The sequence below is a fragment of the Heteronotia binoei genome, chromosome 1 (genome assembly GCF_032191835.1).
Source record: "Heteronotia binoei isolate CCM8104 ecotype False Entrance Well chromosome 1, APGP_CSIRO_Hbin_v1, whole genome shotgun sequence".
Lineage (NCBI taxonomy): Eukaryota > Metazoa > Chordata > Lepidosauria > Squamata > Gekkonidae > Heteronotia > Heteronotia binoei.
Genome location: NC_083223.1, coordinates 122424260 through 122496348, shown reverse-complemented (window position 1 = coordinate 122496348; position 72089 = coordinate 122424260). Strand labels below are relative to the sequence as shown.

At 44.8% G+C, this 72089-nt stretch overlaps 1 protein-coding gene and 1 non-coding gene across 2 annotated transcripts; both read left to right on the top strand.

Annotated features, from left to right (window-relative positions):
- Positions 1–39058: 39058 nt before the first annotated feature.
- TRNAI-UAU (transfer RNA isoleucine (anticodon UAU)) lies at positions 39059–39133 on the top strand. The gene has a single exon. It is a non-coding gene; the product is annotated as a tRNA-Ile (tRNA).
- Positions 39134–61634: 22501 nt separating this feature from the next.
- On the top strand, positions 61635–62483 carry OLIG3 (oligodendrocyte transcription factor 3). Its single transcript, XM_060258848.1, has one exon. The coding sequence runs from the start codon at positions 61635–61637 to the stop codon at positions 62481–62483; it is 849 nt and encodes a 282-aa protein (XP_060114831.1).
- The last annotated feature ends 9606 nt before the right edge of the window (positions 62484–72089 follow it).

Here is a 72089-nt window from a genome sequence, read left to right as displayed (position 1 = left end):
GTTTGATGCCCTTCAAGGCTGAAACCAGCCTTTTCTACATTTCAAAGCAGGAAACAATACAGTCTTTTCACACACCCAGAGACAGTCGGTGCTTCCCATAGTCTTATCTCCTTCCCAGGGGAAAGGAACCTTGGATATGTTAACTTCAAAGACCACAGATGGCTTCTAGGCCGAGTGTGAGATTTTTCTCCTTGCGGTTACAGAATGCTTTGAGGAAAGGTGCTTGCTACATTTCTCACGGTTAGTAAAGCAGGGGTCATATTAGAATACATCATGGCGTTAGTCATGTCAAGCATTTCTAAGCTACAGTTTGGTTCAAGTAAGTTACATGTCTGACAGTAACGTCCAGACATATTGGCAGCATTGTCGTATGACTGCCCTCTGCATTTAGCAAAATCCAATTTACAATCATCACATAAATACTTCAACACCTGCTGTGCCATAGCTTCACCAGTGTGGTTTTGTAATTCCAAAAATGCGATAAATCGTTCAACTGGCTGTCCATCTTGCAAGTATCTGAGCACTATGCTCAGTTGGTCAACATGTGAAAGATCAGATGTTGAGTCCACAGACAGACTGAAGTACCCAGAAACATTAATTTAGTCAATGATGACGGAGTGCACTTTCTTTGCCATTAACTCAATAAGTTCCTCATGTATTGCTTTGGACAGGTACGAAGGGTTGTCTTTTCCAGCATTGCCATACCGTGATATGTGAGCAGCCAAGAATGGGTCAAACTGACTTATCAGTTCGAATAGCCCCAAATAATTCCCATTATTGAGAGACTCAATTTTTTCCACTTTTCCTCGGAATGCCAATCCTCGTTCAGCCAGTGTGCAAATGACTGCTACAACATGCCGAAGCACATTCTCCCAGTAATTGTACCCCTCTTCAATTTGTTTTTCCAGTGGCTGTGTCAAGCCTAAGCCTTGCTTCTGTGTTATATATGTCAACATGGCATCTCAGTGGGTTGTACTTTTTCATGGTTGTCAGTTACAGCAGTGTTTTGCCAGTCACTGAATCCCTCATTTCTAGCAAAATGTGTTGACCCTTTGGGCGCAAATAGTTTACAAACAAAACAGTTAACTGATCCTTTTGAAGGAGAGTACAACAGCCATTCTCTCTTGTAGTGTTCACCATTGGCTTTTATTCCAAAAAATATCTTCTGTGAACAGTTTCTCTTTGGCTTCCCCCTGATGAAATTGCGACACGATTTGTCATATGGCCCATTGTGGTGCTGACATTCGCTGGGTCCACAAGCAACCCAATAAGTCACATCATCACCATAAAATTCATCCCACAACCCTAGGTCTTTAGCATTGTTCATTTTATCCTTGGTCAGTTCTCTAAATTCCTTAGACAGTTCAAAAGCATTTACACATCTTGTTGTGGAAGTAGGTCCAGGTTGTGGCACTTCATCATGTGCAACGTCGTCATAAAAATCTGGTCTTGTACCAACACTGCCTGTTTCTAATGAAGGAGATAGATTTGATTCACTTCCTGTCTCTGAAGACTGGCACTGGTTTTGATCTGGATCATCTTTCTCTGCAGTTTGTGAGAAGAAATCTGTCAGCTTTCCTGTCTTGGCTACAACAGACAGATTCTTTTGCTCATTCTCTTTTGCACGTTTTCTCTTTTGCGCACCACTCAACTGAACACGCTTCATTTTTGACATTTACATGGGGCTAAAATTAAAAAGGGGCAGAGAGGGTCATTGAAATGACTGTCATGACAACTGAATTTGGCTCCATCATTTTACTTTTAAACACATACATCTTACTTTTAAACATAGCCTATGACACTGCACCTTGCCAACAAAAAATAGAAGATAACCCTAGGGTGCACCATGATCAATTTGCACTAGTTTTATCATTTTTTTTTTTTACAAATCTTTATTAGTTTTTTTTTCCTTTTCACCCTTTTCCCAACTTTGTGGTGCCCCCTTTGGCCCTGGTGCCCTAAACACGTGCTTAGTCTGCTTAATGGTTAATCCACCCCTGCAGGCATGGCTACTTGCTACTAGACAACAGCAGCCACATCATGAAAGCTATTGCAGCTTTTCCACATTCTCATTTTGCTTGCTGGTAACTTCTTGTTTCTTTGGGGTGGGAGTTCTGTTTTACATGTGTTTTGCTTTCTCTAGTGGGTGCTTCAATATCTGCAGGGAGATATGCTGGAAATAAAACTGCATGATATTGAATCTACCACAAGAGGAAACAAAACAATACAGAACAGGGGAAAACATCCTAAAGAAGCAGGAACTTACCAGGAAGTAAAATGAGAATGCAGAAGCCCATGGTTAGTGTTTTTGGTTAGAATCTGAAAAAAAACAGGTTCAAATTCCCTGTCTGCTGTGGAAGATCACTAGGCGACTTTGGGCCAGTTTTCAGCCTAAACTACCTCATAGGTCATTGGAAGGATTAGATGGAGGAGAGAAGAATAATGTAAGCTGCTTTGGGTTCCCACTGTGGAGAAAGGCAGCATATAAACAAAGTAAATAAAGGAAGTGGGAAGGAGAGAAAGAACAAGGGAAAAGTGAAAATATGGAGGCTGCCAGGAGGAGGAAAAGGGGAAACAGAATATGGAGGATACAGGGGAAAGTAAGGTGCCCCCCCCCCTCAAAAGTCCTTACAGATTCCCCATCACACAATTGGGCCAGGGTTAGTTGTCACAACACAACTGGGCCATAGTTTTCTTGGGTAGAGACTTCAAGGGGGAGGGAAAGCTGAAGACGGGGGGGGGGGGTAGATGAAGGTAGGTTTGCTTGTGGGTGGAAAGGAGAGAAGGAAATAGGAGAGGCTATGGGAGTTTTCAGGGAAGAAACAGAGGAAACTGGGTGGAGAGGACAATGAAATGCCCTGCTGTAAGTCCTTGTGGGTTGCCAGCTTTATATATATATTTGACTTTGAATTTTGAAACTTTTAACTTTTTTCCAGGACAATTTTTCATTATCAAAATCATTTTGAATCCACCTGATGTTGTGTCATAAAGTTAAAAGGTAGTCCCCTGTACAATCACCAGTCATTTCTGACTCTGGGGTGACATCACATCACAACAGACTTTTTACGTGGTGGTTTGCCATTGCCTTCCCCAGTCATCTACACTTTCCCCCCCCCCCAGCAAGCCAGGTACCCATTTTACTGACCTCAGAAGGATGGAAGGCTGAATCAACCTTGAGCCGGCTACCTGAACCCAGCTTCCCTCTGGGATCAAACTCAGGTTGTGAGCAGAAAGCTTTGACTTTTTTCACCAACCTTAAATGACAGACATCTTTATCTTATGGAAAAGCTATGGGCTTGTATACTGTGCTAAATAATTAGTTGTTTCAGATTATGTGCTGGGAGAAAATTAACCAGAAAAAAATACATTTTGACTGCTCCTTTTTTGCAGGAGCAGTGTGTCTGAAATAAGTGGGCAGAAATTGTCTAGATTTTGCTGTTTGTCTGAGCATCTTCCATTTAACCATTGACTCTGCTATGACTGTTATTACAAATGGAATCCTGGTGGTGGTGGTGGGGTTTGAGAATACACATAGTATCTTATATTGTTTTCAATGTGTGTTTTGTCTAATTCCCATGAGACGACTACAGTTGAGAATAGAACTTGATGGGAAAGTCTGTAGCTATGCTGGTGTGAATCAAGGCTATTTCCAATGTAATGGTTGCATACTAGCCAACTAAGACGTTTTAAATTTAGACAGTAGAAGGCATCATGGAGGACTGCCTACAGCTTCCTGTTGACCATATATAACCAGAGTAACTTCAGATTCCCATTAGGGAACTTGGAATCAGATAGCAAGGGATGGAAAGTTCTTTTATTAGGGCATACTTTATTTATTTTAGATTCCCACAATCTGCTGGACCCTTAACTTAAAAGTTTACATCTTTTCTTGAAAAAATTAATTTCTCTTTCACAAGTTCCACTCAGATTTTGTTGCTAATAAAATCAAGGATGTAAATACTATTAAGTACAAAACAGCCTGCTGCATAATTGTTTCCCAGCAATTACAGATTATATCAAGCCATTCCTTGAGCAGAAACAGTTTTTTCCAAGACACCAGCTCCCTGTACCTTGAAATTTTATTAGGCTAAGAATTTCATGCACCATATGTTGTAATACGGGACTGGCTGCAATTGAACAAACAACTTTCTGATATATAAGTGAATGATAACCTGATTTTAAATGTGTTTATCTAATGAGATAGTAACGGTAATTTACAGCACATATAAAAACTCCCACTGTTACTCCTGGTGCACCTTTTGGCTAAAAAGGTTGATGCACTGAGATATGCTAATGAATATGTCTTGGTTTTTACCAAGTCAGTAATAAAATTTGCATTTGATATTGTGCACAGTAAACTGGGTTATTAGCTTTGAAAATGAGTCTCATAAAATTTAAATATAGACTTAAATCATATTAACTGTCCTGTAGATTTTCTGAGAGGCTTTAAAGCACTGTGTTTTGTTTCCATGGTGGAAAGAATGCAGATGTCATTTTGCCTTCAGGGGGTGGTCCCAAAATGATGCCTTCTTTTGGAGCCTGAAGAATAAACAGCAAAAATAAAAATAAAAAGCAACTGAACTCTGCCTTCCCCCCAACTCCAGTTTGGGCATGACGGGGTGGGATAGGGTGTGTCAAAGGTAAGGACAAAGGTGGGGAAATACTTGTAAGACACTAGTTACCAGCTTGAATCAGAAGAGCTACCAAAGTGGCATTGTAGCAACAAGAACTGGACAAGTTATGATCGCTGATGCAAAATAACAAGATCTGGAGAGTTTTTGAGGTGACAGGGTGGAAGGAATTGAAAAGGTGTGCCTTTAAATGTGATGGCCAGAGCTCCTTTGGAGTTCAATTATGCTTGTCACAGCCTTGATCTTGGCTCCACCCCTAATGTCTCCTGGCTCCACCCACAAAGTCCCCAGATATTTCTTGAATTGGACTTGGCAACCCTACCCAGCCCAGAGATGGCCAGATCACACTGGAGAGAGGCTGTCACCTCTGTCCTCTTTACAGCCCCAGGATTGTCATAGCAAGGTGGTGCAAGAGGGGCCGCTGGCCTTGGTGCCACAGCGTTCCTCTCATACAGCCCCAGGATTGCTGGAGAGTGCGGGAGGCATCACCAGCTCTGGACACCCACTTTCCCAAAAAGCTCACTGGGCTAGTCACTCTCTTGCAGCCTAATACTTGTTGTTGTGAGGATCAAGTGGGAAATTATTCAGCAAGTTTATCCCTCCTTTTCCTGTCTCCTTAGGTTTGCAACTTCCATGTGGGAGAAAGAGAACTGCCACCCCTGCACTTGTTTCAGTAAATAGCAAGGGAGGAAATGTGGGGCCCAGAATGACATCCCATGATGCGATGCATAAATTTTGGCTGTGTAACTAAAAATAATGTTGCCACAATGCGGGATGCTTTACAATTCATTTTAGTGTTTAGTAGATCATCCTGCAACACGGTGACATCACTTCTCCTTATGTGACCAGAAATGATGTCATGATGTTGTGGGATGCCATTCTGGTGAGCCTCTGCTCCCACCCCTCCCTGTCTCCCAAGGGCTGCAAGCCATGGACTGGATACCCCATGTCTCTTCCATTGTTTTATATCCCTTCACTTAGATTTAGTTGATCCTTTAGTTATGGCATGCTGTTTTTATATTTTGTTAGACTACATATCTAGCCAGAATATGCTTTTTTATACAGGGCATGGAGGTGATCACTCCCAATCTGTTATATGCAGATGCCTAATATTATGGCCATGCCAAACAGATCCGTGTTGATATCACATCAAAGCTGAAGTTTCTTTGGGGCATAGACCGAGTCAGCATATCCTGAGATGAGGCAGCTGCTGAAACCCAAAGTTTCTGGTAAGGCTCAGAACCACTGAGTCCCCACTCACATGGCTTCCTTGCCACCTGCCAGCATACCTTTGTCCCACTCTTGAATATTCAGCCGCTGGTGCTACCAGCAAGTGCTGCCCAGCATAGTTGGGGAAAGGTGGGTGGGTGTGGGGCACTCCCAGCTGTTGTGTGTGTGTTCAGTGGATGAGGCTGAGTATGGGAGGTGAGAGGGCTTGTGAACAGGGGAAGAACACACAGGCAGGTGAATTGGGCCCTCAAATACCTAGGAACTGAGTTCCAACAATGGCACTTTCAGTCCCTGTCTATTCAAAAGTCTTCAGGGTAGAATAGGAGGAGGGTTCGAAGGAAGTGTAATTTGTAATGTATAGTCTTATAAAATTTATATACAAAGCACTATCAGCTTTGTAGAGCAAAGACTAGATGGTTTCATTTGTGAATTTTATAATTCTCTGAACGTAAACCATTTCTTTAGAATAGTGGTCAGTTCTACTGGAATTAATGGATATTTACTATTTAATAAATCTGTTACATAAAGGAAGAGGATGAAAGTTTTGATTTTTAAAATACTGCTACTCCTTTATAGATGAAATGAAAAGTTCTCTCAACCTTCTTCAAATGTGGTGTGAACTATATTAACTTTGGGAAATCTTTTAAAAAACCACTGTGAGCCTCCCAGATGATCTGGGGTAGAGGATGGGGTAAACTTACAACTGTGCAAGATTTTTAAAAAAATTTCCTCCACTCTGTTTTTCATATAAAAATTATCCTCTCATCTCTAGCTAATTTATTGTTTTAATTTATTAATTTATACCTGCCTTTCCCATTGCTGATGGTGGTATACAAAATTAAATGAAAAATGAACAGAATACAATAACCCCCCTCCTCCTAAAAGCAAATTTGTGCTATCTATATTACATTAAAAGGTGTACCAAGCAGAGTAGCTGTGCAGTACCTTCTAACCCAGAGGTCTCCAATGTTTTTGAACCTGCGGACATTTGGAATTTAGACATAAGATGGAGGGAGCAACTATTAAATGATTGCTACAATGGGCTGAACCAACCACAACATGTCAGGGGGTGAGGTCGTGCCATGCGCATGTATAAGTGTGAGCAAAGTGCCATCAAGGCAAGGGATATTCAGAGGTGGTTTACCATTGCCTGTCTCGGCATAATGGATCTGGTATTCCTTGGAGGTTGCCCTTCCAAATGCTAGCCAGAGCCGACCTGGCTTGGTTTCTGAGATCTGATGAGTTCAGACTAGCCTGGGTCATCCAGCTCAGGACATCCAGAGGAGGTTGTGCATAACTCCAGTAGTAACTCTTCAAAATCTTAAACAGAAGCTATATTTTACAGGATGCCTTTAAAAATGAATGTATTAGTTAAAAAATAAGAACATAAGAGAAGCCATGTTAGATCAGGCCAATGGCCCATCCAGTCCAACATTCTGTGTCACACAGCGGCCAAATACACACACACACACACACTGTGGCTAATAGCCACTGATGGACCTGTGTTCCATATTTTTATCTAAACCCCTCTTGAAGGTGGCTATGCTTGTGGCCGCCACCACCTCCTGTGGCAGTGAATTCCACATGTTAATCACCCTTTGGGTGAAGAAGTACTTCCTTTTATCCGTTTTAACCTGTCGGATTGTCTTGCATACACATAGTATGTGATGTACTGGCAGCTGCTGCCAAAGCAAGGTATAAATTAATTTTAAAAAATAAATCTGCCCAGCCAATCAGTTCTCCAAAGGCCAGTCAGGAGTCCTGCTGGGCAAAAGCTCCACCTGGCTTCACTCACGTTCTAGAAACTCCTGGCAGGTACCAGGAAAAGTGACAACAGGCCCCATGGTGCCCATGGACATCATGTTGAGGACCCCTGCTCTAAACACTTCCACAGGTGCTACCTGCTCACGTCCCCCAGGAGCCCATTCCATGGAGCAGGAGCTGTGATGGGGAAAGCAGAGGCTCCAGTTGGGCTGACCTAAGCAGGGGCACAACCAGCAGGTGGCAACCTGAGGACCATAACCAGTGCAGTGGACATATGGGAAGAGATGGTCCTTAGGGAAGAGATGGTGTTTAAGCTGTGGAAGAAGTCTGTTGTTTCCCAAAGTGATAAATCCCAGTATGCATTATTATGTCCATTTAAAAGCTATTATTTCTAAAAGATACATCGATCGGACATTTCAATAAGACTTCAGAACTAAGGAGACTAAGGACACATTTAACAACATACCAGACCAATTTAACATTCAGATGCCTTGGTTTATTTTAGCACAATAAATGTCACACAGATGTAAAGAGAGACACTCTTCTCTCACTTCTTTTTGCATGCTGAGTAAACACAGTTAACATAAGCATCAGGGCCCGGGGATGCTTCATTTGGTTAGGCTGACTGCCAAGAATAAATTGGATGAAAAGTAAAAGAATTCTAAGGAAGAATGAACCAAAAGTGCCTTAAACAAGCTTTCAAATGTGGAAACCTTTGGCTAATGTTTCCGGAAAACTCCCTGCCTGGTTGCTACACCTTGAGGGTAATCCTGCATAATGCTTCCCATAGAACACAACAGTCACTTCTTTAAAGCCTTTCCATTTGCACTGACATATTTGTAATTATTTTTGCAGGAGACTGACACATTGGCAATGGCAGTTTATTGGGCTGTCATTTCCCTGATGAGCAAAACACCAGACTATGTTGCTGATTGTTTCCTCCTCAGAAAACAGATTCTTAATTGGCACCGACTGAAATCGCTCGCCAAGATATCTGTTGTTGTGACCATTTGTTTTGGATTATTTGTTTCAATCAAGAGGAGGCATTTTTTCCTATAATGCACACCTTGGGATTACCAAGCCAAACACTGCCCACCAGCCATAGTTTCCAGGTGCTCAATAATTCACATTTTGGCAATTCCAGGCAGAGCATTGATAGTTTATCAAACCCCAAGAGGGCCACCATACCTGGAGGGCCACTATACCTTTACATGCATTATTTTGATAATCCTATTAATAAGCCCTATATTGCTATCTCCAACATCATATGGGGGCATAAAGCTGAAAAATATTGGCTTGGCTATAAACGTATAGCTGAGTTGAAATATGAAATGGAAATGTTTAAGCTTATAACTTCTTTTAAATGCCAAGCTAAGAAATGTAAGCCAGTGACTTAGTGCAGCCACAGAATGTACATGGTGGCCACAGGTGACAGACACATCATGCTGGAAACAGTTTGAGAGCCCAGCCTCATATCTGGCATTGCCGGTTCCTTTTAATGGTGCTGTTATGATAGAAAGAACTGGTCTTGAATGCAGGGCTTTTTTTTTAGCAGGAACACACAGAAACACAGTTCTGGCTGGCTTGGTGTCAAGGGGTGTGGCCTAATATGCAAATGAATTCCTGCTGGGCTTTTTCTACAAAAAAAGCCCTGCCTGAATGTATAATTGTATATTAAGAATATGCATTGGTGTAAGAAAAGAAAACTGAGATGGAAAAAGCTTTGAGTGCAAGTCTTATAATATCGTATGTATGTATGTATGTATATTCCACCTTTCTCCCCAATGGGGATGCAAAGAAGCTTATACCATTCTCCTTATACTTGTGATTTCCTAATGGTCCATGTCATATGATCCTCTCACCATTTAGAACGTCCATGCTTTTTTGCACTACACCACTCCATACATGTTGTGAATCAATATTGGATTTGCCTGTGCCATGGTCTGACTGTGATTTAAATACAATTGCATACATATGGCTAAGCAATTTCTCTTTTTTATTATTTTGGTCTGCTTAACATTGCTGGCACCAGCATATACATGGACAGAGTGTAGTTCAGTGATGAATGTAATTATGGAGATTTCATACAGCAAAAGATGTGCTTCACATAACAAGGCCATTTTTGCTGTTATTCTAAAAGGAAGAATAATGTATGGAAAATAAATTGTCGAAGGTCTGTGTGTTTCTCCTGTATGCCTATCCATGTTGACACTCAGAAATCAAACTGACTTGATGGAGCTGAGGGAGGAGGCTAGATGAGAGTCATAGGCAGAATTCGAATTCATCACAATGGGCTGTTGTGCAGGCTTTTGGTTTGGAACTTTGTTGCACACTATAGGGCTCCCTATATATGTAAGTTCTGAGCTCATTCAGGCAAGAATCATACCCACAGAATAACAAGAAAACAATGCTGTTTATTTCATAATGTGGTCAGTATTTAGAGATTTTAAGGGATGATTTGTACTTGTAAGGCCTGGCTTGAAAACCTGGTTTCAAAATTGATTCAAAAATGGCAGATCTTGACACGGCTTTCAATTGAACAGACCTCTGACACTGAGATAAGTCTTCCTGTTGCTGAGGTAAATCTACCTGGCACTGAGGTAAAATGTTCTCATCTGGCCCTTTCCTTTCTCCTCATGATCTGTTTCTCATGATAACAAACAAACAAACCAGAAAGGGTTATTCTCAGATGAAGCTGCCTTTGCAACATGAGCGCTGGAAACTTCCTCAGTGCATGTTCCCATCAGTCCTTACAAGATAAAACTTTACATTTATTAGGCAAATCAAGGGAAACTACAAATGAAGCCACGAACCAAACTTTACAATCTGACTTTGTGAAGGCTGAGATCAGCCTTGCTAATACAAAATAAATCCCTTACTTCATATAACCTTTAAATGAGAGGAGAGAGCCCTTCCATTTCAACAGGAGATAATAGTTTCCCGTATGTTAAAATGAAATATTCAGCAGGCCTATCTTTTCCTGGCTTACTGTGTATGAGCCATCTAGGTTATCTTTTGAATAGCTTCTTTCAAGAAAACACGGTGCTGGAGATATGTTGTATATATTCATCTAGTCAGCAGTAAAATATGTTTACTGGTGGACAAAATTGAGCACTTTCTTGTTGTTCCAAATGTAAGAAGTTTAAACTTACGTTTAATTTCCCCTTTAATATCAGCAGGGCTTAAAATGCCTTATCTTTGAACAGACAATTCCCTCTTATTTTTCTCCCTCATGGTATTACTAGTGCCTTTTTTCCTTGAGCTGCTAAATACGTTGGACAAGATTAATGGAAATGCTTACCATTTGCCTATTGTTCCAATAGATCTGATGGCAACCAAGAAGTGCATCAAAGACATATCAAAGACATGAGAGCCAGCGTGGCGTAGGTTACAATCAGTGGACTCTATTCGGAGAACTGTGTTTGATTCCCCACTCCTCCATGTGAAATCTGCTGAGTGACCTTGGGCCAGTCACAGCCCACTCAGAACTCTCTCAGTCCCACCTACCTCATAAGGTGCCAGTTGTGTGGAGGGAAGGTGATCATAAACTGCTTTGAGACTCCTTAGGATAGACGAAAACCAACTCTTCTTCCTTTTCATCTATTCAGTGAATGAATTGATTTTATACCAAACCAACTGTCATGATCTCTCCCAAGAACCCTGAGAAATGTAGTTTGGCAAGGGACTGAATCTTTACTTTCAAGTGATTCTACACACAAAAGAGAGTTTAAGCCTTGAATGTACATTATAGAATGGGACATAACAAAAGAACCCCCAAAATGTCCTCAATTATAATTTTAGATAGGTGTGTCCCTAACAAGCAAATTCCATACTTGGAATTCTTAGAAAAAGGATTGACAATAACTTCATATTAGCACAGTCACATTCTAAGTAATTCGTAGGGTTACCAACATCTAGCTGAGGTCTGGAGATCTCCTGGAATTACAACTGACTACAGGGATCAGTTCCCTGTGAAAAAATGGCTGCTTTTGAGGGTGGACATGGTAGCATTATACCCCACTGATGTCCCTCCCCAAGCCCTGCCCTCCTCTTGCTTCCATCCATGTGGTTCTTGAAAAGAATGTTGTAAAGGCGAAGAAACTTTAGGAAAATGTAATCAAGGGATTGTAGTCCCTTGAGAAAACATTAAATAACTTCGTTAGTTAGAAATGACTAAGAGAAAATATAATGAAAATTTATAAAATTAAGTGTGCCATGGAGAAAATGCATTGACAACTTCCTCCATTTCTCATACTAGAGCTCAGGATTACTCAGTGACATTTGTAAGCAGTAGGCTTAGAACAGATAGAGTGGTTACAGTGAACTAGGATTAGGCAGACCTGTGTCCAAATGTTCACTTACCAGTGAGATTTACTGGGGATGGCACTGTCTCTCAGTCTAACATACCTAAGATTGCCAGCTCCCTTGAACCAACTAGTGGGGGATGTGAGGTACCCTTACTGGGAGTGGGGAGGAACGTCAGAAATTAATGCAGTGTGCCTACACGACCTAGAAATGACATGGGTACAATGGGGGTAATGCTCTGGTTTTTGGGCAAAACTCTCTACCATAGAGTTTTGTCCAAAAACCAGAACATCACCCCCCTTGTCCATGACATGCCTGCATCATTTCCAGGTCACATAAGCATGTCACATTAATTTCTGGTGTTTCTCCCTTTTGGGGGTAATTTCCCCCCTCTGGCCAGCTGGCCAGCAGCTGAGAGATGGGGTTTGAAAGCAGGAGAACCCCATCCCAACCAGGGGGTCTAGCATCCCTAAACATACCTCACAGGGTTATTGTGAGGATAAAACAGAAATGGAAAGAACCTGGTATGCTGCCTTGAGTAGGAAGGGTGGGAATGCTTTTTTGCATAATGTATAATTCACTATAACAAGATGTGCGAACCCTTACTAGTTTAGATGACTTTAGAGGGGAATCAAACAAATCCACAGAAGACAGGCCTACTAATGACTATTAGCCATGATGGCTAGATGGAACATCCATGTCCAGCTATAGTGCAGAATGCCAGTTGCTGGAGGACAGACAACAGGGCAGTGGGCTTGCCTTCCTGACCTGCTCATAGGCTTCCTAGAAGCATCTGACTAGCCATTACTCCTGGAAAGAGGATGCTGGAGTAGACAGAGACTCAGCCTGATCCTACTGCCCTTCATGGCTCTCCAAACCTATTGCCTAAGGTGGAAGATATCCCCTGGACTCATGAACAAGCAATGTCTGAGCCTGCAAGTTGCAGATACAAAAGCCACCAATCTAAGATTTGCTGAGGAATTAGAAATATGCATGCTTAGTTGTCTGACTCTTTTACTATGAACAAAGGCCTAGTAGTCTGAATATAATTTTTTGTTTTCTACATACATTTAAATACTATACTTTTGGGGTATCAGTAGGGGGTTAATACAAGCCCAGACTAACACAATAGTAGAGGCATTCACAGAAGAGGCCTACAGTTGCTGCATAGGCACATTTGGCCCTGGCAGAAACTGTGCTACAGCAGAGAAGTATGCTGCCTGCCACGGTTGGACCATTAGTATGGAAATGAGGCATGCGTGTGACAGGTGGCCTTACAACCAACACAATTAACTTTCTCCATTAGCTGAGGCACCGACAAAACAGATGCAGCATCAATAAGCACACAGGAAAAAAACCTCTTCACAAACACTGAATGGGAATGACATTTTGTTCTTCCCTATTATTTATAAGAATTAACAGCCAGTGCACATTACTTAATGGGTGATCATTTTAAACAATTTTTGGGAAATTTGCCATGTAATAAAAATGCTATAGGGAAACTTCAATGCAGTAAAATTAGATGTGTCTATACAGCAGAGAAGAAAATATATCCATGCATTTTTAAGGTCAAAACTATCCGTTACTTTGTCTTGAACACTTGGATAACTTGGAGCCTGAAAGCTGAAGGAGGTTGTTGTTCTGTGTGTGGAAATAGGCACTGGTATGTGGAACAGCTGCTCTCCTCCCACGTGCAGCTTGCACAAGATCCTGGTGCAAGGAAAATCAAACGGTTGGCATGTGTATGTTGTATGCTTTCACTTCTTTGCTTTTACCTTTCACAATTGCTCAAGCAAGGTTTTGTGTGCATGGAGATCTGTGAAGGTTTCATTATTTCAGGTTGTAGGCTATAGCAGGAGTTCATGCTCTGGATATTTGACTATATTTGCGCAGTGTAGTGCTTAAGAGTAGCAGACTCTAATCTGGAGAACTGGGTTCAATTCTGCACTTCTTCACCTTCAGCCAGCAGGGTGACCTTGCTTAAGTCACAGTTCTCCCAAGGGCAGTTCTCTCAGAACTCTCTCAGCCCCACGTACCTCACAAGGTGCCTTTTGTGAGGAGAGAAAGGGAAGGAGATTGTAAGCTGCTCTGAGACCCCTTAAGAAAAGCAGGGTATAAAAAGCAACTATTTTTGTTCTTACTGTAAAAATAGCTTTCAGGGCAGCTTATGGTTGCTTATATTGCTTATGCTAACCCAGCAGCATCCCACCAACTTGAGTAGAAAGACTGGAGTGAAATTGGCAGGGATTGGGAAATGCAGGAAATCACGATTCTTGGATACAAGTGCTGATTAAAATAATGAGGTTTCTGATATTCATAATTCTCTTTTTTGCCCACTTTGTACATTTTGAGTGCCCCACATAGTTCTAGCCAGCATTAGTTTTGTTAAGCCAGTGGATGCTTTCACACAGTGACTGTTTGCAGATGGATTTTGCTATTCTTACATGGTAAAAATCTAGTTGCAACGTGTATTATTTAGTGTGTGTGAAAGCACCCAGTGATTACCATACCTGGGCACTAACATCTATACACATATTGACCTCTTATCAGGGGTTAGGCGAGAAGAAACCTTTTGTATTCCATGCAGCCTCTTCCTCCTTAATTTTCTCACAGTCTACCTGGTACTGGGAAAACAGCCCCTCAAATCAGACTGCAAGTGAAGGGAAATTCAGTGCCCAAGTTATGTCAAGGTTTAGGAAATTACTAAATTCATTTGGATGCACCATCTAGTTGACTGGATTTATTTTTTTGTGCAATTTTTTAAAAAAGCTTCACCTCAGAAGGAAACATCCAAATGAATGCACACAAGGAAAGTTAATGTATTTGTAACACAGACCTTCCTAGAGATGACTAACATACTAGTTTTAAAAGGAGCCTGAATATCCAGTTCTAACCACAAAGACGATGATACCATAGTTGTTCACTGGCTTCTGTGAAACACACTCCTGGGTAAGTCTCAGTATTATTCCTGTACCAGGCATGCATGCCAAAGGCTTAAAGGGCGTGACAGCTGCAGTTTTCACATCTCTCTTGAGGGAAATCTCTCTGGGTCTCACACGAGAGGCAGATTTAATGGGGCAGCCTAAGAAGCTTTGGCCACCAGTTTGCACATTGTATGCCTGTTGTGTTTGATTAGAGGATTTGAGTCCCATGGGCTTTGAATTACATGCACTGCATTATGCTATGCATAGTCTGGGAAAGAAAGAAGTAGTTAACTTTGCCTGAGGATCTCACAGCACCTTTTTGAGATCCATCATATCTTGAATTTTAACAGTTCAGGTCCATTCATATCACCACTATTAACAATCAGATGAATTGGATTCAAACTTCAGTTTTTCTGATTTCCTACAGCTCACAATTCATTAGCTGCCAGTTCTGAAAAGAAGGGCACGCATTATCAGGATTCTTGGGACCAACAACTATGTGTGAGTTCAGACTATTATGACCCCAGCCTCACCCATCCACAGTTTGAAAGTCAGTTTGTAAAGACCAGGAGGAAAGGGGAGCTGAACAAAACCCCTGGTCTTCAAGAAGTCTTTTTTAAAAAATATACCTTTGATATTTCATGATAGTTAGGGTATTGGCAATGGAATACTGAAGATGTGCAATGGAATTGGCAATGGAATACTGAAGAGGCAGTATTCAGGTTTAGTAGTACTAACATCCTCTCCAGCACTATTTGCAAGTGCTAGGTCTAAACCAAGAGGGGTACTCTAGGCAGAGATTTGTGCATTCAGGTACTAGGTACTCCCTCAAACAACACCAGAATGTTAGGGCACAACACAGCCACAGTTATGTATTTCAAAGTTCTGCTAGTCTTTATAGCAGAGACTGAAATACACACTTACCTCTCCCACTGAAATCAATGACACTTAGAAGTGCTAAGATGATGATGATGATAAGCCATCAAGTTGCAGCTGACTTATAGCAATCCCTCATGGGGTTTTCAAGGCAAGAGATGTTCAAGGTTAGTTTGCTACTGTCTTCTTCAGCACAACAAACCTGGTCTTCCTTGGTGGTCTTCCATCTAAGTACTAACCATGGCTGACCCTGCTTAGCCTCCAAGCTCTGATGAGCTCTCTGGCAAGTCTGAAATATTCAGGCTGTCTTGCAGAAATCAATGGGTCTTAAAAGTGCTTAACTACTGATGTTAAAATGATCATTTATCATTGTAGACAGATATGTTGGCCAAAATATCCAGGTTCAAGGCCAGGGGAAAGAGGTATAGTAGTATGGCATAACTGATGCATTTCTATAATGTAGTACTTATCCATCAAATGTGTCATGGGTCCTGATGGTATTCATAACTTGGATAACTAAGCCAAATAGCACGGTAAAATAAATGGAAAGCGAGCAGCACCATTTTTAATTGAAACATTAAATTTGGTTAAATCTGCCTCTACCTGACAATGTAATTCCCCTTTTCTCCCTAAAATAGTTCCATGAGATCTTGATTGTCATGGTTTCATGCCTTTCCTTGGGGCATGAGGCATTGAGTCCTCACAATGGGAGGCCACTCCTTGGCCTGACTTCTGAACCTCTTAGCACAGCAACTTAGCAATCTAATTAGATGCCCTTAGACAACCATCTCTGACTTGAATCCTCTCCTTGTTCTTGCCATACCACTTTTCTTGTCCTGCTGTACAGGTTACCACCAGTATAACTCCAATCTAATAACCATAATTAGCAACCCTTACTGGATTAAAAAAAAGAAAAGCTGACCTCTCAATTTTTAAAACTTACAAAGTGTGCCTTACCATCTGATGATATTCATTGAATAGATGTTAATGAGGTTGCCTGATGCTAGGAATGAATGGGGAAGCCACCAGGGAAAATAGTGTGGGGTGGAGTTAGGGTGGAGATGGGATGCTCTTAATTGCAGAGTAAAGGGAAAAAGCCTATTCACAGCAATTAAAGGGTGGAAAGTAAAGGTTCTCCTAAAAGGACTAAGCATCAGCACTCTTGTTTCATTTTCTTATAGTATAAACATTATTTATGTCTGAAGGGCAAAGATATAGTTTTGTCCACAGACATATGTTCTCTCAAAAATGTATCAAACTAAAATTCAGCTGCTGTCGTTTTTTGTGTTTTTAATGGATCGTTACAGTGAATCCTTTTCACTGATTTCATTATTCCCCCCCCCCCCAAAAAAAATTATGAGGCACAATAAAAACATTTTTTAAAATACATTTGAATTTCTTGACGATTCAGGAGACCCACTGCTTTCAAAAATACTGAAAGCTTCCATGAGTCTGGAGCTGTAGAGAGTACAGTCAGCAACTTCTTTCAGGGCCAGTTTTGCACTCTGACAGGATTAACTCTGTTGTAACAGGGTTCTGTTATAGCTGGAATCTTGCTGTTTGCTTGCTTAAAAAAAATAAGGAAGAGAGATCTGAGCCCTAGTGACAGTGAAGGAAGGCATACACATTTTATGGTTGTACTTTGAATTGAAAAGATGGGGGAATATGGTATCTTTGGCTGGACACTCCTGTCAGCAGAGGGTTAGGCTCAATTATGTTTTGTTTCATTCCATTTCTGTGACTTTTATGCTGCTGGTTCAGACATGCATGCTCATCATTCAATGACTACAAAAATACAAAATATTGTGCACAAACAAACACTCTTGATTGGTGTATACGAAGTTCTATTATCATGAAATGAACAGCCTACAACAGTGGGCATACATTCATACAGTATAAATAGAAAACAAACAACAGTCTCAAAACAATATTCCAAGGAGGACCCCACACAGTCACTGAGTTTTCCAAACTGAGTACTAAGACTCAATAATAAAGTTCCAAAGGAGTCCCTCCGTTGCTTGTTGACTTCTGAAGGACAGATTCTAGCCTTCACGCAAACCCCGGCTTTGATTGCGTTCTGCTGCTCCTGCAGCTTCCTCGTAAGTCAACTGTAAACAACAAAAGTGACTGATAAAAACCACCCTAAACCAAAGTAATCTTAACAAAAACACAATGATTTCTCTTGTTATATATAATGTATTTTGTTTCTTGAGTATGTTGGTAGATTGTGGTGAGGTCTCCTTTAAATGGTTGAGTAACAACAGCTGTGTCTGTCCTTTTTAAAAAAAGCCGTGGGCTCTGTTAGCCCAAGCCGCAAATTAAGATACCAAAATGGGCGTTTGAGAAAGAACTTGGCTGGAGGTTTCAGGTTGTTTTACCAACTGTTTCTGTATGTTTGTGTTAAGATGACTTTGGTTTAGGGTGGTTTTTATCGGTCACTTTTGTTGTTTACAGTTGACTTACGAGGAAGCTGCAGGAGCAGTGGAACGCAATCAAAGCCATGATTGCATGAAGGCTAGAATCTGTCCTTCAGAAGTCAACAAGCAACGGAGGGACTCCTGTGGAACTTTATTATTGAGTCTTAGTACTCAGTTTGGAAAACTCAGTGACTGTGTGGGGTCCTCCTTGGAATATTGTTTTGAGACTGTTGTTTGTTTTCTATTTATACTGTATGAATGTATGCCCACTGTTGTAGGCTGTTCATTTCATGATAATAGAACTTCGTATACACCAGTCAAGAGTGCTTGTTTGTGCACAATATTTTCTATTTTTGTATTTTATATATTGTGCTGCCACTGTTCTTTTGCATCATTCAATGACTGGCTGCAACATCAACTAGTGATATACACATGTGAAGCCAACACAGATGCAGCACCACAGGCAAAACTTTTGTGTGATTTCACATCATCTCAGAGCCAATGATTTTAGGTGGAGTGATTTCACATATGTAACTGCCAGGTGACAAAGAAATCAAGTGATCATATAATACACATTTATATGTGAACCATCCTAATATCAAAGAATCTTTGTTCTGGGCCTCCTACTGTCATCTTTGTGGTCAACTGGCATGCTTTTATTACCATATCACTGTGTATTAAGTGCAGATTGTAGCAACAGAAGATGAGATATTCTCTTTAGTTGCCTTATGACTATAGATTTCTCTCACCTTGGCAACTTGCCAGATACTAAATTTGAGGGCCAATTCAAACATTCAAATATTATGGCCCCCATGTGAAAGCCATTTTTAAAAAGCTTCCATAAGGCAGCACTGTACATGACAAAAATTAACATTTGGAATCAGTTGTCATGTGCATGGATAATCTTTGTATTAGTGTTGTGTTAGAAAGATACCAGAAATATGTAGTACTAGTGTTAGTACTTCCCACATGAATGGGAATAGAATAAGAATAATATTTGAATCATTCCTGGATATCTTTGAATGTACTTTAATTTTTGGAGGGTGTGTTTAGAGGACTGGGTTTATGTTTCATGTTTACAATTAGGCTAGTATCATCTAGTTCATACTAACTGGTATTTGTTGTCTTCTAGTTGTCTCTGGCATCTATTGAGTTTCCATTTAAAAATAGTTGTATGTTTCCTGAGCCTAGAGAACTGTGGGGAAAAACAAAGTAAACAAACCTAGGGAAATCGCTGGTGATTTAACTTCCAAACTTTAGCAGTCTATCAAACACAAAAGCTCTTAAGGAGAATGTGTCAAAAGGATGCTTTATTCTTTAGTGGGGAGGGAGGGGAAGAAGATGGCCCTGATTTTACTAGAGGCCTCCTGTTTTCACAGTGAGTCCATTCTGTGAGGCAGGCGGCCATAAAACTATTGCCACAGTTAATTCTGAATTGGTCACCAGGAGTTGCTTTCTTCATAGGAACTCTCCTCTAATTGTGTAGCTTCTCATTAATATAGCATGCAGTACTACTACCTGGATAAATTGTCTGTTTTATGTCTGCGTTGATCTTGTTGTGCAGGAGTTCATTGTGGGGAGTAGAAAGATGGCATATGTGTGGTATCCACAGTTCCCCATCTAGCCCTGTTTCTGTACTGTTCTCCTTCTTCCTAGTGGCTTTGGTTTATTTGTAACTGGGAGAGTCATGGAGAATGAAGAAAGTAAAAGTTCCTTTGGCTGAGCTAATATCCAAAGACTGTTTTTAACAAGCTAAGTAATAGGATTAAATAATAATATTTTTTGTAAACTATACCAATTAGTAGTAATAGCATTGTTGTTGTTATTTCAGTAGCAAAACTGAAATAATTTCTTAAGAACAAAATATAGCAAAACACATTATGAAAAATTAACTAGAAATTTCTTCCGATATTGGGCTTCATAATATTCCTTCCCATGACTGGATGTAACTGTATTTATCTCTTTTAAAAAAACAACAACTTTATTCTAACCTTCTCAGAGTGAATTCACACTCTGCCAAAATCAGGCCTGCGTCATCCTTGAACAGTTTCATTCACATATAACCATTCTTTTGTCCTTAGCAGGGCTGTTTTTTTAGCAGGAACACCAAGGAACGCAGTGTGTGGCTTAATATGCAAATGAATTCCTGCTGGACTTTCCCCACAAAAAATCCCTGTGTAAAACAATGGTGATGTCAGAGAGTGTGGCCTAATATGCAAATGAGTTCCTGCTGGGCCTTTTCCACATAAAAAGCTCTGGTCCTTAGAAAACACTTAATGCTAAGCAAGATATTGGAAAATGTATGTACATATTTTTGTGAACTCCAGAATGAGAAATTTCTAGCAATATGGGAATGGAGCCTCAGGAGGGTGAGGTTTGGGGAAGAGAATTTCCCTCAGCACAATATAATGCCATGGAGTCCATCATCCAAAGCAGCCATTTCTCCAGTGGAACTGTTCTCTGTACTCTGGAGATCCATTGTAATTCTGAGAGATTTCCAGGCCCCACCTGAAACATGGCAACCCTATGACAAACATGCACACATTCACATACACCAAGATATGTAGTTAATAACTTATTACATTCTAACACACATAGCCTCCTTTCTTTAATATAAGTAATCAAAATGAAAACAGAAACATTAATTACATTTGAAAAAAATGAAGAGATGATTGTTCATTTTCTTTTGTGCATATTCTCTGGCACTGCCTTTCTACCACTTTCTGTTGCAGTTCCTGAGACCACACTGGGGAGAGGGAAAGGTTGGAGAAGAGAGAGTGACTCAGAAGCTATGCACCTAGCAGGGACACTGACTGGCAAACTGCCTTCCGTCTGCTGCTATTAAGCTGGGCATTTATTTACTTATTTAAGACATTTCTTATCCTGCTTTTCTCTCCGATGGGGAAAGGAGCTTGCAAAAATGTACCAGTACAATCATTTAATATAAATAAACACAATACAATGGTAAAACATAGAAAAGAAAAGATGCACTTAAACAGCCTGGATCAGGCTGGGTTGGACTCCAGTGGGGCAATCCATTAAGGCCACAAACTGTGCCCCACTGGCTAAGAGCCAAGGGACAAGATTTCTGGGTCTTACCTTTCAATTTGTACCCACCAGCGGTCAGGAGGGATCTGGCAACCCTACTCCTTGCTGATTTTAGGACACTCTCTCCTTTTGAAGAGCCTGGGAACGAAGAAAAGCCCATAACCAGTTCATGCAGCTGAACTTGAATTGCCTCTAAAACTGAGGTGCTTACTCCTATCTGCCTAAAATTTGTCACAGAGCATCACTGTGTTGAGATGTATAGTAACTATAATAAAGAGACAAATAGATCTATTCCTGGATGAAACAAACTGAATCTCAGTAAAATTTCTATTTGCACAATTCACAAACATGTAAGATAAGATATCCAGCCCACATCTGAAGGACAACAAAACCCATGTGCTGTTGGGCTTGCTAAAGAACCACCGTCAGCACTCACCTTCAGGCAAGACAAAGATAGTGATGGATGAGGCACAGATACCAGAAAAAAAGTTATAGGGCTGAACTTAGTAAATAGCAATGGTTGGAACCAATGTTCCCTCTAAGCTGAGTTAGTGTGAGCTGGCTCACAATTTTTTAGCTTCCAACTCACATGTTTTTGTCTCAGCTCAGGAAAAATGGCCCTAGAGCAAACTAATTTATGCAGTAGCTCACAACTTTAATGCCAGTAGCTCACAAAGTAGAATTTTTACTCACAAGACTCCACAGCTTAGAGGGAACATTGGGAACATATACAATTAGAATGCCTCTGGTGATGTGTATAGTGCCTGTAGTTTAATGTCATACTGCTTTTTTAGCGCTAGGAGCTTAATTGTTAGAGTTTTAAAGAAGCGTGTTGCATTTACTTTTTTCTCTTCTCCATACTGAAGCTTGGACAACCAAATGTAAAACAACTTTGAGAAATACAAAACAAATATTGGGGTGCACATCAGCCACCCGGCTTTTTCTATTCTGCACTGCAAAGCCCTGTCTAAATTTGTCAGGCAAAAAGTATCTGGAATCTGCAAATGGAGTTAATCAGCATGGCCTATTGTGGTGCCCCAGCTCTGCTGGTTTAACGTGCCTAAAAATGCATGACTCAATTACAGAAGAGTTAGCTAATGAGGAATGTGGAAGGTGTTGTAGATTAAAACAAATGGCAACTAAATGAATCGGCTCTGCTTTTCAAACTGTTGCCATTCAACAAAGCCTTGGCAAGATATTTTCTTCACAGGATATGAATCACCCCAACTCACAACAGCATGGCCAGGGCCACCTACATTCAGTTTGTACAGTATGACCTTAAGGCCCAACATCTACCAGAAGTTGACTAGAAAAAGGCCAAGCTTGGAAGAATAAAAGAGTTTACATCAGTATTAAATAATTCTGTCTTAGAGATGCAAATTTCTAATTAGTTACTGTGGAAACTGTAGGGGCCTGGAAGTAAGCCTTGCACAATGAGAAAGAGGGTTTACTTTTTTGATTTACTACTGAGCTGTAGTAGCAGAGGGAGGGGAGGCAGGGAGAGGGGGGGAAATAAATTCATTGCTTTTAACATGACAACAGAATGAAGTGCAGCGAATGAAGTGACTTTGTTTTGTGTAGGGCTGTTGTTACAGACCCCAGAGGAACTTTTATGGGACCCTGTCTCACTTGTAATGTCTCCCTGGAATTGTAGATTACTAGTTTACAACAGAGTTGGAATGAATATTCTCAGCAAGCTTTGCATTCATATGATTTCACGAAATCCACAGGGCATGAACTCAGATTCCAATGGTTGTCACTACACAGGAACTTTGCATCTGAATTTTGTGTGTGTGCTTGTGCACTGCACATGTGTGTCCCATCAGATGGAAAAATTGGTCTTTTTGAACATTTTAAATGTCCGTATCTCTCTTAGTAAATTCTAATTCCTTACTTACTTGTTTGATCATAAATATCATTTGCCATCTAGAAATGGTTAATTGCAATTCGAACTTTGATGTTCTTGAATTTGGTATAACATAATTTCTTTTGTAATTTATAGAGCATAATCCTTTAACAAAGTTTGAAGTAATAGCTCCAAAATTCCTCTAAAGTTAAAATATGCTTCAATAACATTATTTTGACCAAGCCCCATTTAAATAACTGAAAAACATCATCACAGTAAAATTACCAACATGGATAAGAATGTTATAGAATTCTCTGCTTTTCCTGTAGTGTGCCTAAATGTGGCCTCTGGTGAATATATACAACATTCCTATACAGAAGTAAGCCTTACAGTACTGGTGGAGTGGTAATCGTTACAAAAGCTCTGTATTTATGTGGCTGTTGATGGCCTATATAAAATACAGAAGGGGGGGGGGGGGTTGGAAGGTGTTTTAAGGAAAACCAGTATTCTAGTTTTTGAAAGCAAACTTGCTCAGGTCATATACTTTTATTTTTACTTGCTGAACATACATTCATTAAGATGATTTTAAAATATTAAATCAAGGGTTTTAAGGTTAATATTGACTTTGAATTGTCTACATTCATTTTTGTGAAGTGTATTGATGCTTTTCATGTAAATATTCAGATGCAAATCTTTCAATATGTTTCATTTTGCACTTTACAGGTGCAATTTAATTTTACATAGAAACTAAAAAATAGTTTGGACTTTCCAGTTTTCCAAACAGTTGTAAGATGAATTAAGAATGGAGCTGGCCACTGGCAAGTTGACTTGGTGGTCAATTATTTAAGTACATGCTAGATTTGTGAGTTGGATGCTATGTGTTTACAATGGGCCAACACATGTTCACAATTCTTTATATGTAAAAGCTCAGAATACCATTTGTTCATATATTAAAGCACTCACGGGGCTATTATGTGTGTGGATGTCTACCATCTTGGAGTGGTAAAAAGACCTTTGTGTTTGCCGTCAGAGTAGTATGATTTATTTGATGTGGGTTTTGAGGGGGGGGGGAGAGAAATAATGTTCCCCTACTTTAAACCGCCATGCAATGAAAGTGTGTGTGTATGTATATGTATATGTATATGTATATATATACACACATCAATCCTGAAGGACCTTACAGATTTCCATTTTCTGTTCTGTTGTCACAGACTGAATGAATATTATGGAGTTTCAAATAGATTTTAATCCACATTGAATGACTGTTTAGATGAAGCCCAAATACAAAGATGATGAAACTTAAGTTAGAAATTAAATAAAACCATGCGTAGTACCAATGATCTATCAAACAATGATAGAGGAAACTTGACTGATGCTGAATTTTCAGAGTTTGAATGTAAGGTATGATATAAATGTAGAAATATAAAGGTAAAGGTAAATCTTGTTTAAATTGGAAGGGGGAATAAATGAAAGTATTTCCCCCTAAATCTGGCCTTGCAAACTAGGAACATTCTACAATTCTGTATCATATATGTAGGATCACTGATTCATATAGAGGAAAGGGAACAAAAGCTCATCTAATTCAACGCTTGCTCAAATAGACAGTCATACAACCAGTAACCCCCCACCCCCGAAATAGTCTACAGTATTACCCTAGCAAATGCATTGGAGAACAGTGCCAGATGAGTAAACTAGAGTACTCAGTATCTGAAGAAGTGAGCAGTAACTCATGGAAGCTCATACCCTGCCACAAATTTAGGTAATCTTTAAGGTGCTGCTGAACTCTTACTCTTTTCTATTGCTATAGACAGATTAACACAGCTACCCATCTCGATCTATTTCCAGAAATTCATAGTTAGAGAATAGAGAATTTTACAGAATAAAATACTAAAGATGTAATCAGACCTGTTCTGTCCTCCTGTTCTATTTATAACTGCTTGTATTTTTAGGCATGTTAAGTGTCCTCTGTGACGATGGAGGCCACCAGAAAGAACTTTTGCCTGTGACATGATGCTTTCAAACTTTACACACACCAGCAGGGGGCACCATTTCAGTAGAGTTTTCCCAACGTATTAGATTACCTATATCTAACACCAGTATTTCTGGCTACCCCACTAGTTCTACATGGTGAATGGCAGTTTACCTAGGTGCTACATATGTGAGTCAAATGTCGAAATCCCTTACTGGGAAAGGGAAGTTGTTTGACTTGTGTTGATAACTTTATAATAGATATATCTATTATCTTGGGTATTAAAAACTCTCTTAAAACACATATTTCGCAATTTAATCTTGAGTGTTTTAAAAAGTGGGGCTTTAAATGTTGCCCTGAATCTCTTCTGATACAATTCCTAAAATGTGTGAAAGGGACAGTCTATAATGTATTTAGAAACACAGGGAAAGATCTTGTAGAAAATCTCTACTAATGGGGGTGGGGTTACCAAGTCCCCCTCCAAATGCAGTTCCTGCCTCTGCTGTTCTGGGGTGTGTGTTCATTTGGGATCTCAGAGGAAGGGAGAGGTCAGGGACTCCTGTTCAGATAACAAAAATCCTTTCATTTGATACACAGTTACGGTGGGATCCAAGCCATAATACTTGAATCATACATTATTCTTCCATTTCAGTGTTATGCCCATGTTACCAATTTTTCTGAGTAATTAGACCTGAAAGTATTCACACTTTCAACCACTTTAGTATTGTATCTGTAATCTGTCTTTTGTCTGTAAAAAAACCCCAGCGATATGACAGATCAAGATGGATAGAGATGTTAGGAGCCACGTTAAAGTCCAGTAGAGTCCAGTAGCACATTAAAGACTAACAACATTTATGGCAGCAAGATACGAACTTTTGTGAAGAAGTGAGCAGTGACTGATTCATGGAAGCTTATATCCAGTAATAAGACAACAGCAGAAACAGTGCTTTGTGGGAAACTACAGATTTAAAAAATAGCATTTGCCATCATATTTGTCTAGCTTTCACAGTATCATATTAATAAATCTTACAAGCATCTTCCTTTTAGCTGTGTAGCTCAGTAAAGGAAGAAACCCTCTTATCTAATGAATAGCTTTATAACAGCTGTAGAAAGAGATAATACAACCTTTTAATCAGTTTTGCTACAGACCCTTCGCTGAAAGAACAATAAAAAAATTAAAAAGCCATTAAAACACTGACATGCAAACAAAAGCAGGGGGTCTGCTTGACCTGCAAAAATGCTAATGTTTATTCTTGCTAAAGTGCATCCATCTTGTAAGAAGGGGCTAGAAAGGGAAGCAATTGGAGCAAAGGAACTTGGGCAGCTCCTCATTCTTTGTCATTCACAGCCCTTGTCACCTTTCGAGTTCCAGCCATTGGGTTGCTTGTGCCATGTTTTAGGGCCCTTCATAAACCACCTTCCCACTCTTTTAACCTGGCCTGATGGCCCCAATGGAGTGGCCATGACAATGGATGTTCATTTTACTGCTATAGAAGGGCTTAATGATTAAAAGGCTGCATCATTGCACTCCATCACAAACCTAATTCTTTCACTCCCGTGAAGCCCCTTGGCTTCAAAATGTTCTTTTGACAGGATCAAGGGTGCTTTTCATTCAGCTGGGCAGCAGAAACATCTGCATTTTCTATCCTCTACCTCCTACTCAGTGCACATAGTTAATGTGTAATTAATGAAACATCCTTCGTGGAGTGGCACACAATCGCCACAGGTCTCCCACCAACCTCGCTTCAACGCCAATAAAGCAGGTCTGCTTTTATATCCTTGTACCCTCATTCAGCAATAGTAATAATCCTAGTTCTAGGCTTATCTAGCCAGCTTACATCTTAATCTTTCTTTCCCTTCACTTTTCTTTCTCCTCAAAGAGCGGGAAAAAAAGGATTTTTAAAAACCCTCTATTCAGTTTCTTTTGGGTTATTCGAGCACATTGCAAGTGGGTGAACCAAACACATAGCAATTTACTGTGTGGAACAGAGAGGACAGGGATGAAAGAGGTAAAAGAAAAGGGCATAGTTTGAAACAGGAGACTCGGAATGCAATCTGGCAAATTGAAAAGACATAGAAAGTTTTGAGGGCACACTGTTTTCATCTTAATGAGAATACTAAAGGATTGGACATCCTGGTTCCCATTATAAGATGCAAGTGGAACAGATCCATAATGACAGAGAGGGTATCTATTTCTCAGGGCCAATTCAATCATATAGCCCCCATTTTAGAGCAGCAACAAAATACATCTGCGAGTATTGTTTGTCCCCTCTTCACAGCCGTGCTGGCATTAGTTGATGCTGGTTTGAAGAATCTCTCTGTGCAGCACTAGGTGAAAAGGCATTTGGGGTAGTGGTGTTGGATGATGCATGGCAAGCATATAATTTAAATTGGCTCTCAGGTATGTTGAAGTAGAAAAAAGAGAACCAACAAAGACTACCAGGCCTAAGCCTACCTGAGTACTGCAGTCATCCTTTGAGGCCCTGCTGAAGCCAGCCAGGTCCAAAATAGATCCTTCGTGGTCATGGCACCCAAACTGTGGAATTACCTCCCAAGCAATACTCCCAGCCGTGGAGTCTTGTGAGCAAAAGTTCTACTTTGTAAGCTACTGGCATTAAAGTTGTGAGTGAGCAATTTTGTACTGCATAAATTATTTTGCTCAGGAGCTACTTTTTCTGAGTTAAGACAAAAATGTGTGATTTGGAGGCTAAAAAACTTTGAGCTAGCTCATACTAACTCAGCTTAGAGGGAACACTGCTCCCAAGAGATATTCATCTGTCCCCCTTCTATCACTGTCTTCTACCACTCCCCCCATTTTCCCTCAATGATCCCTCCTTCCTGCCTTATGTTGCAATTTGTGCATTTTGTTTTATATATTAATTTTAGCTCTGAGTTTAATTGGTTTTATGATTCATTTTTATTTCACCAGTTTAATTGTTAGTAGCCCTGATGGCCATGATTAGGCAGAAAGGTGGAATGTAAATGTTGTAAATAAATAAATTAAATAAACATGCAAGCAGATTTTCATGGTGTGGTGTGGATGATGTATTATACGTTTCAGCTCTATTGTTTTTGTGTTTTCTGTGCTCTGACTATCCCGCATCCTTTCTTTATTAGTGTCTCAGTTCTAGGCAGTCTTATCCAAAAGTGAGTTCATTGATTTTCAGTAAATAAACTATGACTAACTATGACCTGCTAGGTCTATTAATAAAAAAATTCTTAACCACATTACTTTATTTGCAGATACATATTCAGCCTTTAGACTACAGGTGGCCAACGGTAGCTCTCCAGATGTTTTTTGCCTACAACTCCGAACAGCCCCAGCCATTGGCCATGCTGGCTGGGGCTGATGGGAGTTGTAGGCAAAAAACATCTGGAGAGCTACCGCTGGCCACCCCTGCTTTAGACCAATATTCAAAATGGGTACCACAAATGACAAAGAATCTACCATTGTTGTAGATCAAAACAAGAATAATAATGGCTTTACAAGGAGCATGCCTCTTGGCTCTTGACACATTTGTTAGTGAAAAGAGTGGCAAAGAGCGATGCTCTGGGATGAAGACATGATATGAAAGTCTCTCCCTGCTCTCTGGTGTTCTAGGTGCTACTGATACTATTCATATGAGGGGCCCAGGGACCCCTGAGAAATAGCCAGTTCAGGAAGTGAGCTGCCAAGCAGGACTGCCTCCAGCAAATGGAGCTTTTCACCCAGGTAGAATATGGCTTCTGGCTTGTGAAGACAGATGCACACAATCTGAATGCCTCCCCTGGCTCAAGGTTAACTCAGTTTTCCATCCTTCTGAGGTTGGTAAAATGAGTACCCAGCTTGCTGGGGGGAAAGAGTAGATGACTGGGGAAGGCAATGGCAAATCACCCTGTTAAAAAGTCTGCCATGAAAACATTGTGATGTGATGTCACCTCAGAGTCAGAAATGACTGGTGCTTGCACAGGGGATTACCTTTACCTTTATCTCTCTGCTGTTCCTTCTGTTGTTCTTATGGAGGTTGCCATGCTTTCCACCAACATCAGTTATCCATTTTCCTAGAATCCTAGACCATTCAGAGTTACATTAAGTTGAGTATTAGGGGCTAGGCTATAACAACCTTGGGAAGGGGTTCATGTGATAAATTATCTGCTGATGTAAGCAGTATAACTCATGAACAAATAGGTAACAAACCTGGGCCTCTTTCATACATCACCATATGTGTATATGATCGGGGGGGGGGGTCTTAGCAGCATCTATTGCTGTGTCGAGGAGGCTCTGAAGTATATTTTAGGGATTACAGGAGTTACTGCTACTGATCATTTTGCAGTATACCAAGTTCTTTGTTATGTGTTTGCTTCGGCTATCCCTGCGGAAGATTAACTCCTATTCCCAGATAACACAGCCAAGTATGGAAAGAACATCAAGTTAAGTATGGGAAGGACCAGAGCAAAAAAAGGTACTAAAAACCGTCCCTATAGACCTCCTAGAAAGGGTAACAGTGCTCCGCCAAGGGAGAATGATTCAGGCCAGCAAAATTAATGCAAATGATTGTTTTTCTATTTGAAGTCATGTGGGGAGAGCCTAATCTGGCACACACACACACACTAACCCAGCCCGCCATCCTAGGCAAATGCATAGGTCCAGGGACTCAGTACCATATTAGACCACATCCCCTAATATTAGTGTATTAAGTCACACCATCTGGGATAATCAAGTACAAACTGAACTGTGACAATAACTTTTCCAGGCCCTGCAGCAATTCTGGCCGACCAGCCAGACCCCAGGGAGGCTGTCACACAGTACATCTGGGCTCTGTGATCCCTGCCTGGCCCTGGGGAGGCTGCTGCACAGCGCAGCTGGGCCCCACGATCCTTGCTGGCCAGCCAGGCCCCAGAGAGGCTGCCACATGACTCAGTTTGTCCAGCAATCCCCGAGGGCCACACCAAGTGACCTCAAGGGCCGCATACAGCCCTCGGGACAGAGGTTCCCCACCCCTGCTTTACTGGATTGAACATATGACATATATTCTGATTGCTATCTTTGTATATTAGATTGTAGTTTTAATGTGGATAGTTTTATGTATTTTTTGTTATGAGTATGTTGTACCCTGCCCTGAGCGTGTTCGCAGGAAGGGTGGGCTAAAAATAGAATAAATCCAATCAATCTTATTTATTTAAAACATCTTACTAGTGTTGGATGTATTGTTTGTATTTAGTTAAAGTGCTAACTGTGAGCATTCATAACATATTAAAAACACTTCTTAAAAGAGTGCCTTAACATACTTTCTATCAACCTTTGGTCTACCATATCAGTATTGCTTGCCCTGATTGCCAGCAGCTCTCTAAGTTTTGAGGCTCAGGTCTTTCACTTGATCTGTGGCTCAGTTGTAGAGCATCTGCTTGGCATGCGGAAGACCCCAGGTCCAATCCTCACCATCTCTAGTTAAAAGAACCAGGTAGTGAGTGATGTGAAAGACTGCTGCCTGAGACCCTTGGGAGCTGCTGCTGGCCTGAGGAGACAATACTAACTTTGATGGACCAAGGGTCTGGTTCAGTATAAGGCAGTGTCATATGTTCATGTTCAACACTTCACGTTTCCTGGTTCTTCTAGCTAAAAATACTGGGGAATGGATCTGGGATTGTTTGTATACAAAGCAGGTGCCAATGCCACTGTATTGCACTTGTTAGGGAGGAATTTGTTACTCATTGCTAGTGATATGAAGGGACCAGTCGATAGGTTCTTGTGACTGATGCAAAACTATATTCTACAAAGGATTCATGATAACAATGGATTTTCTAGGAGAAGAACATTTTCCTGGCACTTTGATTAAATGGCCTGTGTTCTGTAAACCCCCTATAATGTAGGCATATATCTGGTTGATGCTCAGACAATCTTATAGCTTCTTCATGAATTCTATGGAGCAAGTTCATTGAAGAGATTTTTGGTGGGGGTGAGGTCCACATGCCACTGACTGGTGTCACTCCATACCCCCTTTCACATCCTGCCAAACCTCTCATCACTTGACAGCCCCCTCCCCCTTTTCCCACTTCATAGCTCAGTCACAGTGCTGAAGGCACCAGTGATGAGCTGTGAACACATTACATGGCTGAAAGGTGAAGCAGACCTTAATTTTACCTTTGTGAATGGAGAGCTTCACTCCCCCCCCCACCAGATTGTTCCTAGGAAGAGTATCCACACAGAAGCTCTGCAGAGAACCATTGCCCCTTTAAGTGAAGGCAAAGGAAAGTTTTCTTTGCTCTGGCTTAAAAGGGAAAGCCCTGCGAACCCCACAAGTAATGTTGGAAATAAGGACAATGTCATGTGGAAGCTCCCCCCAAAAGGGAGTGCATGCTCTGTTCCACGGTGGTGGTGGGCAGATTCTTATGTGGAAGCCACTGGCAGAGGAACACTTTTGATTTTAATTTGCAAGTCTAAAATATACCTTTCAGTGTGGAAATTTTAAAAAATGAGAGAGGTATGTGTATGAGTGAAGCCCCTTGATTTCTCAGTGTAGCACCCCTGCTATTCTATCATTGAAGATGTTCCTTGTTCCACGTTCATATGACATTTTTGTGGTGATCTTTGCATTCAAACAATAAACATGACTGAATTGTTACAAATAATTTGTTCTGTCAGCTGAATTACAGAACAACCTTTCTATACATTTTTAATTTTAAGAAATTATGTAAAATTCATATTATTTTCATATTTAGAATGGCTTCCCTAAGCAAATACTGTGCAGAGCTCATAAAGGTGGCAAAGGAAGGCAAGGGACCAGTGTTCCCTCTTAGCTGAGTTAGTGTAAGCTAGCTCACAGTTTTTTAGCTTTCAGCTCACACATTTTTGTCTTAGCTCAGGAAAAATGGCCCCAGAGCAAACTAATTTATGCAGTAGCTCACAACTTTAAGGCCAGTAGCTCACAAAGTAGAATTTTTGCTCACCAGACTTAGAGGGAGTATTGGAAGGGACGTATTAAAATCTCCAGCATCCCCAACCATTTGCTTAATGCTTCATTTCAATTAGGGTTTACTGGTATGTTTCAAAAACCAGTGTTGTTTTTCTATGCACCCAAAATGACTGTATAATATCTCTACACATGTGCAGAATACTTTTACTTCCCTGCTGGTTATACTTATGCTCCAAGTATCTCTGGTTAGTTTTTAGTCAGACTTCAGCCCCAATACCAAAAAAAAGAAAGAAAGAACAAATTTAACACTGCCTACATTGCATAAAGGAAGCAGTGACTCAATTATCTTTCATTTCTTGTGAAGTCTGGCTCAAGATGGGAAGCTCAAACCAGCTTGCCAACATATCCTTAGTAGAAGGGGAGGAGAGAAGCTTCAAAGAGATATTCCTCCCTCCCTTTGATTCCAAAGTATAAGCAAGTCAGGAAAAAGGATATAATGTTTGTCATGGGGATTAGCCCCCTACTGTGTCTGTTACATATGAGCACATTGAAAATTGGCAGAATACAGCAGAAACTGTTCTGCATCTCTGCAGCTGAACTGAATTCCAGGCATCAATAGCACAAAAGTCTCATGGTGCAATCTCAGCAAAAGAGAAACCAAATCTTGGGTCTTAGTGCAAGCAAGCCTTCTCTCTGCACAGAAGCCTAACAAAAACTAAGCCCTGTGCAAAGGCGGGTGGATGTCTGACAATGAGAGATTCCATATTCATTTGCCAGGAGGGTTGTGGATGCCTGGAGAGTCCTTAGAAAACTCTCAAAGCAAAGTGAACTCTTGTTTGTTTCTACTCAAAGCCAATAAAGTTTGACTTCTAAATCAGTAACCAGTGATAAATTTCATTTTGTATAGCCACTTTCCTTTGAATCATTTGCAAAGCAGAGTTTCAACAGAAACTCACTTCAATCACACTGAGCCTACTGTAGCTTAATTCCAAATAATTTTGCATAGACTGTAATCCAGTACTCATGTATTTGGGAACATGTCTCACTGAACTCCATGTTACTTCTGAGAAAACATGCAGAGGTGCTCCAGCTACATAATCTTGTCTGCCTGTTCTGTTCTAGACTCTTGACCTTTTCTTTCTACTGATTCTGGCTCACCTTTATGAACAAAGGTCCTTGTTCCTTTGAAATGATAATGGGTTATATTTCAGTCCTAGATCCTGGCTTGGGCTTGAACATAAATATTTCCCCATCTATCCAGTAATGCAGGTTTGACAGCCATGATGCCATATTGAATACTGCAGGCAGCTTTGGGATACCAGCCTTTGCAGAATGTCATATACCCAAAGCAAATAATCAAATTGTCTTAGTGGGAAGTTTCTTGTCATTAAATGTATTTAAAATGTTTTCAGTGCTAGCAGAAATATAAATGAAAGAACAGCTGAAGGGCATTTTGTAAACCCCAGGCTCTATTGAGATCTGATTTGAGTCACATCTCCACATTATTAACATTATATATTATACATGGGGTACTCTGTTATAATATGTTCAGAAAGCAGAAATCCAAACTATAAACCATTATACCAAGAAAATCAAGATTGTATGTAGCTTCAAGATGCTTTGAAATGGGTAATTACTAACTTAACTCTGCCTGTGAACTTGTCCTCATTAACTTAATAATTAGCAATATCTTTTTTGATCTTGGAGTTCATTAGGCATTGCAGCTGGAAGACTGTTTCTGTTTTAACACATCAAAACAGACAATTAAAGTGATAATAAAGAATCAATATAATTTTCCTGTTTTTTAGACTTCCTGGGGTCACTATGTGACTAATTAAACAGAAAGGCATTTTTTTTAAGTTTACTTTGCCCGCTTTAAATCTGGATTAACACAAGGAAACCTTGGCATTATCAAAAGGCTATTTGAAATGAAGTTGTGGGTACCCAGTGAATCTAAATAGCAATGTAATTGGGTGGGGTGCCTGTTATTTTGTCACTCAAATTAGCAATAGGAAAAGTGCCACTAAGTATTGATTTAAAAACAAACAAACCCTGAAGCTGGTGCCCTTGCATTTAAATCAATAAGACTAAACCAGCCTAATAGCTTCCCAGGTTCAAACACAATGTCTTGTCTATTGGAACACAGAGACAAAGAGCTGGCAGGAATGAATGATATGGGTAGATGCCCCTTCTGTGGCCATGCAGCTTCCAGGGTAGTGCAATGTCTGGGATCAGTTTCATGTGTTACTCAGTCTTACAAGCAGATAGATCCAAGTGGGCAGCCGTGTTGGTCGGAAGTAGTTGAACAAAGCAGGAGTCAAGTTTCTCCTTTAAGACCAACCAAGTTTTATTTAGAACGTAAGCTTTCGTGTTCTCTCGAAGCACACTTCATCAGACAAGGGGATTAAGTATTGATACCTGATCCCCTCGTCTGATGAAGTGTGCTTAGAAAGCACACAAAAGCTTATGTTCTGAATAAAACTTGGTTGGTCTTAAAGGTGGACTGGACTCCTGCTTTGTTCAGTCTTATAAGATATTTGCATTCTATGGAAACTTACAAGTAGCTTAGAGAAGCAGGTGTGGTATAGGCTTTGAGTGTCTTCCTAGGATCTTTCAGGTGGATACTAGCTGTGTTGGTCTGCAGCAGCAGAACAAAAGGACACCTTTAAGACCATCAAAGTTTTATTCAAAGTATGCGTTTTTGTGTGCACATACACTTCTTCAGATACAATGAAATGGAAATTTCCAGCCCATACATATAGGCAGAGGATGAGCAGTAAGTTGGTATACGACATAATGAAAATGTTTAACAGATTCAGGAATAACAAGCTTAGTTTATATGGTTACCATTTGTTTAAGCTCAATTCCAGGGATGGGGGAACACAGGAAAGGAAATGTATATGTCTAAATTGGAGGTTGGTGTATCCTCAATTGTGGAATGCTAAGAGTAATTAACTGAGACCCTGACATTGCACTCCATCTGTCTCCTCTCAAGCATGGAGGTGTCTTTACAGCAGCATGTTCATTGAAGTGGGGTGATTTGCTGTGTAGAGTTATCTCCCCTGTCCCCAGATCAGGAAAATGCATTCCATTCTACCATTCCAAAGTACATTGCATTCTACTGTTCATTATGTTACATTAGTCTACTATTCTAATCTACTATTTCAAATAAAAAATAAAATAAAATTGTATGACCCGTCTGGGGGATGGTGAGAATACAGATGTAAGGGCTAATGCATATATAGTGAGATAAGAAACCAATGTCCCTGTGAAGTCCTGGGGATACCATTGTTCAAAGTGTGGTAATGGTGATGGTGATGGTGATATATGTGAGACATGAACTCAAAGTCCCACTCATCCATGAGACTCATTGGTTGACCTTGAACAAAGTAGGAGTCCAGTAGCACCTTTAAAACCAACTAAGTTTTATTCAGAATGTAAGCTTTTGTATGCATGCATACTTCATCAGACAATGGAATGGGATACAGTGAGCAGAGCTACTGTACATATAGCTGCTGGGCTTTAGTTAAGAATGCAAAGCAGTACGAAGTTAGACTCCAATGGCAAAACAGTAGAATTAACAAACTGAAAGAACATTTGGTCTGGATAGCATTTGCATGGGAAACCAATAAAGCAGTAACATGTCAGAATGAGAGAATGATGGTAAGAATGTCATAAGGCAGTAAATGGAGTCTGTTAATTGCTCTATTGCTTGCAAGTCTGGGTTAAACTGAGGACATGTCTTTCCCCTGAGCCACTCACCCCTACCCAGCAGGATTGTTGTAAGGATAAAGCGAAGGAGGAAAGAACCATATATAGGCTGCCCTGGGCACCTTGGAGGAAGGGAAAGATAAAAATGTAATATATGATGGATGGTTATTGTGAGGAGAAGCCATCTTTAGTAATCAGGGTTTTAAAATTATTTTATATCTTCAGATAATATTTTTTGCCACTATAACAACTTTTTTACTTGTTCAGAGGAATCTAACTGGAGTACACTCACCTATTACATAGAATTCTTGTTTGTTTGTTTTTCTGGAAAACAAGAAGACAAAGAGCTGACAAGGCCTTTTTTCAGGGTTGAACCAAAACCTAAAAGCAAAGGCTCCAGGCCTGCCAGCATCCTGTCCCTTTCTGCTTGCCTCTGCAGCTCAAGGAAAGGAGAACTGGGTTGCAATCCCATAAACAAATCTATGGCCATTCAGAAATGAAGGTTGGTGGAAAATAATGAAAGCAGCACATTAATGTCTGGCCTGCTGGGCTCACACAGCTGAAAGCAGCCAGTGGATGAATTTCCCAGCATCCAGGAACTTTGTCTCAGTTCTGTGGGTTTGCTCAAGTGTGCGATGTCTGTTTGCAAGGGAGCTTTCCCGCTGGGTGGGTTTGCTTTCCTCCCAGCAGCTCAGAAAAGGTGAGAGTGCTCCTTCTTGTCATCCTCCCCTCCCCTCCTTCCTCTCCTCTGTCAAGACAATAGTTTCTCCAACAGGTCCCCTCTGTTAGGGAGCGTCCCCTCTCCCAGCTCTCACACTGGGACATTTTTCCACATTTCCAGGATTATGACCACTTTAACTTAGATCTATGTGTGTTGCCTCCACATACAAAGAAGCACTCAGGGACAGGATTAGTAGGATTAGAAGAGATTCACATATGTCCAGTTCAAGCAATTGGTATTCAAAGCTTTACACTTTCAAATGCCACCAAGAGAGAGAAAAGGAGCTGAGAGCTTGCTTTGCTTTTCAGCACCTCCATGAAGCGGACAGTGCTTTCTTTTTCTTTCTTTTAACCCCCCTTTTTATATAAAGTCTTTAAAGCTGCAGTTACTAAGCAGAAGCACATTTTTCTTCTCTCTTTAATGAGATGCAGCAGCAGTCCTTAGTGCGGCTTCAGCACTGCCCAAGCAAGCTTGCACCACAACAGAAGCAGAGAGCCATGAGAGTCTGGAACTGACACCATTGACTAAACTAAGAACAGCTGCAGAGCTCTTACGACCTGGCCAGAAAACACAGAGCTTGTTCCTGGGATCACTAGTCCCCCCTTGGTGGTGGTGCATGGAAAATGGGATGCAACAGCAGATGCAATAAGTCTTTTGACACTAGAAGGTTTACAGAACACTCCTCAGTGCTGTAACACTCTGCTAAGCACTGAAGGACTTGAAAGGATGCAACTCTGCTTAGGGTGGCCCTTTTAGACAATCACTGCCCTCTGGTAAAATCAACAGACAACCACCCCACACACAAGGATAGAATACTTCTATTCATGCAGAAGTTCCTAAATTATTTACAGTCATACTTGAAATGGGGACAGTATTTCTGGAACAGTTTTTGTGTGTCTATGTGTGTACGCAAAATCTGCCTGGATTTGGACAGAAGGAATGTTATACTTTCAAAGAACCCTAAAGCAGGACCAGAGTCTTGGTTTAAGTCTTACCCAGTGATTAGTACTTGTTAGGGACTATAAGTAATCATCTAGATTATTATATTACACTACAAAAATGACCACAGTTTTGCACCATCTGTGCAATGATACAATCTGTTTGCTTTCATAGAATGCAAACCTGTTTCTTGTATATGAAGCCCTGGTTAAACAGGGTTAATAACATTTGCCTTTTTAAAAAAATTGAACGTGACTTTTCTGAAACACAGGCTATACAGGCAGTCTCCCTTCCAGGTTTTTATTTTTGGTCTCTATGCTGGCCATGCAATCCTATACAGAATTACTCCAGTTGAAGACCATGGGCATTGACAAGAGTAACACTGCATAGGACTGTGCAGTGGTTCAGCACAGTTCAGAAACTTGCAAGCCACTGTGTTCATATATACTAAGCCACTGGCTGTATAAGCTGTCCTGTTTGCGTCAGCATAGCTTGCAGATCTTCAAAGAGATGCATATGTGGATATTCTGTCCTTGTTGAAATGAGTGGGTAGGTAGACCACTATGTGTGTGTAAGAGCCCCTGTTGCTGTAGGAAATTAGTAGACTGGGAATATTAATTGTCTTTCATGTTTTAGTTGGAAAGAACTCATTCAGCGCAGTAACACAAGTAAGTCACATGCAGGGCTTTTTTTGAGCAGGAACACACAGGAATGCAGTTCCAGCTGGCTTGGCTTCAGGGGTGTGTGGCCTAATAAACAAATGAGTTCCTGCTGGGCTTTTTCTACAAAAAAAGCCCTGTGTAAACCAATGGCGATGTCAGGGGGTGTGGCCTAATGTGCAAATAGGTTCCTGCTGGGCTTTTTCTACAAAAAAAGTCTTGGTCACATGGAATTCATTTTGAACTCCCTGCATCTTCTGAACCTGGAAGACAAATAATACAGCACTTGTGTAACATTTATGTTATAGTGTAGAACATGGAACCTATTGAATATCAGCAGTGGCTGTATATGCTTTGAGATAAAGCTTATTGTTCTGTTGTGAATTCTTCTACGAGGGAGACTACAGATACTGGTCCAGAGCTCTTGAAAAAGAAAATTTTGAATCAAAACTATTGTTGGGTTTATGATCCTTCCTCTGGATCTTTTGGATATATAAGTCTCCTGGTCTATTGTAGTCCTAGGGTACCTTAAAGAAATACTGTAGGAACACTGTAGTGAGTACCTAGGACTGTTTTTGATAACCTATCTCTGAGGGTTTGAAATAGATGCTGTGGAAGATTTTTAACTATTGGATTATACATGACATTGTTATATTGACTGCAGGACTATCAATGCAATGTTTCTATTATATTCTAGTGTGATATTTATAAACTTTGTTCTGACTTTTGTCAATAGCCTGAATTACATTTATTATTATTAGTTTGTCTCCGATGGTCTCTCTTGTTTTGATAGTGTAGAAGGCACAATGAATGAATGAAATAAGCACTTTAAAAAATAGTATCAACATCTTAATGCTGGTTTCAGTTGCATGCTTGGCATAAAAGAGATTGGTCAAGTATTAACCTTAAGTGACCACAAAAGGCACCACTTCTGGAGAGGAGGGAGGATGTTTGCTGCATCAGATGGTTCAAAGGAATTCCATCTTCCTAGGGCCATCTTGGTACAGAACAGATGCTTCTGTTGTGCAGGGACAGCAGGAGAACAAAGCAGTGCTAGAAAACTTGTGGTCAAATGTCAAACTTAATCTACCTATTCATAGCTGAATGCAGCTTTCTCTATCAATGGGAGGGATGGTGGCTCAGTGGTAGAGCATCTGCTTTATAAGCAGGAGGTCCCAGGTTCAATCCCAGGTATCTCCAACTAAAAAGGGTCCAGGCAGGTAGGTGTGAAAAACCTCAGCTTGAGACCCTGGAGAGCCACTGCCAGTCTGAGTAGACAATACTGACTTTGATGGACCAAGGGTCTGATTCAGTATAAGGCAGCTTCATATGTTCATATACATTCATATGTGTTTCATGCTTGTTCCTCTCTTTCCCATGGCAGGCAACACAATGATCCAGAACCCTCAGCTTCAGCTAACTGTGTCAGTAAGCAGGAAGAGTGAGTGATCTGCCATGACAAGAGATACATTCCTTGGCTCTCCATAGTTCCAGCCTTGCTCATTTTTCCTGCTTGATTAAGTGTGTGTCTGTGTTCATGTGTGTGTGTCAAAAATACTTACACAGTCTTGCACTGCCAGCTGGGAACTGTAGTTCAGCCCTATAAGTTCTGTCCATGTTCCAATATGGTGATTGCTGCCAATTGATGAATGGCATTGGGAACAACTCCACAGGAACAAAAATGGCATATGCTTTTTGATGTCAAATGATACATGATCTGTTCATGTGATGGAGTGCAAATGAAGTGAACCTACATGAAGTCTGGCTAACCAATCAGCAGCCATGCACAGTTGCAGTTACTTGAAATAGTTATATTGTATTTATGTTTGTAACCTGCCCTGAGCCTGCCTTGGCAGGATGGGCAGGATAGAAATCCCATCAAACAAACAAACAAATTAGGCTTGTTTTAAATTCCAAATAAATGACTACAGTGATCAAAGGAGGTGTTCAACAACACAAGATGAGAATGACAAAAAAGGTAAACAATTTTCAAGCATTTCTTGGGTTGTTTGGGTTTTTTTTTGCAAAGTTCATGACATTGCTGAATCCATGATATTTATAAGGGGACATTTTAGTTAAAGGCTAATCAAGAGAGCCTATAATAAAGTATGAAAGGTCATAGATTGTTAGTCCCTGTTTATTGAACTGAAAGCTTTCTTGTGTAATGGAAGACAGTCACATCCCAAAAGGAAGCTGTTCAATATCCCATCCTAATGAACCAGATACTTGCAGGTTTAGAGTGTGTTAACAAAGATGTATGAAATGCATTATTTATCCCTCTTGCTGTACAGTCCTATGCATATCTGCTCAATGGTCAATGTAAATTACTCACAAGTAACTGTACATAGAATTACAGTCTAAATCTCTGAGACAAATATGAAAATATAAGAAACAAGGAAAGGGCCCAACTTCTGGGGTTCCCCTCCTTTCCCTTCCTCTCCTATCACCTCCTCTTCCTTCCCCCTCCAATCATCTCCATCTGCTCCGCCCCTCAAGCTACAGCTGCCTCCTCCTCCTCACTCCTGACATGGCTTTCTCCCCCTCTCCTTGACTGCTTTGTGCCTTGGTAATTAAATGCCTAACTGTAATCTTTGAGTCCAGTGGCATCTTTAAGACCAACAACATTTTATTCAAGGCATAAGCTTTTGTCTGCAATCACACTTGCTCAAATACTACTGAGGAAGTGTGCTTGCACACAAAAACTTGAATCAGGGCTTTTTTGGAGCAAAAGCCCAGCAGGAACTCATTTGCATATTAAGCCCCACACCCCTGATGCCAAGCCAGCTGGAACTGCGTTCCTGCTTTAAAAAAAAAAAAAGCCCTGTCTTGAATAAACCTTTGTTGATCTTAAAGGTGCCCTTGCACTCAAACTGCAGACCAACATGGCTGCCCCCACCTGAATCTATCTAACTGTAATCTTGTGATTTTTTAAAAGTTGCATTTTGCATGCAAAGTTTTTAACTTTCAGGATTTTTCTTCAAATATTTCCCTTTTCTATACCTGGGACCATATACAGATTTTGTGCTCTACATTCTGGGGTCAGATTCAGAAATAAATACGTGATTTGTATTGGTATCCTTAGAGTTATGTTTGGCTAAGTGATGAAGAAAGTTCCGTCCAGAGCAGAGTTACATGGAGAGGGGGGGGGGGGGCTTGCTGACTTCAGTGGCATTAAAAGTAATTCTGCTAAGGATGTAACTGAAAATAATGAAGAAAGACTGCAGTCCAACCCAAACAGGGGAAATAGCACCCCCTGGAGCTGTTTCAGGTCGGGAAAATGGGGAGTGGACTGGAGCCCTTCCCCTGCACTGTGCTCCTGATCCAAGTGGAGCCTCTGCTGCCTTACTGAAATGAAGGAGAGTCAGGTCAGGGAATTCACCCTATTTGGGGGAAATGTCACATTTAGTTTGGCCCTGGTAAAGTCATGTTGCAGACTCTTTCTGTGATGTGCCCAGAGTGGGCACAGAGGGCACATTCACTTGCTGCTCTCAGGAGGGCTTGAAAAGCAATTTTATTTTAGGATGCATTTGGAGGAGGATCAGCTTAACAGATAGGGGTATTTTTTCAATCTTGTAGGGTTTTTTTTTTTAATCTTGTGTTGTGTGTTGTTTTTATCTTGTTGACGCACCATTATATTATTTTTATCTTGTTTGCAGGCTGTTGCTTTATTAGCCCTCTTTAAGATGTTAAATAGTTATGTTTTTTAAAATAACTGCAAAGGCTGTTTGAGTGGCAGGTATACTCTGTCATGTGCATGAACAATCTTTTTCAGGTGACTTGGGACAAAAAATATTGCTGGCATCAAAACATGCCATGTTCAGAACTTTATTTTTCAGAGCAGGAGATGCAAAAGGTGCATGGATGTTTTATTAATCTGATAGGCACTTCCTTTGCTGCTAATTAGCCATCATAATTATTTATTTAAGTGCTGAGTTTGTGACTAGCAATTTATAAGACAAACAATAAAAGGCACCTGCCTCCAAGGTACTTAGAAAACTTACAGTGGCTTCTTTCACGGGTGGTTTTCTATCTAGAGCATTCAAAACAGTTATCACAAGAGCGAGAATGACAGCACTGGAGACAATTATTATTACTGTGAAGGTTTACAGCTCTACTTTGGGTCATTCCTTTATCATGCCTCCTCCGCATTTGTATTTGGAATAGTAACTCTTTCAGAGTGGATTGTCATAGCTCACTTAGCGTTCAATTTAGGAGAAGAGGATTTTCAAGCCAAAACGTATGATCCCAGAGGACAGTGGATGTTTTGCAAAGCTCTGTAGAGCTTTTACATGTGTCCTGAGCTTTTACACATCTCCCAGGAAAAAGCAGATAAGAGGGAGATGGTGCTACTGGGAAACAGCTGTGCAAAAGATCTTCACATGCAGAGTAAATAGAGATCACATCTGGGACATGCAGAGCTCCTTTCAGGACTATTAATGGTGCCTGAGGGAGTTCAAAAGGAAATCTTAGTGCCAAGGCTTTATAAAGTCCCAGTCAGCATAACCCTCTTCCATTTAACTGCTTTATGAATATCATCATTCCATTTTATTCATGGCCTAGATGTTATTTCTCCCAAGTGCATTATCTTCCATTTACCTAAATGTGCTCAAATTAATACAGAGAGAGTTAAAGTGCTAAATGTGTGGTCTGAAAGTGCTATACATTTGAATTATGTTAAAGCAGGTAAAGAGGGAGATGAGAGGGACGTGATGTTAAATGACTTTCTTGGAGCTATAGTGCCAGTTTGCTGCCCATGAAGGTCACTGTTGCACAATCCACTTATTGTGCACAGTCCTTGGACTTTTCCCAAGTGTGCAATTTTCTATGGACGTATCATCACATTTCCAAGTGCATAATCGCCAAGATTCTACCTGGGGAAAAGCATTTCCCTCTCCAGGTAGAGAATTTGCTGATATTCTGGCTGCTGTGTAGAACTCTGCTGTAAGACTATCATGCACAGCTCCAGCATGCTTTTAATGACCTTAGCTCTGGAAAATTATTTATGTTTAATTAAAGTGCCTTTAAGCAGGTGCAGAATGTTTTTATGGTCTCCAATCACTATCCTTCTAACCTGGTACTGCTTGCTCAGTTTGATTCTGGCAGAAATGTTTTCAGCCTTCCCATTTTAGAGAAATGGAGATAAAGGGAGTTGAATCTGGGACCATCCGCATGTAGAGCATGTGCTGAACTACTGCAAATTCCCTTCATTTTTAATTTATGTATTTTGAAAATTTATATGCTGCCTCTCCAGCATAAAACCGGCTCAAGGCGGCTTTAATCCCTTTCAACATTGATACACTTTGCCTCTGCCATAGCATGATTTCCAGCTATGGTAGCTTAACAAACATGCTGAGCTGTTCTTTCAGCAGTGAGTGAGGAGAAAGCATGCTTGCATAGGAGTTGCATGTGCACACTGCAGAATGCGTGAGGCTCTAAGAAATTTGTAAGATAGCATTAAGTATATGCATACAATGAAGCATTAAACCTATGTGAATGCAACCAATGAAGGAGCACTGAACTCCCAGGAACTTGTTGCACAGCCTGTTCCTGATATCAAGATCATGCAGCTATCCCAATTAAGATTTCAGCTGGCCTGTTCTCTCTATGCCTATGGAAAACAGCCTCATTGTCCGTTGTTATGGCTCACATAGCAAATAACCAATGGAATTTCTTTACCAGTCACTTTTTACAATTACAAGCCCTTAAGAAATAAACTCTTTAATCAGTGAATATAAAGAACCCTTTTCTATCATACCCAGCAATATACGCTGCTACCTCTGTACATTGAATGGACTTAAAATGTTTGTTTACTGCAATCCGTTCATTAAAAGTTAAAACTCAGTATTCAGGTATTGCCTTGGCTTTAGCACAATGAATCAAATGCACACCACTGAATAAGTAATCTTGTTTGTTTATACAAACTAATTTCATGCTATCAGTAGCAAATGTCACTGAGGATTAGCAATTCAGGAACAGCCAAGAATACTAATTACTTTCCAGAAGCTGCCTTCCAGTACTGAGTCTAACTCTTCTTTATGATTAGTAGAGTATTGTGGGGAGGGGGGAGGTGCTGGATCCTTCTTCTTCCTCAAAGTTTTGCATTCAGTCCAGGAATGCACTTAGTAGAGCAGAGTTTTGCATTCAGTCTTGCTCTAGGAAGTGGGGTTACATTGTTGTGATGCATTTATTAGAATAGCTTATTAGAATAGCCTTATTAGAATAGCTTAGTCCAGGAGTGAAATCTCATGTAAAGCCAATGCAATGTTTGGGTGCCTCACCATAATTTTCAATAGGAAGCAGATAGCACCCCTGGGTATGCATCTCTGGATTAATGCTTTGGTTAGGAGTGTCATGCCAATTGAACCATGATAGTATCAGAATTATTATTTTTTCAGTTATTTCTTCCCTGCTAATCAAGTTTATCTCATGATTTATACTTTGAAAACCTTCTGTCTATAAAACAGGGTCTGATGGCAACTTCAAGACCAATAAATGTCCATGGCTCAAGTTCACAGTTGGCAGGAATACAAGTCTCAGGTTGGATCCTGCCACTCTGCTCAACTAAGTGCATAGCTTTCCTCCAGGGGAAGAGTCTCTTCTGCATCTTCTTCGTGGTCTCTGTGCATTCACACATATGGGTAATCCGCAGGATTGGCCCCGACCTCGGAGAGTTCAAAGCAATCTTGATCGTAGATCTGGCGCGCCTCCCACTTGTCCTGGGAGGAGACAGCTACTGCGCATGCCTGGACAAGGGGGAGGTGCTTAGCCACTCAGTTTCTTCCTTACCGCCGACCGGATCGCACCTTCCTCGTTGATCTCCAACTTCTTCATTGCAATCTCCAACAACTACCTTCTCTTCGCTTCAATTCTTCATCTTCTACTTCTCCTGGTATCGTATAAAAAAAAAAAAAAAAAGCCTCCTCTTACTATCTTTCTGGACTTTCCCCCTCCCTCCCCCCCCCCCTCCCGGGCGGATGGAAGGAAGGGACAAGATAATCTTTAAACGCTGTACCAGCTGCTCATCCAAAATCCCCTCGTCCGACGGCCACTCTCTTTGCCTGTTCTGCCTTGGGGAGGCACACCGTCCAGACTCCTGCGTGCACTGCAGCCAATTTGGTAAACAGGCCCGCAAGAACCGCGCCGCGAGACTCAAGAGCCACCTCATGGAAACCTCACTCCGACCGGCCATGCCGCGTGGCGGACAACAACAACCCGCGCCATCTTCCCCACACCTCGTGGGAGAGGCGCAGTCGGCAGCTTCCGTGGCACAGACTCCCTGTAAGCCTAAGACCGGCAAGCACTCTAAGAAGTCGGACGACCCCAAAAAGCGCCGCCGCTCCGATTCCGCCCACTCGGACCCGACGGGTAGCACTAGCTCAAAAAAGCATAAGACCCGCCCTCTCGACTCGGCCTCGAACCCGACCACCAAACCGAAGGCCCCGAACCCGACCGCCACTGCCTCCGGATCGATGCCGAAGACTCCGACGTCGAAGTCGACGGCAACACCGTCAATCACTCCGTTGGAAATCATCCGCATCTCATCAAAGTCGCCGTCCATTCCGAATTCCCCACCAGACCAGCTGCTGGATACGCACTCTACCGCATCCGTTAGGACCCACACTCTCGACCCCACTAAATTCATAGATCTCTCACAGCCGATAGACGCCCACGCGCTCACCAGAGAACCCTCGACCCCGAGAGATCCCCTGACTAGACCTCGATCTCACAGTCGCAGACGCACCAGGTCCCGCAGTCGCCGACACACCAGGTCCCGCAGTCGCCGCCGTACCAGGTCCCGCAGTCGCCGCCGCACCAGGTCCCGCAGTCGCCGCCGCACCAGGTCCCGCAGCCGCCGACGCTCTCGCAGCCACCGCAGGGGGAGACACTACTATTACTCTCCATCGAGATCTAGGTCTCCATCCCCACGGCACCGAAGACGGCACCGACGATCACCATCCCACGATCGCCATTACCACAGCTACCAAGAGTCTCCGCGCTACCGAGATCGCACACACAGACTCCAAACTGCATCGATCGAATCGCTTCACCACCATGACGACCCTACGGACCTCGGCGCCGAACCGAAGCTCCCGTCACCACTAGAATCCCTACACACGGCTCCCAAGACAACACCTCAGCCCGACCTACCTCAAGGAACCGACGACGGATCCGAGGAGGAACTCTCCGACTCCGACCACTCTTCGGGTTCGGACCTACAATCCCCAGACTCCGACATAGCCAAGCCAGCAGACTTATCACCGTCTGAAGGCCCAAGATCCTACCTCGACCTTGTAGCAAACATGGCAAGCTCGCTAAATCTAAAGCTCAATACAGACGCTCCCAGAGTCTCGGACGTCGTTTTTGATCTAGTCCACGCGGATCTTCCATCCAGCTCTTCTCTCCCAATGCTCCCCGTTCTACTAGAAACACTCAAAGAAGCATGGGACAAACCGGCATCGGTACCGCCAACATCCAAGAGGGTTGAAGCGCTGTACAAGATACACGCACCTGATTCCAAGTTCCTGTTCACCCACCCGGCTCCGAACTCGATCATTGTACATTCGTCCTCGAAGTCGAAGCAGACTAGACACCCGGTACCACCAGAACGGGAGGGCAAAAAACTCGACACGATCGGAAGAAAGATTTACGCCCTCACTACAGCCACAACCAAAATCCTCAACTACATGGCATGCTTCTCCGCATACACCCACAACCTGACCACCTCCCTCGCCGCATTGGTACCATCCCTGCCCGAGGCATCCCAAAAGTCAGCCACCACCACCCTGCAGGAGATGGCCAGAGTAACCAAACAGCAAATCAACACTGCCCGTCACGCTGCACAGTGTTCCTCCAGAACCTTGGCCTCAGCCATAGCACTCCGCAGACACGCGTGGCTCAGGTCCTCCTCCCTCCAACCAGACATCAAATACAAAGTTGAAGATTTGCCCTTTGATGGCCTTGGCCTGTTTAGCTCCTCTACAGATGACATCCTCACATCTGTAGACGATGGCAGGAAGAGGGCAAGACGACTGGGAGTCTCCCAACCTCTGACCCAAACCAATCGACAAAGGAACTGGAGGTCCAACCAATACAAAGGGAACAGATCCCCACGGCAACAGGAACCATGGAAGCGCAAACCACCGCAGTCCAAACCTTCCTTTCAACACAGACGCCAAACAACCAAGAAACCTTCAACCACACCCAAACCGTCTCTCTGACCTCCCTGCCCCGAGCCGTCCAGTCTCCCTCCATCAGCCAAACCCATCAACACGACTACAACCATTCTACACTGCCTGGAGGACCATAACATCGGACGCCTGGGTCCTCGCCATCATTCAAAGAGGCTACCTAATAGAGTTTACGTCCACTCCAAAGCACCACCGGTTCCTCACCACACCCCCGTCCGCACCCCTGCAGACGGAAATCGCGTCTCTGCTGGACAAAGGCGCGATAGAACCAGTCCCACCCCAATACCATCGCACCGGCTTCTACTCCCGGTACTTCCTGGTGCCAAAAAAGGACGGAGGACTCCGACCCATTCTCGACCTCCGCAAACTCAACCTACACATAACCTACAAGAAATTCCGTATGGTCACGCTTCAGGCAATCCTCCCGCTCATCCCAGAACGAGCATGGATGGCGTCCATAGACCTCCAGGACGCCTACTTCCACATTACAATCAACCATCATCACAGAAGATTCCTCAGGTTCGCCATAGGGAAGCAGCACTTCCAGTTCTGCTCCCTTCCCTTCGGTCTCTCCACAGCACCAAGGGTCTTCACCAAGTGCATGGCAGTAGTAGCAGCCACATTACGCCAGCAGCAGATATCAATCTTCCCGTACATAGACGACTGGCTGATCGTCGCCCATTCCAGGGAGCAACTACAACTGGACGTCTCGACCACCCTCTCCACCCTGGCCACCTTAGGCCTCCTAGTCAACCTCTCAAAATCCAAACTAGTCCCTACCCAGAGGATCCAATTCATAGGAGCAGACATCTCCACGCTCTCGCAAACGGCTTTCCTACCTCAGGACAGGGCACTCGCCATAATGTCACTGGCCAACACTATCATCGCCCAGCGCTCCCAAACAGCGCTCACCTTCCAGAGAATGCTAGGCCTCATGGCAGCAACCACAGCAGTTCTGCGGTTTGCGAAGCTGCACATGCGTCCCCTCCAAATGTGGTTCGTAAGAACTTTCCGCCCTCACACACAACATCAATCCACACTGCTCACCCTTCCACTACACATTGTACCATCCCTCAAATGGTGGACCAAGGAACGTCACCTCTACAAGGGCATGCCATTCAAGCAGACACCGCCCTCGGTGATTGTAACCACAGATGCCTCCAACTGGGGATGGGGAGCCCACTTGGAAGACCTCACGGTGCAGGGCCAGTGGACAGACTACGAACGCTCTCTCCACATAAACTGCCTGGAGCTCATCGCAGTGCACAAGGCTTTGCGGTCCTTCCTCCCATCGCTAAGGAACCAGCACGTCCAGATCACCTCCGACAACATCGCCACAGTCTTTTACATCAACAGGCAGGGCGGCACCGCCTCCGTCAGACTCTGCAAGAGAGCCCTAGCCCTGTGGCATTGGAGCATAAGCCAGGGCATCTTCCTCACGGCCGTACACCTACCAGGGGCCGAGAACACCCAGGCAGACGCCCTGAGCCGCCACTCCACCAACAACCACGAGTGGTCTATCAACAGCCGATACATCAGACAGATATTCAGCATCTTCGGACAACCGAAGATAGATGTATTTGCTTCACCGTCAAATGCCCAATGCACCCGCTTCTACATGAGAGGTCCTCCATCCCACCTCTCCAGGGGGGATGCCTTCATACAAACTTGGAAAGGAACACTCCACTACCTCTTTCCGCCCATTCCACTTATCACCAGAGTTCTACAGAAGATTCAGGTAGACCACACAAACTGCATCCTCATAACTCCATGGTGGCCGCGCCAACCCTGGTTTACGACCTTGCTGCTCCTGTCCAACAATACCTTCATCCAGCTCCCTCAAACACGGGATCTCCTCTCTCAACAGGGCGGCAGGGTCCTTCACCACAACCCGGCATCGCTCAAATTAACAGCCTGGAGAATCAGTTTCTAGACTTCCCTCCGGAGGTCCGTCAGGTCCTAGTGAACTCCAGAAAACCATCTACTAGGAAATCCTATCTATTTAAGTGGAAACGCTTCTCACACTATGCCTCACAGCACAACTTCGACCCCAACCTCGCCACTATACCTCAGGTACTAACTTACACCCTAACGCTCTCCAGAGCGGGTCTGTCGTATTCTTCCCTGAAGGTACACCTGGCAGCCATCTCTGCCTTCCACCCCCGCATCGATGGCACAACGGTATTCTCTCACCACGCGACCAGAGCTTTCCTCAAGGGCATCATTCGCCTACACCCACCAATCAAACAAGTTCTACCCACCTGGAGCCTGTCCCTAGTCCTGAGCCAACTCATGAAACCACCCTTCGAGCCCATGGCCTCCATCCCACTACACCTGCTGTCATGGAAGACGGCACTACTTACGGCCCTCACCACAGGCAAGAGGGCCAGTGACATCTGCGCATTCAGAGCAGACCCACCGTATACGATATTTCATAACAGTACGGTGGTCCTCCGACCTGACCCGACCTTCCTACCCAAGGTCGTCTCTACCTTTCACCTAGGAAGACAGTCCACTATACCAGCCTTCTTCCAGCACGCGGACGCGGGACAAAGGGCACTCCACAACCTGGATGCACGGAGAGCCCTAGCCTTCTACATAGACAGAACCCGCCAAATCCGTAAAGACCCTAGACTCTTTGTCACCTACGCTACCCATAATAAGGGCAGCAGAATATCTACTCAGAGACTCTCCAAATGGATTGTTGCTGCCATCGAACTCTGTTACCAGCTGGCAAAACAACCAATCCCTCAACATATACGAGCCCACTCAACCAGAGCCGTGGCTACCTCGTCTGCCTTCATGAAAGGCATCCCTATAGAGGACATATGCGCTGCAGCCGTCTGGTCCTCCACATCTACCTTCGCCTCGCACTACGCTCTCGACGTCCGTGCCCGGCGAGATGCCTCCTTCGGACAAGCAGTGCTACGATCGATCTTCGACTAACCACTGTGAGTACCACTATCATTACGTTACGCTCTAACCCTTCATGTTCTTACAGGTCCAGCACCCACCTCCGAAGAAATGGCTCGCTAATCACCCATATGTGTGAATGCACAGAGACCACGAAGAAGATGGACAGGTTTCTTACCTGTAACTGGTGATCTTCGAGTGGTCATCTGTGCAATCACACAGACCCACCCAGCCTTCCCCGCTGCTGGAAGCTAGTAAGCACAGTTATTTCCACCTATCCGGCGGCGGGAAGAAACTGAGTGGCTAAGCACCTCCCCCTTGTCCAGGCATGCGCAGTAGCTGTCTCCTCCCAGGACAAGTGGGAGGCGCGCCAGATCTACGATCAAGATTGCTTTGAACTCTCCGAGGTCGGGGCCAATCCTGCGGATTACCCATATGTGTGATTGCACAGATGACCACTCGAAGATCACCAGTTACAGGTAAGAAACCTGTCCTTCCCTGACCATATTTGTAGGATCCATCACATTACTTTTTAAAACCCTTCCTTTCCAAAAGCTGGAAGAGGCAGTTGATATTGTAGCAACAACTTAAAAAAATTATAGGTGATAGACTCCCAGCTAGTAGCCACTACTAATTAATGACCATAGCAAGAGGGCTAACATCTAAAGTGGAACTATTAGTGAAAGGGCCTTCCCAGCCCCCAACTCCTGGATTTCTGAAGAGAAGCTACATTATTTTGCTGCCACGAAAAAGACAGAGTCTTTCCAGATATTGTAAAAGGCCCAGAAGCATTCAGTTCTGTAGCATTCCTTAATTAATGCAGGTGTAGATCTGATTGGTGCCTACAGGGTGCCCAATGACAGTTCTGTGCATCCCGTAGCAAAAATGTGATTAAAATGTGGAATTTGCTGCCAGAGAAAATGGTGATGGCCACAGCAATAAACAGCTTTAAAATGGGATTAGATAGAATCATGGAGGATAAGTCTATCAATGGCTACTAGCCATGTGACTGAGGGGAACCTTCACATGCAGAGGCACTAAGCCTCTGAATCCCAGAACTAGGAGGCAACATCAGGGAAAGGCCTCAGTCTCTATGCCTTGTAACTGGCCATCCAAAGGAACTGGTTGGCCACTGTGTGATGCAGGATGCTGGACTAGATGGACCGTTGGTCTGATCCTGCAAAGCTCTTCTTATAGTCTTGTGTTTAGGAGAAATGTCTACAGCCCCTGCTGTATGCATCCCCCCCCCCCCCCGAAAAAGGTACACTTAGGGTGGAAATTTGACACTAGCAAGGGGAAAGCTGAGAATTTGGTGAAAGGCCTTGCCTTGGAATATCCTTCAGAGAGCTCCTGTGAGATTTCTTTTAAAAAGAATAGGAAGCAATCCACTATGGAAAGGTGATAATGTTCTGTATTTTCCTAAGGTTGCTGCAGAGCCAGGTTGCCCTGATAAATATTCCTATTATCTTTCCCAGCACTTATAACTTTGCTGAAGAATGACACTTCCCCCTTACTTATGTTTTTGGTTTTATTGTTGCATTTTGCAACACTTGTGAGCCGCCCTGAACAAGTCTTTGGAGAAGCAAAGAAATAAATAGTGTAGGGAGAATGGGGCATCTTTTTGCAAATGGTTGGAAGGGCCGTAGTACACTGCTAAAGAAAATGCAGGGGTTTGCCCTAAATAAAGCCTCTTGTCTCTAGATGATGGAAGATCTCTGTAGCAAAACCCAAAGGAAGGCTGAACAGATAGTGAGACCTGGTGGTACAATCCAGCCACTGGTTTCATTAGCAGAGTCTTCAACACATGATTTGCCCTTCTCTTTCAATTAAAGCATGTTGAAGTACCACACTTCAGCTGGATTGCCCTCTTGGCTTTTAATGGTCCTGTTGGTCTTGTGAGCCAGGATGGATCCAAAGGTGGATGCTGAATCCAAGAACCCAACTAGATGTTCTGCTGCTGCTGTTCAATATCTCTTTCCCCTTCCTCATGACTGTTGTACCGCCACTGCAGTATGCATTGCCCCACCACTCCTGCACATCATTGGCTATACTAGTATGGCAGTGTGATGATGTCATATCATGTGCTGTGTTCACTGAAGAAGAAATGAAGAGGCATGGAGTGGCAGATGACACCTAGTTAGATTCTCCTGACAAACTTGAAGACATCCAATAATGAACTACTGATGCAGCTTTCATCTTGCACATTATAAAGAGCAGATTTTGTAATTTTTGCCAGACCCAAACTCCCTGCAAATTAAAAAAAATGTCTTCCTGGTAAGAACAGAAGATGAACCATATTCAGCTGCAGCAGAAATAAACAAACAGGAGCTTGACATGAGATAGGATTCAATTGAAGCGTAATCTCTTAGTAAAAACCAAGTAAGCAATTACAGTCTATAGAAGCTCATGTGTTTCACTCTCAAAATCCTTGCCAAAGCAGAACTGTATAATGAATCTTGCTGGTCCTAACCGGTCATGCTGTTTATGCATCATTAAAATTAAACTTCCACTTCTGCCAACAAATTACATTTCCTATATATTCTCATAATTAGCACTTGAGCTGCTTCTGCTATTTGGGGACTCCCTTGTGTCCTGCGGAAGTCTTGCATCCAAGGCTGTTATTAGCAAATATTTTGAGCCTCCTCTTTCCTCATTGGATGTGATTTCCTGCCCTGCATCAGACTAGAGTCCTTACTGTAAATGTGTCTCCAAAGGAGAAGAGAACTGACTGGAGTGTTTAAAGGAGTAACTCTGGCTTTCATCAGATTTAGCTGCTGTCTCATTCTGCTCCCCAACAATTCTCAAATGGTGATCTCACTTTCGGAATCTTGTGGATTGGATATTGTTCATAAAATGATGTGGAATAATTCAAATATTGGCAGGATCTGACCTTATGCTTCCCAGTAAATTTTAATTATCCATAAGATGTTTTCTTGGTGGTTGCAGTTTTCAGATCGTTTGAGCTGGATAAACTTTTATGGTTTATTAAGGTTTTGCAAGCCTTGTTTCCCCAACGCACATGGTTGATGCTTGCTTTATTCCTTCATTTATATGTGCATTTATTAATTACTTCATTTATACATAGACAACATCCATGAGTTGGAATCTTTATTTTAGGGATTCTTCTGCAATGATGAGGAGAGAGAATGGGCCAAAGGATTCTTGCAGCCCTAATGTTGCTATCCTAAACATATTTGTAAGGGAGTAAATGGTATGAGAAGCAACAGAGTTACAAAACCAGAGAAAAATCTTTCTTATTAACCCCACACCTTGCCTCTTGGTCATAAATCCTCCTTACTTCAGTGAAACTGATGTAGAATCAGACTGATGGAGAAATGACATGCATAGATTGTAAATAAATTTAAGACTATCTCTTGTATGGGTCTGTATGGCACTTTAAGATGACCTTTTATATGGCACTTTAAGATGATCTCTCAAATAACAAATGACTACTATGTGGGTTGTTGTTTCCATCCCAAAAAGACTGAGATTCTGAATGAAGTCCAGAGAACACAATTCTCTGGAGAAATCCAGAGAATTCTAATAGTCACAACAGTAACAGATGCCACTCTAGAAAATTCTAGAGATCCCCCTTCCACTGGTTATGTGTCTGTTTAATCCTTCATGTGGTTCAGCTGTTGTTTTTTTAAATATCTGCATTTAAAACTTGTTTTAAAGGTTTTGAATATTTGCTGCCCTGTTTGAGTGGAAAGATGGCATTAAAATGTTTGAAATAATAAAGAACAAAAATAATATCAAGGCTGCATTTAAAATTTACTTTATCATATCAGCAAGGATCATAATAATATTGAACAAATGTTTTGAATTTTCTTCTGCATTATTATTATTATTATTTGCTGTGTAATATTCACAACTACCGGAAATGGTGTGGGTGCAAGATGCCATTAGTTACACTGTATCTGAAAGTTTTTCATTGCAATCCTATGCTGAGTTATGCCCTTCTGAATCCATATGACAGTGGGGCACAGAATCCCATAACTCTGCTTAGGGTGGCATTGTTGATGAAGTAAATATGGTAAGACTGCAGATCTAGGCATATTTGGTGAACAGTGAGCTACATAGTTCAGGCAAAAAAGTTCTGAAGTGATACGTTGCCAATCTTGTGTTGTTTTCATAGGAGAAAAAAATATCAATGAACACTGATGAATTTCTGCATGGTCTATATCAGGGGTTCCCAAACTTATTTGACCTAATGCCCCCTTTTCAGAAAAAAAAACCTCAGTGCCCCCTGGAAATCTTCAACTCCAACTAGTACAATGGGAAGGTGCTGCCGTCCAGCCTCTTTCAACCCCAAAGCAGCAGATAGCAGTAAAATGGGGTGCTCTTCAGAGGCTTCCTTGGCAGATGCAGTGCAGGCAACGTTTGCCCTGCAAAGTGAGGCAGTGGCACAGCAGCGTTGTCGGGGGCTCTTGGTTTGCCTGCTGGCTGGTGCAATCGTGCCACATGGGAAGGGGGAGTAAGGGGCGCCCAGCATTACCCTCTGGCAGGGTGGCACCCTAGGCGGTCGCCTACCTTGCCTACTCCCATGTGCTGGTCCTACAGAAGACACTGATTAGAAATTCTGGACCCCTCCCAGAAACGTGATTTTTGACATCTCCCTCTTCTCTTCTCTTCTCTTCTCTTCTCTTCTCTTCTCTTCTCTTCTCTTCTCTTCTCTTCTCTTCTCTTCTCTTCTCTTCTCCCTTTATGCTTCCACCACCCCCTTATTTTTATTCACCGCCCCCAATTGCACCCAAGGGTACTACCACCACCCCCTGGATCGTTTCAATATCTCCCACTTTGGGAAACACTGGTCTGCGCTTACAATTCCTGTGTAAAACCTGCATTGACAAACAATGCATATCCTGCTTTCTGTTTCTCATGAACAAGATTTGTAAGTATACAGTCCAGATGTGCCATTTCACAATTTATATTTTTATGGACACAGAAAAGTCCCACTTTTCCCTCAGTGAGCACAACAGGGAATAAAGTTCTTTAGCAGTGCAATCCTAATGACACTTTCCTGGGAGTAAGACCCATTGAATAAACTGCAGTAGACTTCAGAGTAGACCTGCTTAGGATTGCTCTCTAACTTTGGCTGGATCATTACTCACTGTAATGTATGCGGACAGTATAGTGGAGTTTCTGGCCACATGTATCATAGAGCTACTTGGGCTTAAAGGAACCAATTTGTTGTGGTTCCCTGCCATAGGCAAAACAGACCTCAGATGGTTTCCACAATTACTTTGCATATTTCTGTCTATGTTTCACATGCAAAGTAGATTTCATTTGATTTCAGAATGCAGTCACACAACATTCACACTTTACAGTGAACTAAAATACACCCTAGTGTCACTTATGAAGTGCTGTCACCTATGAATGCTGGTTTCTTTCATAAATCTGGTGCTCAATTCAGTCTGTAATGCAAATGTAAAACCCACATTGACTAAAGTATGTGTTTAATTTCTCCTCCCGGTTTTATCCTCTGCCGGCTTTTACACATGACCAAAAGAGCGAGAGAGAAAGAGACTTAAAATAAATTATTTTGCTGCCTCGGAAGGAAATGAGTCCGTATCTTTATCCTTGACTAGTATGGTTTTTTCATGCAGTTGAGGAAAGGAGGAAAGGCGTTTGTGATGCCAATGAGCATTCTGTCCGATGGTGGGTTTTACACGGACAGTTTTACAAGTGATGTTTAAAATGTACTGCAGCTAGAAGCGGCCGCTTAAGAGCTCTGGTTTCTTTCCAAGTCCCTTTCCATATCAAGGAAAGGCAAGTTGTAGAATGCAACAGCCACGAGGGCCTCCAGTCCTAGGCCTAAAAGGGGAGGGGACGAACAAGAATTCCGTGCTAACAAAACCGAGGTAGACTTAACACACACACCCCGCCGCTGTCTGATAATCTAAACAGTTGAGCATGTTGAGCAGAAGTAAATTCTGTACACGTCCGGTGCCAAAACCTCAATGATCCGTGGCGCACTGTGGAGTTGGGAGAGTACTGGTCTCTCTCTAAAAAGCTACATTATAGAGCAAGTCACCAACATCAAACAAGGCGTAGAGCCATGCGTCTCTATGTGGTGGCGGGGTTGCCGCTATTGCAGTTTAGCAGTGGTGCCTTCAAGCGCAGATACCGCTTCTGGCGGCTCTCCCAAGTAGTTCCTCAATGTCTGATGCCCATTTACGAAATGGGTTTATGGCATCCGACTGCATCTGCACAGGGCAGCCCGGGTGACACCCTTGAAGCCCCACGCTGCCGCTGCGGTTTCAAGCGGAGTCAGTGTTGGTTCCCTTCGGGCCTTGGCTTGACTCAGCTCCGGGCCTTTCCCTTCCAAAGAGAGATAAACCAATCTTGCACTAGACCTTTAATCCTCGTTTAGCCCTGTCCCCAAGCTGACATTCTACACGAAAATCATAGAGTCATAGAGCTGGTTTCTCTGATTCTAGTAGAGAATATCAGTTTGAAGACGGAGTTAAACCAGTATTAAAGGTCTAGTGCGAAATTTGTTTCTCTCTCCCGGAGATCCGCGTCACCGGTTCAGAAGCGGCGGCTCTCGGTCTCGTTTTGTTGGACGGCCATCTCTGCAGGTATACTGGGCAAAAGCCACTGTTGTCAAAGACCAGCAACAGCTTCGCAGAAATTGCTCTGGGCCCACGGTCTTCACCTGCTTAGAGAAGCGAATCAACCCTCTTTCTCACTGAGCGCACAAAACAAAACTGAAAAGTTATGGGCTCTAATTTGCCAGGCCGGATCTTCAGGGTTTGCACTGAACAGGACGACAAGGTATAGGCACAGTCCAGTCAAACTGAGTACAAGAGACGATGGTCCTCCTGTGGACACTTACCTGGGAGGAAGCCCCCGTTGATGGAGGGTTATTTCCTAGTGGATTTCGATGGAGGGGAAACGTTGGCACTAAAAATGAAGGGACAGTAAGGGGGATCTGTCTACATTTCCCACGGATCTAGCCAATTCCGGATTTTGGTTTGGGTTTGTGTGTATGTGGTCTGTTTCAAAGAACAAAGTAGTTGATGTTATCAAGGCAATCCGAGTGTAATTGCTGTGTGAGTAGTGTAAAAGAAACTTTAATGGATGTTTTGTAACCGACCCCCAAGGGCAAGAAATCGGAAGAATATAAGATCCTACATTGATTTTCATACCATCTTGGAGAATACCAGCGAAAATAAAACGTTTACCGATCACTGTTAATCTGCGATCCAAGGAAAAGTTTTGAATTCACCTGAATTCCTGGGATCCTCCACAGCTCAGCACCGAGCCTGTTTTCAAAGCCAGGGCGAGGCCTCGGAGGCATTTGAAGCCCATGAGAAATGCACCGACCTGAACCTGAGCAGTCTGGCACCTGGGCTTGGTTCGGTTCGCAGAGCAGCTACAGACGGTGGCTCTGTTACTGGCAGGATCTGAAACCCGTCTTCTCCTGCCCGGTTCTGGCTGCACTCTATAACCACTGAGCCCTACTGCCTCCTTCCAGCCGCGGGCACTCCGCTCATTGGAAGGATATTATTTGCCGCGGGAGGAAGCAGGCGCCTGGAGGCCTGAGTGAGCCGGATCCTCCTCCCTCTCGAGGGGGCCAGTCGCTGCAGCCTCCCGGGTGCCCCTCGCGGGTCATTAGCCGCGGGAACTGGGCGGGGGGGGAGGCGTTTGTTCTCGGCTAGAGCAGATGTTTTGATACAAATCCATGCCCGGGAAAGGCCTCGCTTCGCCGCTTCCCGCATGAAAGAAAGACCCAAAGAGGCACGTTCAGAAGGACCCGGATCCTGCCATTCAAGGGGCTCCAGCAGCGGGTTGCCTGCCCCCTTGCTCAGACCCGGGACGGGACAAAGGCGGGCTCCAACTTGGCCGCTGCGGCAGCCGGTAAAGTCTCTCCGAGTCACCGGGCCATCTATTTCCCGGGGGCGGCGGGGGGAGAGGGGGGCGGGCGGCCTGGGTCCGGCACTCTGGTTTCCTCGGAAGTCCGTCCTCCTGTTTCCGCAGAGGCTCGCAGTCCTTCCCCGAAGGGTGCGAACTCAGACCCTTCGGGGAAGTTGTTGTTGGTTGGTGGTCCTCGCAAGTCCTCCCTGCCCGCCCTGAGCGCGACTCGCTTCCGAAGAAAACTGCTGGGGCGGGGCGGGGGGGGGGGGGAGGGTTGAGTCCCACACGCGACTATCCTGAGCCCGACAACCTGCTGCCTTGCTCGGACTGCACTCGCCCCAAAACTTTGGCTTGCGAGTCTCTTCCTCAGCCGCCGCCCTTCCCGCCAGGCGATCCCTAGTGGGGAAATCTAAGCAAGAGGGCATGTTGGGAAGGTGGCTGCTCGGCGAGGGGGCTCCGGGTCTCGAGCCAGGATGTTTAGGATCGACCCAGCCGCGAACCTCCCCGCCGCCTCGCCTGAGCTCTCGCAGCCCACCCAGGCCAAGAAGCGCTCCCCTTCCGTAGGCAAGGAGCGCCTACCGCCCGGGGCAAGTTCCCCCCTCCGCCCCCGTTTGGACTTCCCCGTATTTTTCGGGTTGGAGTTGCCAGAAGCGCTGCTGAGTGAGTTGCCTGATGAGGTCTGCCTGGATCCGATTCGGCTGGGGCGGGGGGGGGGGGCGGGCTGCTGCGGAACGGAGGCTGGAAGTACTATTTCCATTCTGGCTCCGGCTCCAGAACCTGATCACAATTTCCCCCTTTCCCCGTCCCAAATATTTAAAATGACTATCGTGACCCCCCCCCCCCGCGCCCCATTGGCTGGGGAGGATCCTCTCCGCCGGCAGGTGCTGACGGGTCATCTTCGCCCTTCTGCAGCTCCAGCCGGCCGGCCTGCTCCCCAAACCAAGGTCTGTTACTGGATGCTTCAGAAGGCTGCGTCCATAAACCACCGTGCCAGTCCGCTCCGGCCTCCTGCGCTCACACCATTGGTGTTAAAAGAGACACCCCCCAAAAAACATCTGAATTATATCTTGCGCAGACACCCTTCTGCGAAACATCTCCGAGCTGGCAGCCGGCAGCTCATTGCCCGAGCCCGGCGGTGCCCAGAAGCTCTCGCAGGAGTGCCCCTCCCCCCTCCCTCCCCCCAGCCCCCTCGGTGAAGAAGATGCCCCACACGGAGGGAGCATCGCGCTTATCCCGGCAGCCTCCTCGGAAGTCAGCCTCACTCAGGTCGCGGGGACTGAATGGCGGGGGAGCGAGCCCAGCCCAGGGGTCCCCTCAGCAGACACCTGCTTTCGCTGCTAAGCTCGTTCCAAGGCCTGACCCGGACCGCCGCTTGCCCGCCTGCCCGGCCCTTTCCTTGCCCAGCCAGGCTCCTGCGCAGGTTGACTTTCAAAGAGAGCTGCCCCCCGCCCTCTCTGGCCTTGATGGGGCCTCCCTGGCTACTTCCTCGCCCGCGATCTGGAGCCGCCCCGGGCCGACTCCCCCCCTGGCCAGGGCGCAAACCCCACTGCGCTCTGCCCTACGCAGCTGTGTGAGCCGAAGCACGTTCACTTGGGGCCAAGTCCCGCTAGATGCAACGGGGCTTTTTCTTCAGAGCACGGTGCCTTTGAAGTGGGACTCAGTCCCGGGACCCTTTATGCTTGCTCTCAAGAAGTGCACAACAACGGTCGGTCCGTCTTTCTATGGGAGCACTGCAGTCCCCAGGCGTGCTAACTTGGAAGACATTTCAACGCAATAGTGCCTACCCCCGAGTAAACATATGGTAGGTCGGAATCCCCCCTGACTCTTCGAGTGACCGAAAGTGGGCTGAAGGCGACAGACGCTGGTTTTCGTCGCTTGAAGATGCCTAACCGGATGCCTAACTCTGCCTGCAGTTACTTAAAGAGCGCAAAATCGGGTTGGCTTTCAAAACTTGGAGAGACTTCTGGGCTCTTCCCTTCCCTCCTTCCTTCCTTCCTTCCTTCCTTCCTTCCTTCCTTCCTTCCTTCCTTCCTTCCTTCCTTCCTTCCTTCCTTCCTTCCTTCCTTCCTTCCTTCCTTCCTTCCTTCCTTCCTTTCCCCCGCGCGATCCCAGATGCTCGTCAATATTGGTGATTCCAACCCCCCGAGCGAAAGCTGGGAGAGAAGCGTGCAGCGGAGCTTTGCGGTGTGTGCTGGCTGCTCAGATTCCTCAGCCCTTTCTCACAGTCCCCTAACGCACCGGCTGACCCTGTACACCCCCTGATGTGGCCATGAATCTCACACCGATACGGGAGGAATCGACCTAAGCGCACTTGCACGAAAGTAAACTTCACTGAAATCGACAGAGCGCCTGGCAATTGGTTTTAAAGGGCAGGCTGCTTGCCGGCAGAGGGAACAGTGCTGTTCCAAAACCTACTAGTGCGGCTCTAAGCGGGTATCCACGGAAAGTTTCTTTCTGTCCCTCTTATTTCTTAAAGCGCGCTAAAGTTCCACGTTGAAGTTAGACCACTCATAAAAGGAATGATCGTCAAATATATATATGCAAGACAAATAGTCCCAGGCACTGAAAACTGGGTGCTGGATCTCCGGTTCATGCATCCCCAGAAAGGGGTGGACCCGAGCATCCCTCAAGCCCTTCCACGCTGAGCGTCTCTGGATGCTGCGGCGGGTGCAGCAATGCATGCGGGGAAAGGAAGGCCTGCGACAGGTTGGCTGATTTGGGCAGGATGGGGGGAGAAGATACCCGACTAAACCGGTGAATCAAACCAGGGAAGGTCTTGTGTTGCAGGCCGATCAGATGACCCGATCTGCTCGGAGCCATTCAGCCGAGCTCCAGTGCCGTGCCAATCCGTGGGCGGGCGGGCGGGGGGGTCTGGCGCTGGTGTGAGCCGCGGGGCAAAGCGAGCCTGGGAGTCAGTCAGCTGCCAAGGGAGCGGGGAAGGCCAAAGCAGCGGTTCCAGGGCCAGACAGGCGCAAGGAGGAGTGGTTGGCCAAGGGAAGCAGCAAACCCGCAGGCCACACCGCAACAGCTCTCCCGAGCACTCCCGAAGAAGCCTCTAAAAGAGTTTAGCCGATGCTCGAAGCGCACCGAAGTCAATTGCAGCCTTAAGATGAGAGTCCTGCTCTGGCCCTGTAATCATTCTGACTCTTACACTGCTCCTGCTCTTCTTATTCTGTGGTAAGCAAACCAGATTCAGTCGCTTCGGCTCGATGGGTGGGGAAGCGCTTGTCAGTGGCTGGGGGGGCGGGCATGCCTCCCCCGCGCCGAAACTCTCCGCATAGCTTTGCGGGCGGCCCCTCCCTCCCTCCCCCGCCCGGTGGGCCGGCTGTCAGTCAGAGGCGGGGCCGCGTAGTCGACTCGGGAGGGTCTGCCAGGGCGTCCCGGGGCGCCGCCACAATGCCTGTGAAGGGGGGCTCCTGGCTAAATGGGAGAGTCCAAGCGCGCCGCCCCGAAGCCTGGCGCGTCATCTTGCCCAAGCCCCCTTCGGCACTCGGAGGGCTGCTTTTGTGCGGCTGCTGGCCGGCGGCTCTATAAAAGCCCCTCTTCTGCCGAGGCCGGCTTAGATCCGCCACGTCGGCCAGCCAACCGGGAGCCGGAGGAGCGGGAGGAGCCGAAGGGCAGGGCCGGTGGGGGGGAGACTGGCTTCCCCGTCTCTCCTCCTCCTCCTCCTGCCGGCCCCTCCCGAGGCGGGCAGCCCTCTCCGCCCCCTTGGTGCCTTCGCCCGGCCGGCCCAGACCATGAATTCGGACTCCAGCTCGGTGTCCAGCAGAGCGTCGTCGCCCGACATGGAGGAGCTGTACCACCACCACCACCATCACCACCACCACCACCACCCGGAGAGCCGCCTCCACAACTCGGTGTCGTCGACGCAGGGCGAGGGGGGCGCGAAGGGCTCGGCCGAGGGGGGCCTGGCGCGGGGGGGCGGCGCCAAGGGCGGGCCAGGCGAGAGCGGCAAGTACAAGCTCAAGAAGCAGCTCTCCGAGCAGGACCTCCAGCAGCTGCGCCTCAAGATCAACGGGCGGGAGCGCAAGCGGATGCACGACCTCAACCTGGCCATGGACGGCCTGCGCGAGGTGATGCCCTACGCCCACGGGCCCTCGGTGCGCAAGCTCTCCAAGATCGCCACCCTCCTGCTGGCCCGCAACTACATCCTCATGCTCACCAGCTCGCTGGAGGAGATGAAGCGCCTCGTGGGCGAGATCTACGGCGGCCACCACTCCGCCTTCCACTGCGGCACCGTGGCGGCGGCCGCGGCGGCGGCCCACTCGGCGGCGGGCCACCCGCCCACCCACCCCGCCGCCGCAGTCGTCCACCCGGCCGTCCACCCGCTGCTGGGCGGCGCGCTGTCTTCGGCCAACTCGTCCTCCTCGCTCTCGGCCTCGCTGCCCGCCCTCGGCACAATCCGGCCGCCCCACGCCCTGCTCAAGAGCCCCTCCGCCCCGCCAGCCCTCCCGCTGGGCGCCGGCTTCCAGCACTGGGCCGGCCTGCCGTGCCCCTGCAGCATCTGCCAGATGCCCCCGCCGCCCCACCTCTCCGCCAGCCTGGCCCGCATCTCCACAGAGGCCACCAAGGACTTGCTCAAGTGAGAAGCCCCGGACTTGGGGGGGGGGGCGGCGCAGGAAGAGCCCCTGAAGTCGAACCAGCCCAGGAGCCCTCCGGAGGGGGAGGGGTCGCGTGCATGCTCCTGCTCCTCTCCACGCCCCCCCCCCCGCCACCCTATCTTGTTCAGTCTGCATTTGTTGTCGCGGGGAGGGGATCTAGTGTAGCAAAAAGGAATTTGCCAAGGTAACGTCTTTCGGTTGGCTTCGAGGGGCGACGATGTGTCCTTGTCCCCACCACGGGGCTCTAAAACCCCTGAGTGAAGAGGGCTCCGGAGGGAGAGAAAGGGGGGAATGTAAATATGTCCCTACAAGTTGAAGCGGGGTGGGGGAGAGATGCTCCTTTTCCCCTACTTGTTCGCAGCTGCATAAGCGGTTTGGGTTGAGCGCAACTTGACTTAAACGTAGAGGAAGGTTCTTTCCCCCAGAACAGCTTTGGAAGGACGCTGGGCTAAAAGCGAGGGGCAAGATCCAGCCGAGGTTTGAGACTGCACCCCTCTTTCCCCCTTACTTGACAGTAACTCTCATTGAAATGGGGGCGGGGGGGTCACTTCCAAGTAAACAAGGTCCCGGCGGTTTCAGGGGGTTCCGTAAGCCTTCCATCGAAATGGGGCTTGGGCTGAATGGTGTGTGTTTGGGGGGGGGGCTTCCTTTCAAGTCATTGTGTGGGGGCTGAGGAAGCCTGGCAACCAACACCCCTGCTGTCAAATCGGTGTGTGTGTGTGGGGGGGGGGGGTGTTGAATATATTTAATGCCAGCAGCACCTCAGAATTACAAGCTTGGGAATCTGGAGGGTTAGAGCAGGCGAGCTGAAGTCAGCAGTCGGCTTCGGTTCGAGTTCTGAGTCGGACTGAAACCGAATTGTTATTACTTTTTTAAAAAATCTGCTCTAACTGCTGCTACAAACTGGGAGTTCTTTGGAGGGGATGCGTGCCGGACATGAGACGCCTCTGCTCAGCTCCGGGATCTCCGGCCGTGCTCGGAGTTGGTCTGTCTCCGTTCCAGCCTTTCAGCTCAGCTTTTCGCGCCTTCCGGAGAAAACCGGGCTCCAGTTCCCACCTTGGGCGTTGTGGGCCGGAATGTCGCCTTCCTGCTTCGCGGGACTCACTCTTCCTCTTGGGGCGGCAGCAGCAGCAGCTCCCGTCCTTTCTCTCCGCTGAGGCGCTCTCTGCATGCCGGCCGGGCCGGGCCGGGGGCGCCCCTCTTCGCCCTGCCGCCTTGGCGCCTTCCTCCTCGTCCAGTTTTCGTTCCTCCTTCTGGGCGCTTGCTTGAAACTATTTTGTTAGGGCCTCACAGACAATGACGTGTCTTTATTTTTTATATATTCTCAAGAACTATCGATATATTTATTATTATTGACCAGTGTTTCTGGATGAAATTTCAAATTAAAAAAAAATGAAATAAAAGCTTGATTTTTGTTGTTGTTGTTGTTTTGCCTGAATCTGAAGCTGCATTTCAAGGAAAAGACAGAAGGGAATGAGGTTGCGGGGGGTGGGGGAGGCGGTGAGGGTGCGCTGTCTCCAAAAGGTCTTTTAAAGATGTTAAAATTCCTAAGGGGCCGGATGCTAAAACCAGTTTAAAGTTCTTTGCACCCTTTCTTAGGGCCAAGCCCGTCAACTCATCGTTGCCTAAACAGTCATAGGATTGGCTTGCTTGAAGGATCAGGCATCGATTCTTACCAGGAAATAAATCCAATGGAAATCAGTGGGACCTATTTCCAAACAAATGTATGTATAGGATCTGAGTGTAGCAAAACGAAAACAAACGCTTCTTTAAAAGCTTATAAACGGAATATTTTTTAAAAAAAATCGGTAGTTTTCTATTAAACCAGTAATGAAACTACTAATTCCGTCCCCCTTGAGCCCACCCCTCTATTTTGTGTGCCAGTTACTTGAAACTCGGCTGGTTTCTTTTTGAAGGAGAACTCAAATCTCCATGAATTCCTAATACCCATAAAATGACTGCAACCCCCACACAATGGCCATACTTGGTAAAAACAAACGCAGGCGAGCAGAGGAGGGGTAATAAATCAGTGGGCTTTGTGCCTTCCCACAAGAACCCCAAGTCGCCGAAGCGAAACTGGGAAGCGGAGGAAGGGTGGCTTCTTCTCCCACATCATCTTTGCAAAATGGCAAACTCGGTTTTAGAAATCTATTTCCAGTTTATTCTGAAATGCTAGCAGTGCAATATGGCCTTAGTTGTGGACTTGGAACCATTTTCCAAGAAGACCAGTCCAAAGAATCGAATGAAGGAGCTCTAAGCCAGCGAGGCTGGTTTCCCGGGGTTATTTCAGTGACCTTAGAAAGCAGCTACAATTCAGCGCGGGTGCTTTGAACGCCTTCGTTTCCACAGCGATGATGGTCGCTTCTCTTTAGATATTAGTTTTTGTATGATGGTTCTCCCTCGAAGAGGGTTGCAGCGCCGGACTCAAAAACGTTGGAAAGGGCCTCTGAACTGTATCGTGTTTGGCTCTAGAAGGCATTCGATTGCCCTGGCTGTTCGGAAAAAAATTCGCTCCATTTCAGAAAATGGCAATCCACACAACGCTTGGTGCGTCTGGGGCGGTTTAAAAGACGTGATGGAAGAATTAGTGGCTTCGTTGGTTAGATTCGAGTCCAGCAGCACCTTCGACACCAAGCAGATTTTCGGGGCATGAGCTTTGGAGGGTCAAAGGGAAAGTCTTGTTGGTTTCGAATGTGCCACTGGACTCGAGTCTAGCTAGCTGTTCTTCTGCAGACCACTGGAATTGGCTTACTTGGTGGCAGCCATAAAAAGAATAGAGGAGAGCCCTGTTTATGCACAGACACACCAGGGGGTGCCGAGACTCCGTGGGAAATCGGGCTGGGTTTGGGAGACCGGATAGAGCAGGGGTGCCAAACTGTGGATCGGCTCTTTCACACATATTGTGTGACTCTCAAAGCCCCCCCCCCCCCCCGCTCCCTTCAGCCAGCTTGGAGAAGGCATTTGTCTCTTTAAATCTCTGCTCCCAGCCAAGTCAGCTGGCAGCTTGGAGAATGCATTTAAAGTTAAAGTTGCTTTCTTTTCACCTCTCCCACCCTTACCCTCCCCATCTATTTTCCTTCCTTCCTTCTTGGGGCTCTCAAACATCTGATATTAATGTCTTGTGGCTCTCAAACTCGGATGTTTATTCTATGTGGCTCCTACATTAAGCAAGTTTGGCCACCCCTGGGAAAGAGTTTCTACCGGCTTCAAGGACGGTCTCAGAAAGGGGCTTCATGATCACTTTGCTGTTTAGGAGGCCTTCTTCACTTGTATGATCACGAAGGCTTCGTAAGTGGTCAACAGGTGAAACAGCGTTTCCAGAGCATCCTTTGAATAATAATTTTTAAAATCAGAGAAGGAAAGAAATGCGTGTGTGAGAGAAAGAGAGAGGGAGGGGGAGAGAGAGAAGTAAAATAACCCAGGAAGAAGGATTCAGTAGCGGCAATCTAAGCCACGGGGGAAAAAATTTCTTCTGTTAATTAAATTGCCAAAGTTGTGATCCAGCTTCAGTTAAGCAGTTTTGCAAGTTGTGTTCATCTAAAGGAGATAGATTTAGGCGTTTGCCTAACTGTGCGACTCTAAGAACGTTTTTCCTGGGAGTAAATCCCGTTAAATAGACTTCGGTGGGATTCTGAGGAGACCGGTTTAAAAATGGCTTTCTCAGATGCTCACTGAAATCCCCCAAGGTGACAGATGCGTCTTCATCACGGCTCCTGGACCGTGCCCCAAGACTGCGGTCCTCCTCTCTTACGGCTTTCTTCCCATCATGTCCCATCCTGACACAAGTTTTCATTTTGCCTCCACCCCACTAGTTCTGTGCCCTAGTGAGTTTTTAAATGCATTGTTGTATTAAATGAAGAGATCTTGCCCCCGACTACAATTTCGAACACACTTGTTAGGGAATAAATCCTCTTGGATTCAGTGAGACTTTCTCTTGAACAAACATAGTCAGGCTCGCTTTGCACCCGAAGAGAGCGAGGAAAGCGAGAATCCAGGAGCGATCAGCGCATAAGCAGGAGAAAAACGCTTAACCAAAGATTCGGCCCCCACGCCCGCTGCCTTCACATCGGTCCGCAGAACTCGTAGTGACCGGTTCCTGTAGGCAGCCCAGGAGGAAAGGATGGTCTCGACTCAAAGTCTCTGGCTGAAAACATGGCCGGAGGGACAGTTCTATGGAGGGAGGGTCCACTCCAGGAAACCAGGAACTGCAGCAGTTACTGATCCGAGGTCCGAACACTTGCCTGGAAAGAAGCGGCCCGGGGAGCTGCAAGGTCGCTTGTCCGGACCCGGGAGACACAGGGCTCAGCTCCCGAATCCTGGCTCTTGAGAAACTGAATCCTGTGGAGGGCATAGGAACAGATCGGGGGTGATGGAAAGGGATGCTCTACAGTTTAGTGTCTAAACGGATGATTCCTAGAGATCTAGCCTGGGCGAAGGGAAGACATCTGATACGGATCTTGGCAATAAAGGGTTAAAACGGCAGGTGCGGCTTTCTCTTCACCAGAAGCCTTCCACAGAGTTGGCAGAGAGTTAACATTGCATTTCTTTTCGGTGGGAGGGGGGAGTGCAATACTCTCACTTTTAAAATCACGTGTGAATGTGGACAGTTTAGGACTGCAGCCAGAGTCCCACGTAAATGATAACTTCAGGGCGCGTCCCGCCTAGGTAAAGAGGTGAGATCCCTGAGGTAGGTCGGAGTTCTCCGCCAAGGCTCTGCCTTCATTAGTATAGGATCTTTCTCTGTCACTTATCCTATATTATTTCTAAAATAAAGTAGACACTGTTTTGTTTCAACTTGAAATGGTGGCTCTGGTAACTTTGTAACCATGGTCTGTTCTAATTCAATACAAACACCTCTGTGTTTGATCAAAACAAAAAACACCGTTTTGCAGAAACCTTACTTCTGGGCACGACGCGAAATACTAAATGCAATGTCTTCGAGGACTGCCATTTAAGGCGGGGAAGGAGGTTTACTCATTGCCTCAGTGTTTTGGACATCCAGACAAAACTGAAAGTCGCTGCGGCTTCGTTTAACCGTTCCGGTGAAACTGACCACCCTCAGGCCCAATTTCCAATAAACTGTCTCCTGGTAATTTCTGGTTCCGATTTTTGTCCGAGTTTCCAGTTCAGTGGCTGTTTAATTAAGCAGTGAATTGATGGACTGTGCAGTCCTGTGCAGAGTTGCCTCATGTCAGTTTTAGTGGGTACACTACAGACTGGAGTGATTCTGCACGGGACTGCACTGTGTTTTTAGCCTCTCGTTTTTGAGGAAGGGTCTGTCCCTGACTGGCAATGCGTCTGCAGCTCCCGGAATTGCGGATTCCAGCCCCCACCGCCAAGTCCGGCAGATCGGCTCGGCTCTCTGGCACCGGCAATTTCCCCGGGAGGACCAAGCGCGGCTCGCGCCTCTTTTGATGTCTTCCTCCAATCGGGCTGGACATGCAAATCAACTAGTTAACGAATCTGCGCTGTTTGGACGCGAGGGGGAAAGCGGCCTCAGCCCCGGAGTGGCTCGGGGCCCCTCCCAGTTCTGCCAAATTTGAAGGGCGGGGTGGGGGGAAGGCGTCTCGGACTCTTATTTCGGAGGGGAAAGGTTTTTTTTTGGGGGGGGATCTCAACCACAAACCCAAAGAGCCCGTGGCGCAGAGCGGTAAAGCTGCAGTGCTGCAGTCGGAGCCCTCTGCTCACGACCTGAGTTCGATCCCAGCGAAAGCTGGTTCAGGTAGCCGGCTCAGGTTGACTCAGCCTTCCATCCTTCCGAGGTCGGTAAAATGAGTACCCAGCTTGCTGGGGAGAAAGCATAGATGACTGGGGAAGGCAATGGCAAACCACCCCGTAAAAAGTCTGCCGTGAAAACATTGTGAAAGCAACGTCACCCCAGAGTCGGAAACAACTGGTGCTTGCACAGGGGACCTTTCCTTTCCTTTTTCCAATCACAAACACCCTCCCCCACCCGCACACCCCGATGGTAGAGGCAGAAGCTGCCTACGGTTTATTCCAGGCAGACCCAGATAGCTCTTCATCTTTTCTCTCCCAAAGCCTGCCAGGTAACCCCGAAACTTCCTCGTGTTCAGTCCTAGAACGTGGGAAGCAGAGGGGAGATTTCACTTCCACACACTCGAAACTGCCGTACACTGAGCGCAAGCCTAGTAGAAATCTGTCTTCTGAGCACACTCGGGATCTTTTTCCGTGCAAAAGCGGAAGCTCTGCCCTGGCTTCTGCCCCATGGCAACCGGGCGGGGGGAAGCAAAAGTTTTGTCTCACACAAAAACCCAGAATGCCTTTAATTCAAATGTCTTTTCAGAGGCCTTCGGTGTCTCCGCCGCAAGTCAGCTAATTTCCTATTTCCCATTGGCAAGAAAGAAAGAGAAGAGAAAGAAAGAAAGAAAGAAAGAAAGAAAGAAAGAAAGAAAGAAAGAAAGAAAGAAAGAAAAGAAAGAAAGAAAGAAAGAAAGAAAGAAAGAAAGAAAGAAAGAAAGAAAGAAAGAAAGAAAGAAAGAAAGAAAGAAAGAAAGAAAGAAAGGAGGGAGGAGGGAGGGAGGGAGGGAGTGAGGGAGGGAAGGAAGGAAGGAAGGAAGGAAGGAAGGAAGAAGGAGGGAGGGAGGGAGGGAGGGAGGGAGGGAGGGAGGGAGGGAGGGAGGGAAGGAAGAGGAAGGAAGGAAGGAAGGAAGGAAGGAAGGAAGGAAGGAAGGAAGGAAGGAAGGAAGGAAGAAGGAAGGAAGGAAGGAAGGAAGGAAGGAAGGAAAGAAAGAAAGAAAGAAAGAAAGAAAGAAAGAAAGAAAGAAAGAAAGAAAGAAAGAAAGAAAGAAAGAAAGAAAGAAAGAAAGAAAGAAAGAAAGAAAGAAAGAAAGAAAGAAAGAAAGAAAGAAAGAAAGAAAGAAAGAAAGAAAGAAGAAATTCCATTCTCTTGCCTCAGCCCCATTCCTGTCTGCGACTGAGAAGTCCACCTCGTCGTTCTGCCAGTCCCAGGCCACGCAGGCTTGGGCACTCTCGCTGAAATGAGTCAGGTTTGCTCCCCAGTAAACCCAGCCGGGCTTGGGCTGCCTGCGCCGGTCTTTCCTCCCTCCCTCCCTCCCCCCCCGGCCCCCCCAACAAGGCCGCGCTCTGCAGCCTCAGGCGGTGTTTTTCCGCAGGTCCTCGGCGTCAGGCTAGCGGCGCTGCTGCGGGCCTCCCACACCCCAGCAGCAGCCCTTCGCCTCACCTCGCCTCTTGCTTCAACCTAGTGGGCAGGCGAGGCCGCCGCGCCAGTTCAAACGGCTTTAAATCGCTTGGCCCTCCCCCGACCAGACAGACCCGGCCCGGCCCACCCAAGGAAGGCCTGGGGACGCGCCGCTCCAGCCGAGATCTCCGAAGGACAACGAACGCGGGAAACTGCCTGCACTGCAGCAACGCTGGAGGCTGCAGTCTGTGAAGCGGATTTCCAGCTAAAGCTGTAGCTGAAATCTGGTTTGTCAATTAGGCAGTGCTTCGCTTTTTCAAAAAGCCAGGGCGATCATTCAAAGCATTTAGGGAAGCTGTGAGTTGATAAAGAAACTTTCCCCCGTCGCTCCTATTCTCATCACTTCTTTTCATCGAATTAACTCGATTAGGAAGAGGAGCTGGGATTTTATTCACTTCGAGTAAGTGGCCATGTACTGACTAAGACTATGCCTTACGAATTACAGAGAGGGGAGGGGGGAGATAGATCTTTCTTCCCACACTGAAAACACTGTTTCGCCCTTCCCCAAACTAGCCAGGATGACGGCAAAATGTTGAGCGCACCCCAAGCAGGCCGGCAGACAGACAGACAGACAAGGCGGCTGCTTCGCTCTCTCTATTCCTGTAGAAAAGGAGGAGCTTTCAAGCTCCGATCACACGGCGTAGGCTGTAGCCTCCTACATCGATTAATCTGAAGCACCGTCCAGGAGTTTTCATATCTTAACTGAAGACATCTGAGAAGGAAACCCCCAGTTCCCTGGGATCAGTTGCTGCGGCATTAGGATCTGGAGGACTCTTCTTTGGGAGAAATCCTTATCCCGCCTACAGTTTCTGCTTGAAAGGGCGATCTTAAAAGAGCGTTTCAAAAAATCCTCTCCTGTACAAAATGACTCACAAAGTTACTCGGATAAATTATTAGGGATTGTGGTCCATTTACTACTGCATGCAGTTCGCTGAAAGTTGGGTCCTACTATGAAATTTTGCTTCATTTAATGTTTCATGTTTGTATCTTTGCTTTGCTTCAGTTCTGCTTTTTTAGGTTCCACAATCCGAATCCTATTTCCCATCCTGGTGATGATTATCCGCCTTGAGTCCAGTGAGAAAGGTGGGCTATAAATAACGCAAGCAAGTAAATAGTCTGCCCTGTGCTTGTTTACTCGGAAGCAAATCCCAGAGTGGTCGCTAACCTTAGCCTCTCACGGCATACTTTCCCAAGACCCGAACTAAACTACCGCTCGGATTTTGAATCTTCCTTCTTTCTAAACTCAGAACATTCTGAACTTAAATCAGAAACACTTTAACCTATTTGTGTGAAATCAGAAACACTCCTATCTATCCAAAGCAATGAGCCATCTCCTTTCTCACAGCTCCTTCGGTTTTAAAATATCTAAAATGATTTCCGGACTATTTATTGGTATGCAAAGTCACTGCTGCTCACAATTTGGGTCCTGAAGATATTAACACTTCTTTTTTACAGGAGGGAAACCGAGGCCAGCTGGAAGGTTTCTGCTGGGAAACAGGACTTTGCTCTCAGCGGTTCTCAACATCTCAGCGCGGAGCTCGCTGGCTAGAGAGGCAGCAGGCCAGATTCCGGACAACATTCAAGCAGCTCCCCTGTCTTTGCGACTGGAAACGAAGGTGCGAGGGGGTGGAGGATTAGCTCGTCTGAATGTCCCTGATCGAATTTAGACTGAAGTTCAATGTAGGGCAGTCGAGGAAAGCCCAGCGGAAGCGCCCAAGAGGGAGCGCCTGTCTTGCACTGCCAGGCCTCGGCCTCGGGGGTGAACTCGATGACGACCTCCGAGAACCCTATAAGAATCGCCGAGAGACAGTCTTCCAGGAACGGACAGTTGGTGGGAGGGTTATGCTGCCGCCGAAAGCTGCATTCCCTCCTTTCCCGGGCCCTTCATTTGTTGGGAGATCGCATCGTTTACTTCCACTAGGGCAGAAAATTAGGAAAGGAGTCCCTGCCGTGTCGGAGCTGGAAACGGTCCCCCTAGAGAAAGCCTCTGTGCTTTCTCGACTACTTAGCGAGTTTAATCGATGAGGGAAAATACGGTGTCCTATCAGAAAAGTTTGATTCTCTGGATTGCATTTAAAATTAATCCGGAGGGGTGGGTCTGTCCTGCATTCTGGAGTTAACGAAGAAGAAGAAGAAGAGGAAGAGGAAGAGGAAGAAGAGGAAGAGGGGAGGAGGAGATTGTATCTTTACCCAGTCCTTCACTTGAGTCTCAGAATATTTTACAATCTCCTTCCCTTCCTCTCCCCCCGACAGACACCCTGTAAAGTAGATGCGGCTGAGAGAGCTCTCAGAGAACTGTGACTGATCCAAGGTCACCCAGCAGCTTCATGTGCAGGAGTGGGAATCAAACCTGGTTCTCCAGATTATAGTCC

Excerpts from the sequence above, each read along its gene's own strand:
- OLIG3 (XM_060258848.1), top strand. The coding sequence starts at position 61,635 with ATGAATTCGGACTCCAGCTCGGTGTCCAGCAGAGCGTCGTCGCCCGAC.